The 66,130-nt window shown below is 46.1% G+C and overlaps 5 protein-coding genes across 5 annotated transcripts; 2 read left to right on the top strand and 3 right to left on the bottom strand.

Annotated features, from left to right (window-relative positions):
• Window positions 1–37,957: 37,957 nt before the first annotated feature.
• On the bottom strand, window positions 37,958–39,806 carry LOC120696820 (translation initiation factor IF-2-like). Its single transcript, XM_039979829.1, has 2 exons — window positions 39,725–39,806; window positions 37,958–39,603 (listed from the first exon to the last, which is right to left on the bottom strand). The coding sequence occupies exons 1-2, from the start codon at window positions 39,755–39,757 to the stop codon at window positions 38,242–38,244; spliced, it is 1,395 nt and encodes a 464-aa protein (XP_039835763.1). The 5' UTR covers window positions 39,758–39,806; the 3' UTR covers window positions 37,958–38,241.
• Window positions 39,807–42,003: 2,197 nt separating this feature from the next.
• Window positions 42,004–47,395, bottom strand: LOC120696816 (long chain acyl-CoA synthetase 9, chloroplastic-like). The gene is made up of 12 exons (XM_039979826.1): window positions 47,230–47,395; window positions 45,871–46,390; window positions 45,520–45,600; window positions 45,004–45,276; window positions 44,694–44,825; window positions 44,429–44,602; window positions 44,129–44,358; window positions 43,926–44,043; window positions 43,472–43,603; window positions 43,238–43,372; window positions 42,965–43,171; window positions 42,004–42,438 (listed from the first exon to the last, which is right to left on the bottom strand). The coding sequence occupies exons 2-12, from the start codon at window positions 46,318–46,320 to the stop codon at window positions 42,274–42,276; spliced, it is 2,097 nt and encodes a 698-aa protein (XP_039835760.1). The 5' UTR covers window positions 46,321–46,390; window positions 47,230–47,395; the 3' UTR covers window positions 42,004–42,273.
• Window positions 47,396–47,498: 103 nt separating this feature from the next.
• On the top strand, window positions 47,499–55,365 carry LOC120700355. Its single transcript, XM_039984574.1, has 7 exons — window positions 47,499–47,516; window positions 47,638–47,908; window positions 47,975–48,059; window positions 48,146–48,180; window positions 51,509–51,597; window positions 52,799–52,865; window positions 54,900–55,365. The coding sequence occupies exons 1-7, from the start codon at window positions 47,499–47,501 to the stop codon at window positions 55,007–55,009; spliced, it is 675 nt and encodes a 224-aa protein (XP_039840508.1). The 3' UTR covers window positions 55,010–55,365.
• Window positions 55,366–55,957: 592 nt separating this feature from the next.
• On the bottom strand, window positions 55,958–62,195 carry LOC120696817 (chaperone protein dnaJ GFA2, mitochondrial-like). Its single transcript, XM_039979827.1, has 18 exons — window positions 62,047–62,195; window positions 61,879–61,954; window positions 61,734–61,784; window positions 60,905–60,996; window positions 60,446–60,529; window positions 60,309–60,347; window positions 60,024–60,119; window positions 59,475–59,513; window positions 59,303–59,390; window positions 59,157–59,221; window positions 58,790–58,864; window positions 58,440–58,512; window positions 57,998–58,089; window positions 57,811–57,882; window positions 56,759–56,815; window positions 56,596–56,644; window positions 56,351–56,417; window positions 55,958–56,264 (listed from the first exon to the last, which is right to left on the bottom strand). The coding sequence occupies exons 1-18, from the start codon at window positions 62,098–62,100 to the stop codon at window positions 56,174–56,176; spliced, it is 1,260 nt and encodes a 419-aa protein (XP_039835761.1). The 5' UTR covers window positions 62,101–62,195; the 3' UTR covers window positions 55,958–56,173.
• A 776-nt stretch (window positions 62,196–62,971) lies between these two features.
• Window positions 62,972–65,874, top strand: LOC120696819 (RNA polymerase II subunit A C-terminal domain phosphatase SSU72-like). The gene is made up of 4 exons (XM_039979828.1): window positions 62,972–63,323; window positions 63,731–63,876; window positions 63,995–64,113; window positions 65,342–65,874. The coding sequence occupies exons 1-4, from the start codon at window positions 63,091–63,093 to the stop codon at window positions 65,444–65,446; spliced, it is 603 nt and encodes a 200-aa protein (XP_039835762.1). The 5' UTR covers window positions 62,972–63,090; the 3' UTR covers window positions 65,447–65,874.
• Window positions 65,875–66,130: the final 256 nt, after the last annotated feature.

Genomic DNA, 66,130 nt, shown 5'->3' with positions numbered 1-66,130 from the left:
TCGTGGAGCTTGCCAAGGATTGTGGGAGCCCGGAGAAGAAGTTTGTACGTGGCTTGATCTCCACCACGCCGGGATGGTGAACAGAGACTCTTAGTGAGCGCCCTCGTCTCGGTGACTTGGGAGGTGACAAGACTCTTTGTGAGTATCACAACGTGGATTAGGGGTGTGTGCCAACACATCGATACCACGGGAAAAAATCCGGTTGTCTCTTGTCCACTCTCTTTATTCAAGCATTTTCTTTTATGCAATTTATTCATGTGCTTGACTTAGAGATCATAACTTAGCTCTACCTTGCTAGGCTTTACTTCTCGTTATCTCTCTCTTAGCTTGTGTAGGTAGCTTAGTTATCCGGTTGGTGAATTGGTGCCTTACTAGCATTGCATAGATTAAGGTTGCTTTATTGTGTTTTAGAAATTGAAAAAGGCCCAATTCACCCCCCTCTTGGTCCATCGATCCTTACAATTGGTATCAGAGCCTCGTTGCTCATTTGGATCATTAGGCTTCACCGCCTAGAGCTATGGCCAAGATGGGTGGTTCGCCGCCTCACTTCGAGGGCAAGAACTTTGCCTATTGGAAAGTTCGCATGGCCGCATATCTTGATGTGATTGCCCCCGAAGTGTGGTTGGCAACTAAGACCGGGTTCACCGGAACTCCCACCACGGAACAACTAAAATGGAATGCAAAGGCTAGAAATGCAATTTTCGAAGCCATTAGTGAGGAAGTCTTTGCTAGAGTAAATGGCATGGACTTAGCAAGTGATATATGGACAGAGCTAATTGAAATCCATGAAGGTTCCACAAAAGTCCGCGAACAAAAATATCACTTGTTTAGAGCTAAGTATGATTCCTTTAAAATGCTAGCTCATGAAAATTGCAATGATATGTACTCTCGCTTGAATGTCATTGTCAAGGACATTAATGCACTTGAAATATCCAAAATTGACAGTGCCTCCATCAATCGCAAGATTCTCATGCTCCCCCCGAAGCCCAAGTATAACATCATCAATGCTATGCTTCAAAAGGAGAATCTTGACACAATGGAAGTGGGAGAACTTGTGGGCAAAATTCACGCTCATGAAATGAGTATCCTTGGTATGTTCGAAGAGCCAACTTCAAGCAAATCAATTGCTCTAAAGACCAAGGCAAACAAATCCCGCAAGCTCAAGATGATCAAGCAAGAGTCAAGCTCAAGCAATGAAGAAGATGATCATCATGAAAGCTCATCCGATGTTGAAGATGATGGAGAATTTGCTCTCATGATGAGAAATTTCACACGCTTGAATGACAAGATCAATAAGAAGGGTTTTAACTTTGACTCTAAAAAGGGAATGTTCCGGCCAATGGATGTCAAGAACAAAATTTGCTACAATTGTGGAGAAAAAGGTCACATCCGTCCAAATTGCCCCAAGCCGGACAAAAGAAACAAGGATAACAAGAGCAATCATCGCCATGATTCAAGCGATGATGAAGAAGAAGAAAGGAAGAACAAAAACAAGAGACTTGGGAAGAAAAAGAGCCATGACAAGAAGACCAAGCTCTTCCCAAAGAAAAAGGGCAACACCAAGAGAAGCTTCTTGGTGGAAAAGCAAGAGTGGGTGACCGATGTCTCATCAAGCGAAGATTCAAGTGATGAAGAAGACATAGTCACCATCGCCCTCACAAATGAAGAACCATCGCTACCTCCACCTCCAATGTGCCTCATGGCCAAAGGTAACTCTAAGGTACGTGAGAGTGAAGATGATAGTGATGATGAGCTTGACCCTAATGAGTTTGCTAACCTCATTAATGAGTATACATCCGTCATCAAGAGGGGAAAGGGCAAAGTCAAAGTTCTTGAGAGCACTCGTGCCAAGTTAGAGCTTGCCCACTCCGATTTGCTTGGCAAGTACAATGACTTGCTCAAAAAGCACAATGAGTCACTTGTACTTGCTAAACAAGTTGAAGAGAGCCACAAAAAGCTTAAACAAGAGCATAGGGAGTTGGCTCACAAGTATCAAGAACTTGAATTTGCCTATGAAGCAATTGACCCAAGTCTTGAGAATTTTGCTCATGAAACTATTGAGAAGGTCAATGCTTCTACTTCATGTGATGAACTACTCATTAATGCAAATGCTACTAATGCTTTGCCCGAGCTTGTACCTTCTAGGGAAAAGGAATTGATGGATCAAGTGGCAAGCCTCAAGAGTAGTTTGGAGAAGCTCTCAAGAGGAGAATACATCCAAAAGGAGATTCTCTTCAACAATGCCCGTGACTATGGCAAGAGAGGTCTTGGTTCATTTCCGGAGCCAAACATAGCTACTACTCCTTCTCCGGAGATCAAGATTAGCTTCATCAAGGAAGTTGGTTCATATTGCCAACATTGCCAAGTCACCGGGCACCACACTAGGGAGTGCACTTTACCATCACGTCATCTTCCTAATTTACCCAAGAATTACTCATCAATGTTTCAAAATAACCATTTTCTCTTGAGTAAAGTGAAGGGCAAGGTGAAGGCCAAATTCATTGGCAAACTCATTAAGGAGTCAAAGAAGAAGCTCTCCAAGCAACTTTGGGTCCCAAAAGCTCTTATCACACATGTGCAAGGCCCAAAGCTTGTTTGGGTTCCTAAAACTCAAAAGTGAATTCTCATGTGTGTAGGTGAACTACAAAGCCGGTGGAAAACATTGGGTACTTGATAGCGGTTGCTCTCAACACATAACCGGCAATGATAGCATGTTCACCTCTCTTGAAGACCCCGGAGATCATGAACATGTCACCTATGGTGATAACTCAAGGGGGAAAGTTTTAGGTTTGGGTAGAATAGCAATCTCTAAAGATTTATCTATTTCTAATGTTTTGTTTGTAGAAGCACTTAGTTTTAATCTCATTTCTATTGCTCAATTGTGTGATCTTGGACTAACGTGTACCTTTGACAAGCATGGTGTTGTAGTAACTCTTGAAGAAGACAAGTCATTGGTATTCACGGGGTTTAGGCATGGCAACATCTATTTAGTGGATTTCTCTTCAAAGCAAACAAGCACCATGACATGCCTATTCACCAAGTCGTCTCTTGGGTGGCTTTGGCATAGAAGAATTGCTCATATTGGCATGAGCAACCTCAAGAAAGCCCACAAGAGAGGGATGATCACCGGCTTGAAGGACGTCACTTTTGACAAGAACAAGTTATGCAAAGCATGTCAAGCCGGGAAGCAAGTTGCAACACATCATCCCATCAAGACGATGTTGTCTACCTCCAAGCCGCTCGAGCTACTACACATGGATCTCTTTGGTCCAACTACATACAAAAGCATTGGTGGTAACCTCTATTACCTAGTAATCGTTGATGACTTTTCACGTTACACTTGGGTCATGTTTCTAGGCGATAAGGGTGAAACTCCGGAAATCTTCAAGACATTTGCAAGAAGAGCTCAAAGGGAGTACAACTCCCCAATTGTGAAGATACGGAGTGACAACGGCACCGAGTTCAAGAATATGAAGATTGAAGAATGGTGCGATGAAGAGGGCATCAAGCATGAGTTCTCCGCCACCTACACGCCTCAACAAAATGGAGTGGTGGAAAGAAAGAACAAGACACTCATCACCCTAGCAAGAGCAATGTTGGATGATTATGGCACGTCCGAGAAGGTTTGGGCGGAAGCAATCAACACGGCGTGTCATGCATCCAACCGAGTGTATCCCCACCGACTCCTCAAGAAAACTCCATATGAACTCATCACCGGGAGGAAACCAAATATATCCTACTTTCGAGTTTTTGGTTGCAAATGCTTCATTTACAAGAAGAAAAGGCTTGGTAAGTTTGAGAGTAGATGTGATGAAGGTTTCTTTCTTGGTTATGCATCAAACTCCAAAGCATATAGAGTATTCAATCAAACCTCCGGGTTAGTTGAAGAAACCTGTGATGTGGAGTTTGATGAATCTAATGGCTCACAAGAGGTGGTTGTTGGCTATGACAATGTAGGTGATGGTGAGATTGATGAAGCCTTGAAGAATATGTCCATTGGGGATATCAAGCCGGAAGAGGTGCATGAAGGCAATGATAAAGGGGGAGGACCTTCCTCATCTACACCAAGCACCTCTACGGCGCCCCAAGTGGATGAAGATCAAGAAAAAGATGATCCACTATCTCAAGAAGATGTGCCAACACCAACACCCCAAGTCCAAGAACAAGAAGAGCAAAGTGTTCCACCACAAGCACAAGTCACCCATGATCCACCCCAAAAAGCATCCACTCAAGCACCGCTAGTGAAGCATGGTCGCATCTCCAAGGATCATCCAATTGGTCAAATCATTGGTAGTCCTTCAAAGGGAGTAAGAACTCGCTCTAAGCATGCTTCATTTTGCGAACATCACTCGTTTGTTTCTTGTATTGAACCCACTAGCATAGAGGAAGCGCTTGAGGACTCGGATTGGGTGATGGCCATGCAAGAAGAATTGAACAACTTCACCCGTAATGAAGTTTGGGTCCTCGAAGCTCCTCCGAAAGACAAGAACATCATCGACACAAAGTGGGTCTTTTGAAACAAGCAAGATGAACATGGGGTGGTGATACGCAACAAAGCAAGACTTGTGGCAAAAGGGTTCTCTCAAGTCGAAGGTTTGGATTTTGGTGAAACTTTTGCTCCGGTCGCGAGACTTGAAGCTATCCGTATCCTTCTTGCTTACTCTTCACATCATAATATTAAGTTGTATCAAATGGATGTGAAAAGTGCTTTCTTAAATGGCGTTATTAACGAACTTGTTTATGTTGAGCAACCTCCCGGGTTTGAAGATCCGAGGAACCCTAATCATGTTTATAGGTTGCACAAGGCACTCTATGGGCTCAAATAAGCTCCAAGGGCTTGGTATGAGAGGCTTCGTGACTTCCTAATCATGCAAGACTTCAAGATCGGGAGGGTGGACACCACCTTGTTCATAAAAGACGTCAACGGGGATCTTTTCATTTGTCAAATTTATGTTGACGATATTATCTTTGGCTCAACTAATGATTTACTAAGCCATGAGTTTGCTACCATGATGTCTAGGGAATTTGAGATGTCCATGATTGGCGAATTGACCTTCTTTCTTGGTTTTCAAGTCAAACAAATGAAGGAAGGGACATTCATCCATCAAGAAAAGTATACTAAAGATATCTTGAAGAAGTTCAAGATGGATGAGTGCAAGCCAATCAAGACACCCATGGCAACTAATGGGCATCTCGACTTGGATGTGGACGGTAAACCGATTGATCAATCCCTCTATCGTTCTATGATAGGGTCTTTGCTTTACCTTACCGCATCTAGGCCCGATATAATGTTTAGTGTGTGCTTGTGTGCCCGCTTTCAAGCTAACCCAAAGGAATCACACCTTTCGGCTGTGAATAGGATCCTTCGGTATCTCAAGCACACCCCTAGCATAGGCTTGTGGTACCCCAAAGGCGCTAGCTTAGATCTCTGTAACATCCCGAAAATTACCTAAAATAAATCGTGCGCTAAAACTTTGCTTCGTCGTTGAGCTCGAGATCCCTCCTTGAAACCCTAACCCCAGTTGTCCGGAATCCTCCCTGTTCCGCCGGATCTCCCGATTCCCCAAAGACCCGACACCCGTATCCGACACCATGTTTCCCCTCGACCTGCGCGTCGCGCTCTCGCGCGCCCGGACGCCAAGCGTGGCCGACCGGCTCCGCGATCAGCGCCGTGATCCCGGCGCGGATCCCTCCCTCCCCCTTCTTTTTCCTTCTCTTTTCCCTCCTTTTCTTTTTCTTTTTCTTTTTCCCATTTTCTTTCTCTTTTCTTTTCTTTTCCTCCTTTTCTTTCTTTTCTTCTCTCCTCTCCTTCCTCCCTACTCCTCCCTCCTTCCCGAACGCGGCAGAGCACCGGCCCGGCCCCCCCTCTCTCTGCGCTGGCCGCTCCCGAGCACGCCCCCGCGCGCCACTCGCCGCTCACGCACCAGGCTCGCCCCCGACCGCGCCCGCCGCAACGTGCACCACGGCCTGCCCTGCCCCGCTCCCCCTCGTGCGCGCGCCCACGCTCGGCCCCAGCTCGCTTCGCGCACACGCCACGGTCGTCTGGCCACGCTCGCGCGCACCGGCCACGCCACGCCCTGCCCCCCCCCCGTGCCCCACGCCGCTGCTGCCCGCCGTTGACCCCCGAACAGCGCCGCCTGCGCCGGACGCCGCCTCCTCGACGCGTCACGTCCCGCCTCGCAGCGCACGCCACCGCCCTGTGCGCGCACGGCACCGGCGACCTCTCTACAGCGCCGCCGTTGACGCCGCCGCTGCCCTGCTCCCCGTTCCACCGCCTCACTTGCCCTATAAGGGGACCCTCGCGTCGCCCTCGAGCTTCATATCCCGAGCCACCGCCCGCCACCTCCTTGCCCTCCCCGCGCCGCCGTCTCCACGCCCGCACGCCGCCGCCCCTTCACTGGCCCTAGCCGCGCCACCTCCTCGAGCTGCATCCGCCCAAGGTGAGCCGGGGAAAGGAGCCCTCGCTCCTCCCTCTCCCTCCTCCCCCATAAGCTCTCCCTCCGAGCTGCCCCCACCGGCGTTGCCTGCGGCCGGCGCCTGCCGCCATGGCCATGGCCGCCAGAACCCCCTATGCGGGCCCCCTCCTCCAAAATTAGGGAGGGGAAATCAAACCCCGGTGTCACCCTTCCCCTTTCCCCTCTACTCCGGCCGTTCCCGAGGGCCAGGGCCGCCGGTTGAGCGCCGCCGACGCCCCCTGACCTCCTCCCCTGCTTTCCCGTGGAGGGAGGAGGAAGAAAGGGCGTTTTTGCCCATAACCCCCTCCACTTTCCTTTAATCAGTAAAGAGACCCCGCCCTTTTAAGCCCTTTTTCAATTAAACCCTTACCCTTTGTTATATTTCCAAAACAAACCCCCCCACCTTATAAACTTAATTACAAATAAAACCCTGACCCTTTTTAATTAACCCAAGAAACTTCTAAAATATAAACCAAGCCCCTGCCTACTTAATCTTAATTACAATTAGGTCCCTGGACCCCTGTATAGGGCCTAAACGCTCCCCTGACCTATCATTTTATGTGCATAACGACCCCGGTTTAACCTAAAATTTTACCCCGCCTCTCCTAGCTCAGTTGTGGCCATACCATCCAGGAACCATTCAAAAATAACAATCTATGCTCTATATTTCATGTGTTCCCGTTTCGAGCTCGACGACAAATCTTTATTTTGATTGTGTGCTTGTTTGTGTGCGCTGTAGACCACGGAGTGAACGAAGGAGAACCCGTTGACGAGCAGTGCTGTGAGCAGGTGAACGAGGACCCGTTCCGCGACCCCGAGCCCGAAGGACAGGACTTCCCCGAAGGCTTTGAAGACGGCAAGTTCAATCCCATTCTTTGATGCATGTTTCTGTCCTAGTTTTTATAAACACAACCCAATGGCCTGTTTTATAAAGTCGCATATGTTTTACTTGCATGAAAACACGGTTGGATAGCCACCGCTTGATTTGTGATGACCATTTCTTGACCACCTAGATTAATGTCTGATTTTGCTTGGACGTTAATCGATATTAGAACGCTTAGGACTTTACTCTTAATATGATTTATTTGATAAAGAAAATGTGTGCGTGTGGGAAGGGATAAAATGTGGATTTCGAAAGATGAGTATGGACGAGATGGACGACATTTCTGTGTGATTTGCCAATTGGTGTGCTTGTGCCTGTGTGGCAGAGCAAGGAGGGAGATATCCATCTTGTCGTGTCTAAGGACCGAGTTGGTGTGTCATCTCACCTAACTCCATTATCGTGCAAACCACTCGACTGTTGAATGGGCAACGGCGTAGCATAAATCCCACTAGTTGGTGTGGTAGCCATCAGGAGAGCTGAGAGCAATGGGTAACTAAGGAAAAGGGATAAGCCCCGAGTGACTTATGCCCGGTTATACCTAAGTGAACGGTCAATGACCCCTTGGTGCATCCCGTGATGGCTAGTCAGGCTTAGCTATGGTGGGTAATGGCTATGTTGGGATCTACACCGACACGACGGTGTTCGAGTTGTGGTATCCTACTTGTGGGTAAAGTTGCACACCTCTGCAGAGTTAAGAATCTATTCGAATAGTCCGTGCCCACGGTATTGGGCGAGTTACGGTGTGGTCACATAACTAGTGTTTCATTGGGATGGGTTGGTGTGAGTTGTTTTGGAATTATGTCCGGCAGTGGTGCCGTGTGCTACGACGGACGGGGAGTCCGGTAGCAGTTTTAAATCCTGAACTCTGTGTTAATGCCAAAAACTGATTTCTAAATGGTTTTCTATAAAATAAACCCCTGCATAAAATATCGTTTTTCTGCAAATTAAACCGTAACCTTATCCTTGATTTACCTATGCATATTATTCTATTATAACCCCCTCCGTGGGTGTGGTTGGACTTGCTGAGTACGTTTGTACTCACCCCATTTTCTTTTTACAAAAGAAGATCCAGACTTTGTGCCAGACGACGCCGAGTAGGGTTATCGTCCTGCACCCAGCCTTGCCTGTGGACTTGGGTCACCCGCCGGGGTTTCCGCATGGCGCAAGACCTTGATGATTTTCTCTTTGTTTTTAATATCGTCGCGTGTGTGTGGATTGTAATCCTCGCGATAGTGGCATTCCTCTGCCCACTACCGCGTAGGGTTGTACGGTAATGAACCATCTGATGTAATAAATGCGGCATCAGCCTCCTGGGACTGGTGCGTTGTATCACATTTAAGTCTTCTCTTATGAGGGGACGCTTCAGGTGGTATCAGAGCCGTAGGTTGGCCGTAGGACGTGACCCTAGGAGCGAAACCTGTTTTTAGGACCCTTCACCTTAGGACTCTTCTATCCTTAATCCTTTCCTCACACAAATACTTACCTTTGGTTCTTGCCCTGTTCCAGATGGCTGACAATGGATGGATCGGCGGAATCTGTTTCGCAGAGCCCGGCCTTCCTAAGTTGTTGATACTCAGCCTGGAACGCATTGGAGTTGTGGATCCGCCAGAGTTTCTTTACCGGGAGTACGACTCCAAGGGCACTCTTCGGTGTGACTTGATGATCTTCATAGCAAGGAGCACCCGCTACCCTGATGTGGACCCTTGGTTCATCTCCACCACTGGATTCCGTTTCCCGGATACCTATCGGAAAGCCGCCCGCAAAGCCCTACGACGTCTGCGTGTGATCTACAGGCATCACCTCCAGCGGACTCCTATGGGATTTTTCCCGCCAACTGAAGGAAGAGGACGCACATGGATTGCCAGGATGAGAGGACTTGGAAGAGAAGAAGACCTGGAAGACACGGTCTCTCACCTATCCATCTATCTCACCGGCCTGGATGAGCTATATCGCGAGCAAGCAGCACAACTAAAATAGCAGGTCCACAGAGCAGAAAAAGCAACCCAGGAGATGGAGGAACAACGGTCGAGGACTTTCCATGCCGAGTATTCCCTAGCCGCCCTCCAAGTCCAAATGGATGAAAAAGAGGAAGAACTGGAAGAACAGCGGGCAAGAGCCACACGCGCCGAGGACTCGCTAGCCGCTCTCCAAGCTCGTATGCGGAGGTACGAGGCTCGCTGGGGAATAGGCGGATGGATAGAGGAAGATGAAGAAGAAGAACCCATGGAAACCCATTGGGACGTAGGTACTCAGACAGAGGAAGAAGAGCCCGAGGAAACCCATTGGGATAAGGGTACTCAGACCAATGACACCACGGATCAGTATCTCCCACTGAAGAAGCGCTCTCTTAGGATCGAGGAAGAGTCCCCATGATAGGAGTAGTCTCTAAGCTAGAACCTTTGCTCTAATAATAATCATGTACCCATGAAGTTGTACCCCCATGACGCCATAAATAAAAATCATCTACCCCTTTGTGTACCTCAAATAATTGTGCAAGTTTTTCACCATATCTTTGTTTTCAGATGGCTGAGGAAGGATGGACCCAGGGCGACTGCCAAGCTGCACCTGGCTTCCCCAGCCTCTTGATCAACGCCCTGGAGAGCCTTGGCGTCACGGAACGCCCAAGGTACTACAGCAGAGAGTACGAGCATCATGGCACTCTCCGCTGCAGGGTGATCCTAGTCGTCGCCAGAAGTGACCACTACCCCGACATCCTGTCATGGCGAGTGACTGCTACAGGGTTTAGGCACCAGGACACCTATCCCCTAGCCGTCAGGAAAGCACTTCGTTATCTGTGCCGGATTTTCGAAGGACACCTCACCCCCACACCAATGAGGTTCTTCCCACCAGCCATCAGGACACCAGTTTGGGAAGCTCGAATGAGAAGCCTGGAACGGCGCCGCCATAAAGAAGTCCTCCTGTACCAAGTAGCTATCTACCTAGCCTCCTTGGATCGGCTCTTCGACGAGCAAGCCAACTTGCTGAGGGAACAGACCCATCGAGCCGAGCAAGCAGAGCTCGCACTAAGACTGCAGCAGATCCGAGCAGTCCAAGCCGAGGCCAGAGCCGCAGCAGCAGTCAGCAGTGAAGCAGTTGCTCAGGAGAGCCTCAGGCAAGCCCGAGACCGGCGTATGCAAGAATGGGCTAGTAGTGGAACCTCAGTCCCGGCAATAGGAGAAGACCATGTTCTGCTCGGAACGCCCGTCATAGGATGGGGACCACTCGTTGGAAACCCACTAGCCCCACCCGAGAATCCTGGAAGGTCTACGGCCGCCGCCGCAAGAGAAGCCGCAACGCAACCTCGGGAAAACGGAGGTCTAGAGGACGGAGAGCCAGGACCACTCCTTTCCCCGGAGGACGTGAGTTCCTTTCCGAGGGAGGAACCCACACGAGCCAATGAGTCTGCCTGAAGCGCGAGCAACCGACAAGGAATGAAGCCGTGTGGTCCGAAGAAGTGCTGTACCCCCTTTTTCTTTTAAAGTTGTGTACCCGGACGTGTAGTACGCGTTCTAGTCGTGTTCCCATGTTGTACCCTGCCTTGCTTTAGTGAAGGTTGCTTGTTTGCCTTGTTGTGTGTTTGTTGTGTGTGCCCTTCGGCAGAAGGTTAATTCTGCCTTTTCAAAAATACGAGTTAAACAACTTAAACATCACCTAATTCCAAGCTCACAAAAACCCTACCCAATCTGCAGATGGTTTCCCGGAGCTTCACAAGGGCCTCCCGCGTCAGGGACCCTGCAGCTGCTGATGCAGGAGTACACCCTGACGGGCAAAACCATCCTCAGGAAGAACAAGAAGTGAGTCAGGGCAGAGGAGAAAATCATGGTGCACAGCTACCACCACCACCACCACCACCATTCGTGGACCTGGCACAAGTAGTCCATAACCAGACTCTCATACTGGAGACACTGGCCAATGCTCTAGTGAACAGGCAGCCACGAGAGCAGACCTTTAATGACAAGCTGACAGCTTTTCTGAGGGCCAAGCCACCCACTTTTGCCGGATCCAGCAACCCCTTGGATGTAGATGACTGGCTCCGCGTGATCCAGAGGAAGCTCGAGCCATTTGGGTGCCAGGATCGAGATAAAGTTCTTCTGGCTGCACATCAACTCACCGGGACTGCCTTAGCCTGGTGGGAGAATTACTGCGCTGCTGCCAGAGATGCCTCCACCATCACCTGGAATGAATTCGTGAGGGAGTTCCGCCGTTATCACATCCCCTCGGCCACCATGAAGCGCAAGGCAGATGAGTTCCGCGCACTTCAGCAGGGGAGTATGTCGGTGGAAGAATATACTCACCAGTTTATGGAGCTGTCTCGATATGCACCAGATGAAGTGAACGACGACGAGAAGAAGCAGGACATGTTCAAGAAGGGACTAAACCCAGAACTCAGGACCCTGCTCACCCCTCAGATCTATCCTGATTTCAACACCTTGATGAACAAGGCAATCCTCACCGAGAAGGCTAAGATTGATGAAAGGAAAGAGAACAAACGCAAGTTTCTGGAGAGTAAGTCTCGCCAGCAGGATCGTTTTCAGAAGGCCAGAAGTCTCAGCTACAACGCACCAAGGTCCCAAGCCCCAATGCAGTACAAAACTCAGTCTCAAGTGACAAGACCACGGGCCCCTAACACACAGCCCAGAAGCCAGAACACCATGAGGGCCTCACAGAATAATGCGAGCCAGGTCACCAACAACAACAGCAACGTGAGAGCCTGCTTCAACTGCCGTGAGACGGGTCACTTCATCGCCGACTGCCCCTATGCCAAGAACAAGCCTACTACTTCGGCTTTCTCCAACACAGTGAACGGACCCAAGCCAGTTCTGACCGGTGCCAACCGAGTGCCCCTCCGTGGCAACAGCAACAACAATAACAACCAGCAGAGGCAACCTCAGCAGTCTTTTGGACGAGCCCGTGTCAACCACATCGACGCACAGGAAGCTCAAGGAGCCCAGGGCGTAGTACTCGGTGAGTACCTAGTCAGCTCAACTCTTGCAACAGTACTGTTTGATTCTGGAGCATCACACTCATTCATATCCTCGAGTTTTGTGGAGAAACATAAAATACCTACAGTACTACTAAAAACACCCCTAATAACCCGGACGCCCGGAGGAGACATTAGGTGTCAACTGGGTTGTCTACGGGTAAGGATCAATTTAAGTGGGGTAGAGTTTTTAGTAGACCTAGTAGTACTTAAGTCAGAAGGGATAGATGTGATCCTCGGAATGGACTGGCTAAGCAAACACAATGGCCTCATAGGTTGTACGGACAAGGTAGTACATCTGACAAACCCAGAGGGAGTCCGAGTGACCTGTCACACCCGGGAAAGCGGAGCAAACCCGATGATATTCAGTATGGAAGCCAAGAACTTGGATGAAGTCCCTGTAGTGAATGAGTACCCCGATGTCTTTCCCGAAGAACTTCCCGGTATCCACCAGATAGGGACGTAGAATTTGTCATTGATCTTGTTCCTGGAACCACCCCCATAGCCAAGAGACCGTATAGGATGGCAGCCTCCGAGTTGGCAGAATTAAAGAAACAACTAGAGGAACTACAACGGATTGGCTTTATCAGGCCAAGTTCGTCACCTTGGGGAGCCCCGGTTCTATTTGTCAAGAAGAAGGACGGAAGTATGAGGTTGTGTGTAGACTACCGGGCACTAAACGAAGTCACTATCAAAAATAAATACCCCCTTCCCAGGATCGATGATCTCTTTGATCAGTTAAAAGGAGCCAAGTACTTTTCCAAGATTGACCTAAGGTCCGGATATTTTCAGCTCAAGATTAGGGAAAGCGACATCCCGAAGACAGTCTTTGTCACCCGATACGGACAGTTTGAATTCACAGTGATGTCTTTCGGACTGACAAATGCACCGGCCTATTTCATGAACCTCATGAATAAAGTTTTTATGGACGAGCTAGATAAGTTTGTCGTAGTCTTCATTGACGACATACTTATTTACTCGAAGAGCATTCAGGAGCACGAGCAGCACCTGAGGGTAGTTTTGGAAAAACTGAGAGTGCATAGGCTATACGCCAAATTCAGCAAGTGTGAATTTTGGCTGGAGAAAGTAGCCTTCCTTGGTCATATTTTGACCGTAGAAGGAGTGGCAGTAGACCCCGAGAAGGTCGAAGCAGTATCCAACTGGCAGCCGCCGACCAATGTGAGTGAGATCAGGAGTTTTCTTGGATTAGCTGGGTATTATCGGAGATTCATTGAAGGGTTTTCTAAAATAGCCCGGCCCATGACAGAGCTGCTCAAGAAAGAAAAGAAGTTCACCTGGACGGAGTCGTGCGAAAGGAGCTTCCAGGAGTTGAAGCGAAGATTGACGACAGCCCCAGTGCTAACCCTGCCGGATATTCATCGGGATTTCGTCATCTATTGTGATGCATCCCGACAAGGATTGGGTTGTGTACTGATGCAAGATGGGAAAGTCATTGCATATGCTTCCCGTCAGCTCAGGACTCATGAGCAAAATTACCCGACCCATGACCTAGAACTTGCAGCCGTAGTGCACGCACTTAAGATCTGGAGGCATTATTTGATTGGAAATAAGTGTGAAATCTTCACCGACCATAAAAGTCTGAAGTATATCTTCACCCAGCCGGACTTGAACTTGAGGCAAAGAAGATGGCTAGAATTAGTCAAAGATTATAATTTGGAAATTCATTATCACCCAGGGAAAGCAAATGTAGTAGCTGATGCTCTAAGTCGGAAGTCTTACGGGCCTAAGAATGACCATTTACAAGAAGAAATGGCACGATTAAATGTGCACATTGTCCCTCGAGGCTCCAGCCAAGTGCTGAACGTTCAATCCACTCTGGAGGAAAGAATCAGGAAAGCCCAAAGATCGGACAAAGGACTGATGGAAATCCGGAGGCAAACCGGAGAAAATAAGGCCCCAGACTTTCGAGTTGATAATAAGGGAACGTTGTGGTATAAAGACAGAATTTGTGTGCCCCAGAAAGGAGATTTCAGGCAGATGATCATGGATGAAGCCCATAACTCGGCCTACTCAATTCACCCAGGATCCACCAAAATGTACATGGACATAAAACAGAAGTATTGGTGGAATGGGATGAAGGCAGATATTGCACGATTTGTCGCCCGTTGTGATACTTGCCAGAGAATCAAAGCTGAACACCAGAAGCCGGCAGGATTACTGCAACCCCTAACCATCCCGGTGTGGAAATGGGATGAAGTAGGAATGGACTTTGTGGTGGGCTTGCCCAGAACCCAGAAAGGACATGACTCCATATGGGTAATAGTGGATCGCCTTACTAAATCAGCTCACTTCATACCCGTACGGACCAACTATGACGGGGAGAAGCTAGCTAAGCTCTATATAGAGAACATAGTGAAATTGCATGGTGTGCCCAGCCGAATCGTCTCAGATAGAGGAACCCAGTTCACCTCTAGATTTTGGAAAAGTTTGCATAAAGCTATGGGCACCAAGCTAGACTTTAGCTCCGCTTATCACCCACAGACAGATGGTCAGACAGAAAGGGTGAATCAGATCATGGAGGATATGCTGAGAGCATGTGTCCTCACTTATGGCAAGGATTGGGAGCAGAGTCTACCCTACGCCGAGTTCTCATACAACAACGGGTACCAAGCAAGCTTGGGCATGTCACCGTTTGAAGCTCTCTATGGAAGAAAATGCAGAACCCCTCTGATGTGGTCAGAAGTTGGAGAACGTGCCCTAGTCGGCCCCGCACTCATAAAGGAAGCAGAGGAAAGAGTCGCCGAGATTCGAGAAAAGCTAAAAGCAGCCCAGTCCCGACAAAAGAGCTATGCGGACAAGAAAAGACGGGAAATAAGTTTCAACCCAGGAGATTTCGTGTATCTCAAGGTATCGCCTATTCGAGGAACCCGAAGATTTCAGGTACAAGGAAAATTGGCCCCTCGGTATATTGGACCATACCGAGTTCTGAAGAAAATTGGAGCAGTAGCATACCGTTTGGAACTACCAGAAGAAATGTCCGATATACACCCAGTATTCCATGTCTCGCAGTTGAGAAGGTGTTTGAGGGTACCCGAGGCAGAGCACGTGCCAGTAGAAACAATAGATTTACAGCCAGACCTGCGGTACCAGGAAATACCGGTCAAGATTCTAGACACCGTCGCCAGGAGAACCAGAAACTCTGAAGTACGAATTTGCAGAGTTCAGTGGAGCAGACACGGAGTAAAAGAAGCTACATGGGAGCGCGAAGATGCTCTGAAGAAGGAATTTCCCCACCTGTTTAGGAATCAGTCGAATCTCGAGGACGAGATTCATTTTAAGTGGGGTAGGTTTGTAACATCCCGAAAATTACCTAAAATAAATCGTGCGCTAAAACTTTGCTTCGTCGTTGAGCTCGAGATCCCTCCTTGAAACCCTAACCCCAGTTGTCCGGAATCCTCCCTGTTCCGCCGGATCTCCCGATTCCCCAAAGACCCGACACCCGTATCCGACACCATGTTTCCCCTCGACCTGCGCGTCGCGCTCTTGCGCGCCCGGACGCCAAGCGTGGCCGACCGGCTCCGCGATCAGCGCCGTGATCCCGGCGCGGATCCCTCCCTCCCCCTTCTTTTTCCTTCTCTTTTCCCTCCTTTTCTTTTTCTTTTTCTTTTTCCCATTTTCTTTCTCTTTTCTTTTCTTTTCCTCCTTTTCTTTCTTTTCTTCTCTCCTCTCCTTCCTCCCTTCTCCTCCCTCCTTCCCGAACGCGGCAGAGCACCGGCCCGGCCCCCCCTCTCTCTGCGCTGGCCGCTCCCGAGCACGCCCCCGCGCGCCGCTCGCCGCTCACGCACCAGGCTCGCCCCCGACCGCGCCCGCCGCAACGCGCACCACGGCCTGCCCTGCCCCGCTCCCCCTCGTGCGCGCGCCCACGCTCGGCCCCAGCTCGCTTCGCGCACACGTCACGGCCGTCTGGCCACGCTCGCGCGCACCGGCCACGCCACGCCCTGCCCCCCCCCGTGCCCCACGCCGCTGCTGCCCGCCGTTGACCCCCGAACAGCGCCGCCTGCGCCAGACGCCGCCTCCTCGACTCGTCACGTCCCGCCTCGCAGCGCACGCCGCCGTCCTGTGCGCGCACGGCGCCGGCGACCCCTCTACAGCGCCGCCGTTGACGCCGCCGCTGCCCTGCTCCCCGTTCCACCGCCTCACTTGCCCTATAAGGGGACCCTCGCGTCGCCCTCGAGCTTCATATCCCGAGCCACCGCCCGCCGCCTCCTTGCCCTCCCCGCGCCGCCGTCTCCACGCCCGCACGCCGCCGCCCCTTCACTGGCCCTAGCCGCGCCACCTCCTCGAGCCGCATCCGCCCAAGGTGAGCCGGGGAAAGGAGCCCTCGCTCCTCCCTCTCCCTCCTCCCCCATAAGCTCTCCCTCCGAGCTGCCCCCGCCGGCGTTGCCTGCGGCCGCCGCCTGCCGCCATGGCCATGGCCGCCAGAACCCCCTATGCGGGCCCCCTCCTCCGAAATTAGGGAGGGGAAATCAAACCCCGGTGTCACCCTTCCCCTTTCCCCTCTACTCCGGCCGTTCCCGAGGGCCAGGGCCGCCGGTTGAGCGCCGCCGACGCCCCCTGACCTCCTCCCCTGCTTTCCCGTGGAGGGAGGAGGAAGAAAGGGCGTTTTTGCCCATAACCCCCTCCACTTTCCTTTAATCAGTAAAGAGACCCCGCCCTTTTAAGCCCTTTTTCAATTAAACCCTTACCCTTTGTTATATTTCCAAAACAAACCCCCCACCTTATAAACTTAATTACAAATAAAACCCTGACCCTTTTTAATTAACCCAAGAAACTTCTAAAATATAAACCAAGCCCCTGCCTACTTAATCTTAATTACAATTAGGTCCCTAGACCCCTGTATAGGGCCTAAACGCTCCCCTGACCTATCATTTTATGTGCCTAACGACCCCGGTTTAACCTAAAATTTTACCCCGCCTCTCCTAGCTCAGTTGTGGCCATACCATCCAGGAACCATTCAAAAATAACAATCTATGCTCTATATTTCATGTGTTCCCTTTTCGAGCTCGACGACAAATCTTTATTTTGATTGTGTGCTTGTTTGTGTGCGCTGTAGACCACGGAGTGAACGAAGGAGAACCCGTTGACGAGCAGTGCTGTGAGCAGGTGAACGAGGACCCGTTCCGCGACCCCGAGCCCGAAGGACAGGACTTCCCCGAAGGCTTTGAAGACGGCAAGTTCAATCCCATTCTTTGATGCATGTTTCTGTCCTAGTTTTTATAAACACAACCCAATGGCCTGTTTTATAAAGTCGCATATGTTTTACTTGCATGAAAACATGGTTGGATAGCCACCCCTTGATTTGTGATGACCATTTCTTGACCACCTAGATTAATGTCTGATTTTGCTTGGACGTTAATCGATATTAGAACGCTTAGGACTTTACTCTTAATATGATTTATTTGGTAAAGAAAATGTGTGCGTGTGGGAAGGGATAAAATGTGGATTTCGAAAGATGAGTATGGACGAGATGGACGGCATTTCTGTGTGATTTGCCGATTGGTGTGCTTGTGCCTGTGTGGCAGAGCAAGGAGGGAGATATCCATCTTGTCGTGTCTAAGGACCGAGTTGGTGTGTCATCTCACCTAACTCCATTATCGTGCAAACCACTCGACCGTTGAATGGGCAACGGCGTAGCATAAATCCCACTAGTTGGTGTGGTAGCCATCAGGAGAGCTGAGAGCAACGGGTAACTAAGGAAAAGGGATAAGCCCCGAGTGACTTATGCCCGGTTATACCTAAGTGAACGGTCAATGACCCCTTGGTGCATCCCGTGATGGCTAGTCAGGCTTAGCTATGGTGGGTAATGGCTATGTTGGGATCTACACCGACACGACGGTGTTCGAGTTGTGGTATCCTACTTGTGGGTAAAGTTGCACACCTCTGCAGAGTTAAGAATCTATTCGAATAGTCCGTGCCCACGGTATTGGGCGAGTTACGGTGTGGTCACATAACTAGTGTTTCATTGGGATGGGTTGGTGTGAGTTGTTTTGGAATTATGTCCGGCAGTGGTGCCGTGTGCTACGACGGACGGGGAGTCCGGTAGCAGTTTTAAATCCTGAACTCTGTGTTAATGCCAAAAACTGATTTCTAAATGGTTTTCTATAAAATAAACCCCTGCATAAAATATCGTTTTTCTGCAAATTAAACCGTAACCTTATCCTTGATTTACCTATGCATATTATTCTGTTATAACCCCCTCCGTGGGTGTGGTTGGACTTGTTGAGTACATTTGTACTCACCCCATTTTCTTTTTACAGAAGAAGATCCAGACTTTGTGCCAGACGACGCCGAGTAGGGTTATCGTCCTGCACCCAGCCTTGCCTGTGGACTTGGGTCACCCGCCGGGGTTTCCGCATGGCGCAAGACCTTGATGATTTTCTCTTTGTTTTTAATATCGTCGCGTGTGTGTGGATTGTAATCCTCGCGATAGTGGCATTCCTCTGCTCACTACTGCGTAGGGTTGTACGGTAATGAACCATCTGATGTAATAAATACGGCATCAGCCTCCTGGGACTGGTGCGTTGTATCACATTTAAGTCTTCTCTTATGAGGGGACGCTTCAATCTCTTGGGATACTCGGATTCGGATTTTGCCGGAAGCCGTGTGGATCGCAAGAGTACCTCCGGGGGTTGCCACTTGCTTGGGCGTTCTCTAGTTTCTTGTTCAAGTAAGAAGCAAAATTTCGTGGCTTTGTCCACCAAGGAAGCGGAATATATAGCGGCCGGTGCATGTTGTGCCCAAATCCTATATATGAAGCAAACCCTTTTGGACTTTGGTGTGAAACTAGATAGGATACCACTCCTTTGTGACAATGAAAGTGCCGTAAAAATTGCCAAGAATCCGGTTCAACACTCTCGCACAAAGCACATTGATATTCGTCATCACTTCTTGCGTGATCACGAAGCCAAAGGAGACATATCTCTTCAAGGTGTGAGATCCGAGGAGCAATTGGCGGATATCTTCACAAAACCATTAGACGAGAGTACCTTTGTTAGGCTAAGGAATGAGCTTAATGTGTTAGATGCGGCAAACATCATGTAAGTTGCCTTGTCATATAGAAAAATGCATACATATAGGACACTTGTCTAACCATGGTAAGATAGTGATGAGCAAGGGTTTAGCTAGAGGTGGTGGTCCACTTGTTTTCCTCTAGGCTTGTAGAAAGGCTCATCATGAAGAAGCTTCCCGTGGGTTCAAACTTGACAAGTAGATCTTAATTTCTTGTTATGCATTTCTTGTCATGTAGATGTGCACTTCATGTTTACCTTACTTTCGCATGTGGTTGTAGCTTGCATTATCATTGCATGCGTAAGGGTCGCAAAGATCACTTGATGAAAATGAGACTTGTTTCATTTACAAGATCTTAATTCATGAAAAGTGAAAAGAGCAAAGTGTTAGGTGCGTTATTGCCTAGTGAGCAATGTCATGATGAGTTTGAAGCTTTCCATCTTCAATATTCCTATGACATGGCTCATACATTTTATTTGGTGCTTTGTCTCTCTTGCGGCTTTTCCTTGTGTTTGAAAAGAAAATTATTTAAGCTAGTGTGCTATCCTATTTGTTTTGAGGGGTAAAGTCGCCTATGCAAGTCCATTAACTTGAGTTTAATTGAATTTTAGAAGTTTATTGGACTTAGCATAGAAGAGTGAGCTGAGAGAGGGGTTTTTGGCTGCACCGGTTAAACCGACGCTCAACGGATCAATACCCATCGGTTTAACCGGCGTTACTAAGTTTCAGCCTCAGCTCAGTCAATACAGGCGTTCAATCGGCGTATACAAAAGTGACAGCATCGGATCAACCGGTGAACATAACACAGTTTTGACCTGTCAATCAACAGGTGTTAGCAGCAATCAACCGGCGAGTTCAAAATACTTATCGTCGGTTCAACCGGCGTTCTGATGGATTTCTGCAGGAGTCTCAGGTAAACTAAACCGACGCAATCTACCGGCGTTCAAACCCTATGCATCGGATCGACCGGCGTTAAGGATTATCGCGGGCCCACCTGTCATATATGTGTCTTGCCCGCGGACGCTAACCTCTTCCTCTCTGTTTCGCCCGCGTCTCTTCCATCTCGAGCCGCCGCCGCCGTTTCACGCCGCCGCCGCTACACCTCGCCGCCGCCCGTTCCACGCCACCGCGCCCTCGCTCACCCACGCTCACACCGCCGCTCGTTTGCACGCCGCTAGCCCGAGCTGCCACCACCGCGCATCCACCGCAGCGCAACCTGCGCCGACCGCGCGCGCGTCTCCATACTCTAGCGCCGCTCGCTCCTCCACGTCACGCGCCGCCTCCACGCGCTCAGAGCCACTGCTCCTGCACCACGTGCCGTCCACGCAGCAGCACCCCCACGCCGCAGCCGCAGCCACAGCGCCTTCTCGCCAAGCGCTCACCAGGTGTTCGAGTTTTTGCCTGATAGAGATGGGTCGCGAGAAGAGGAAGGGGAAGGAGGTCGTTGTCGAGAAGCCCGCTCGCAAGCGGACTCGTGCAGAGAGAGGCCGAGAGGGCCGAGATGGTGGCCAAGGCCGCCGAGGAGCAGGCGTCAGGCCGTGCTCGCCCGTTCGCGATCAGGGATCCGCCAGCCAGGGGCAGGGCCAGAGGCCGAGGTATGGGCCGAGTCAGAGGTGCCAGGGCCACCAGAGCCACGACAGAGGCAGCAGCACCAAAGTCAGATCAGTCAGATACAGCTGCAAATTCAGATTCTGAGGCAGAGCAGTCTGAGCAGTCTCAGGGGCAGAGCACACACGAGTCACCGACTCTACGTCAGTCAGGCCGCACTCGGTAGACGTCCCCAGCAGCAGAGACTTCGCCAGCGACCGAGCGTCGCACTGGACCGAGGACGCGAGGAGGTCACCAGTGAAAGCCCTTGTTTGGTTTTGGTAATTGAGTGACAACTTAGGTGGACTAATAAGTGTTTATGTTGAGATACACAGGAGATTAGTCCACACAAAGACACTAGTATGAGCAACATGTGCCATGGAGGAGAAATGGCTAAGGGTTGAAGCTATGCTCATATAGTGTGATCGAGGAGCTCATTGCATATGAGACATGACATGGAGTTATGTGACCAAAGTGGAGAAGATCAAGACAAGGCTTGGCTTGATGGACCAGTTGCAATGGAGAAGGGCAAGTCAAGGCTTTGAAGCGAGGGACCGCGAGGCGGTGAAGCTTGTGCAAGATTTGGCGCCGATGGACCAAGGCAACGGTGAAGAGCGAGCAAGGTTAAGATCGATGGACCAAAGTGGTCATGTAATGATATGGAGTGGATCATATCATTCAAGGAAGATCAAGCCAAGTGTTGACTCATGAAGATGATCAAAAGGCTTGATGGAGTTTGGTGCTTGTGTGGCATCAATATTTGGGAAGATGAAATGGAATGCGCAAGGCAAAGGTATGACTTGTAGGGCATTTCATTTCACCGGTCAAAGGTTGTGTAGAGAAGTGCATGACCGGATTTAGGATAGATGGCCGTACTATCAAGAGGGGCAAACTTGTTTGCATATCGGTCATCTAGTGCCACTTGAGCGATCTAACATTGCGATGTTGCTAGGATCGAGTGGCATGGTGAGATCAAGTGAAAATCCTTTGAAAATGATTGTGAAATACTAACACACATGCACATGGTGTTGTTCACATGGTGGTGTTGGCACATTTGCAAAGGAGAAAGAGTTGGAGTTGATGTTGATCAACTTTGGGAAGCAAGAAAGGTTTTTTGGTTTTCTCCGGAAATTAGGTTGTCCCTTGGAGTGGAATACTGCTTTTGATCCATTGTGTTTTGGATAAAGTATTTAGTTGGGTTGTGTATCCCTCTGAATTAGCTTTCCATAGAGTCCAAGATCACCTAATTTGGACATCGGAGCTAAGAGTTATGGCCGTTTTACCGAGGTACATTTCTGCTGGAAATATACCTGCAGACGGTCCGCCCATGAGGGGCGGACGGTCCGCTGTTATCTCGGATGAGCCCTAACAGAGCCGTTTTTGGCTTTGTTGGTGGTCCAAAATGAACTGTGGACCGTCCGGTCCATGGGGGCGGACAGTCCGCCTTTAAAAGCTGAAACGGGCGCAGAAACTTGGTAGTTCTGTCTTGGGTGTCCAAAATGAACAGCGGACTGTCCGGTCCTTGGGGGCGGACGGTCCGCCTCCTACTGAAAATTCTAGGACAGAAACACTGCGGTTTCTGTGTGTGCTCACTTTTTGAACTGTGGACAGTCCGCCCCTAGGGAGCGGACAGTCCGCAGGTCACTTCCAGATTTAGTCAGAGACGTTTGCAAATCGGTAGGTTTGAAGTTTTGAACCGCGGACAGTCCGCCCCAGGGGCGCGGACAGTCCGCACGGGGCTCTAACGGTCGACTATGACACATAATCATTGCAGTTCTAGCCATTGGGTTTAAATGGCGGACAGTCCGGTTTTTGTGAGGCGGACAGTCTGCGAAAACTCTGTTTTCACGGGATTTGAGTGTAACGGCTAGTTTGGGGCCTCCCTCTATAAATAGAGAATGTGGCCGGCCATTTGAGAGTGCTGAGCACCTTGGGGACTTGGTGTCCATGTGTGAGAGTGCTTGAGAGCCCTCTACTCACTCTAACTTGAGAGTAATCATCCGATCGAGTGAGAGAGCGATTCTAGTGTGATTGCTTTGAGAGATTGCATCGAGTGGCACTAGGTGATCGTGTTGCAAGCCGGTGTGCTTGTTACTCTTGGAGGTTGCCACCTCCTAGACGGCTTGGTGGCAAGAGGCTCCGTTGAAGCCCGCAAGAAGATTGTGCGGTGCTCCAGAGAAGAGATTGTGATGGGTATTGTGCTCACCCCGCGGGAGCCGCGAAGAGCAACTCTAGTTGAGTGAGACGTGAAGAGCAACAAGTGGTTCGGTCGGATCATGTGCTAGAGCTCGGTGTGAGCACTCCATGTGGGAGAGTGTGACTTGAGAGTCACCACTAGCAAGAGGATCGGCGGCAACCTTGGAGCTTGTCTCAACGGGGATTAGCTTGGTGGCAACCAAGTGAACCTCGGGATAAAAATCACCGTGTCAATCTTGTCTACTCTTCTCGGTGGTTTGCATTCTCCAAATCACAAGCGTTGTATTTACTTTCATATATATCTTGTGCTTGTGTAGTTGCTCTCTAGTAATTAGTTAGCTTGTGTAGCTTGCTAATCATCTTCTTGCTTGTGTAGCTAGAAGTAGAGATCCTAGTGTAACTAGTTAGCTTGTGTAGCTTAATTAGTTGCTCTTGCTTAGATTGTGTAGCTAAAGCAAGTTGAGCTCTTGGATTTGGATTGTGTATCCTTGTCCTTGAGCATCTAGTGAGCTTAGGTTTGGCTTTGTGCTTTTGCTCATTAGAATTGTGTAGGAGCTCCCCCGGTTTGTGAAGTACTAGTGCTTAGGCTTGTATGACTTGGCATTAGAATTGTTAGGAGATCTCTTACTAGCTTGGCACTCCATTTGCTTTGTGTAGGATCTTTTTGGAGGTGCCTTAGAGTCATAGTTAGAGGGGTGAAGTCTTGGCTAAGCGAATAGTTTCAATTCCGCATAAGTTTCGGTTAGCCGGCGCAATTAGTTTTATAAAGGACTATTCACCCCCCCTCTAGTCCGCCATCTCGACCCTACAACCAGCCACAGGAGCCTCACAGGTCCGCAGCAGCAGCAGCAGCAGCTCGTAGAGCTGAGGCCCTAGAGGCCGAGCGCGCAGTGTTCCGTATGGACACTGTTGTGCGTCTGGAGCCAGGTGTGCTGCTCCAGAACTTGACCAAGGCCAATGCGGCGAAGGTCAAGAGGCTCAGGTGGAGTGTTCAGGAGGAGGACTGGTTCCCCGTGACCCATGACAGCAGGGTCGACCGTAGGTTCTGGACGCTTCTTCAGGCCAGTTTCTACGAGACCTACCAGAGGCGGGGCCACAGGATCTTCCCGCACAGAGTGCTTGACTGGGTGTCTCTGAGGACAGCCGCAGGGGGAGCAGACGTCAGAGAGCACTTCGCTCACTTCAGGGGCCTGCCCAGGTTACTCCAGATAGAGCAGAACAGATACATTGAGGACTGGGTCAGAGTGTTCTATGCCACAGCAAGATAGCTCCCGAGCGTCGAGCAGTACACTTGGTTTTTGGAGGCCAGGTCTTTGGTCTGTCGAGAGCGACGATAGCAGGGATACTTGGAGTTGACTTGGTTGACGTCTCCCTGCACGAGATGGTATACGGAGACGCAGATCCACCGCGCAGAGTTATGATTGGCGGGATTGCACCTTTTCACGAGGCGATCTCTCAGTGCTTCCGCCAGCCGTTTCCAGCGTCATACGCCAGAGTGCCCAGCTTGCTGACCCCGGAGGCGTACGCAGTTCACATGGCCCTCCGGAGGACGTTGTTGCCGAGGAGTGGCTACCCAGAGGGGTTTACAGGCTTGCAGCAGCTGTTACTTCTTCACATCCTCACTCACGAGCCGTTCGATATTGTTGACTTTATTCTGGCTGAGATCGAGGATGTTATCACTGACGGGATGGGTGTTGTGCGTCAGTTTCCGTATGCTCACTGGATCAGTTATATCTGTTCTATGATCGTGCCAGCTGAGTCACCCGTCAGTGCAGTCTATCGTCAGGACGAGGCTCCCCGGTTCTCAGTTTACCGTCCGACAGCACCACAGGACCGGAGGAGAGGCAGACAGGCCGATAGAGCTGCCATGGCACAGTTGTCACCAGAGGCATAGGCCCGTGTGGCACAGGAGGATGAGGCACTGCTAGCCGCCGAGGCACAGCTTCCCGGAGGAGAGGATGAGATACACTGGTCTGAGCTTGAGTCAGACTCCTCCGAGGATGTCGAGTACTTCCCTGCAGCAGCCCCAGCTAGTCACGACCACGAGGCAGGGGGGTCCAGAGAGCCAGCCCCAGAGTCACCAGTGTAACACCCAGGGTGTTTGCACAGTAATTAAATAGGTGTCTGCACAGTAATTGTGTATGTTTGCTATGCATCATGTGCTTGAAATGCTTAAAAAGGATCTTTTTGTAATTATCAAAGGCTATATGTGTAATTATGATTTTATGCAAGCTCCTTTCTTTAGTTATTTCTGTTTATAGCTTTTATGGAGGGTGTTTGTGCAAAATTTCAGTGCATTTATTGCATGGCATCCAATTTTGCTTGAAGGTCTACATTTGAAGTGAAATTGCTTCGAAAAAGACAAATTTCCTGGAATTCAAAATCCCTTCAATGATTTTAATTTTAGCTCTTGAATCTTTGGTCAAATAAATTTTTGCACAACATCAAAGTTGTAGATCTTGAAAAGTTGAACAACTTTCATGTTGGGCACTTTTCCATTTGAGCTTTGGTTTAAAAGTTATTGCTGGTTTACAGTTTAGTCCCTGGAACTTTTGGTAATTGCAAAACGACCCTTTTCTTCCACCTCCACCCCCCCTGCTCTGTTTTCTCTCTCGCCGCCGACAGCGCCGCCCGCCGCCGCCGTGGAGCGCCTTCCCGGCCATTAATTCGCCGTGCGCTGTCACCCACGCGTCGCCCCGGAGCTTCTCCCCCTCCTGTTGCCTCGCGCTGGAGCTCTCCGGCCATGCCACGCGCGCCGCCGAGTCCAGAAGCACCCGCGCCGCCGCCACCTCGCCATCGCGGTGGAGAGCCCGCTGCAGTGGCCGCCGTCCTCATCTAGCGAGCGCCCGGGCCCTACAAATACCCCAGAAACCAATTCCTACCGCCCTTTTTCTTTCTCCTCGCTCCCACACCGCAGAACACAGCCGCCACCCCGCTTGAACGCCGGCGAGCTCACCCCGCCGCGGAGCCGCCACCCCAGACCCGCTCCACCCCAATAGCCCCCACCATTAGCTGCGCCTCGTCCTCGCGCAACTCCCAGGCCGCTTCCCCTCGCCCAATCCTCGCCGGAGCTACCTCGCCGTCGCTTGCCTCCGCCGCCAAGCCGCCCTGCTCCGCCGAGCCGCCGCCTCCGAGCCTCTCCCCGCAACCCTAGACCACCTAGAGGTGCGCCGTGGACCCGTGAAGCTCACGCATCCCTCCACCCTCGCCGCCGGTGAGCCCCTCGCCGGGAAACCGCCGGTCAAACCCGCGCTCCCCCTCTGACCTGACCCGAGGACCTCGGGTTTGAAATTCCAGAGAACCCGGGGGGTTATTTGAGTAGGCCTAGACTCAGATGAATAGTGCCTTAGGGACTTCTTTGTGATGGTTTTCAGTGATCTTTGAAATTCAATATCAATTCGTAGAAAATTCGTAAAATAGCAAATCTTGATGTTTTGGAATCCTCTTGAAGAGCTCTATGCAGTAGAACCATAATATGTTAAGCTTTAGTTGCAAGTTTTTGCTGTAGAAATTGATTTGTGTTTCTAGTGCATAAATATTAGTTGTTTTCATCTTTTTCTTAACTACTGTATAAAGCCATGACTTGTAGTGAAACTTTAATGGTAGTTTACTTATGTAACACTAGCTTTGCTGTAAAAATTTAATGATTAGTTCTCTTGTGTAGCTTTTTATTTGATTTAATCCTTGTTTAATAGACTTTATTTATGATAAATAGTTTCTGTTCTTGATAAATCCTGATTTTATTCCTGAGTGTTCATCTGGAATATCTTAGCTTGTCTAGGAAGTTTGAGCTTCAGTTCATGGCTATATCAGGGGCTAAAAATAAATCTTGCTAATCTGTTGTCTGTTTTGTTTTTTTTCTCAGAATTATTTCTGTGTAGATAAAATCATGAAAAATTCACTGTAGTTAGTTAATTTCTGTATCAACCTCTTGTTAAATTTTGATGTTCTTATTTATTCTAATTTGACCTGTATAATTCAAGTTTGTTCTATGTGCTGCCTGCATGAATGATTTGTTGTGATTAAATGGCTACATGTCTTGGCATGATTTTTACAGGGTAGATTGCTTTGTTCATGTTCTGTTTAGTGTAATTTTGGCAGATTTTATTACTGTTTTTACTATGAGTAGTTGATTGGTTAGCAAACTATGTTTTGTTTGTTATAAGAAAACCACCCCCACTTGTTTATGAAGTTAGTCAACTTCTTTTGTGCTGTTGATCATGATGCCTTGTGTAGTTAGTTTTGTTATTTAACTACTCTATAAACGATTGCCCATGTGTGCTTATAATGTTGTTCTTGCATTACATATAGACACGACTGCCTTATCGGACGGGACGTACGAGCTGATCCCGGAGTCTGACGGAGGTGATCTCGAAGCTCAAGTAAACACTGTTGAACTAACTGAAGCCCCGGACCAAAGTTCGGAAGAGCCTATGGCTGAAATAGTTAGCAACTATCGAGAAGGCAAGCCCCAGACATAACCTATATTTCAAATTATTATCATTTACTGTTGTTACCTACTTGTGCATTTACAGTTCTTAGGATTTGAATTGAAACCCTAGATGCATGATCCTAGGAACCCATGTACTGAATACTAGATTTGAGTTCGACTACTTACTAAGCTTATAGGACCAGTAAAAGTCGAGTGATTGCCTGTCACTCGCGAGCTTTATAGGAATTGCCTGTTTACTTTCTGTTAACAATATAAGGACGACGGACGGGGTTGTGATCGATATCATAGCTTCATGAGAGACCCCGTCTGTGTTAATGAACTTGCTAAGGTCGCGGTGTGTGGTAGCGTTGGTTAAGTCTTTGAAAGTACTAGCCACATGCCGTCAATATGGTACGCGGCAAGCCTAGTAGCTGATTGGACCGGGGAGTGGATATACCTTTCACTCTCTCAGTAGGGATAGGTTTTATTTTTTTTATGTTGCGCAACACTACGACTTCTAGGGACAAGGTTCGGCCTTGGAGCCCTGTAGTCGGGGAGAGTGACCCTATCCACAAGCCGGAAAGAAAGGTCAACGGTTGTTTGGAAATGACCCGACGGTGTTCCAGACGTGTGTGTTAGGTTTATCCTTGCAAGGTTGAATTTCGATTCAGAATCGTCCGCCTCTCACGATGAAATGAGACTGCTTGATCTCTTTGCCACACAGAGTAAGAAGAGCAACAATACTTTAATCAATCTTGATGTTTGCTTAATTTTCTACCATGATTGGATAGTAGTTGCTTACATAGAATGGTTAATCAACTAGAATCTTGAAAGCTAAAACTTGAAAGTAAGGATCTACTCTTTATTGCTTTTCAGCAAGAGAAAACCAGAGCCTCACAAAGCCTTGCATAGTCTAGCTAAGGTGGGCTACTTATACCCGTTGACGGTTAAGTCTTGCTGAGTATTAGAATACTCAGCCTTGCTATTGAACTCTTTTTCAGGTTTGAGTTTTGAGGATCAGATCGCTAGCTTGACCTACCCTTGCTCGTTGCCTCCTGGCTGGTCCGTAGAGTGGGATACGTCTGCGACCGGCAATGACTATGACGAGTGATACCCGGCTTGGGCTAGCCTGGTATCCTTTTGCGATGTGTTGTAGCTGTCGTGTTTTATCTTCCGCTGTTTTAAACTCTGAACTTATAGTTATGGCTTGTATAACGGCTTTACTACATTTGGTCTTGTAATAATGTTTTTAGAACCCGTTTGTAATAACTATTATGCCTGTGATGTAAAAATTGTGGTTGTAATATCTCTGGACTCGCCTTCGTGCGGGGTATGCTTGTTCGATCCGAGAACCGGTGGTTGTATCGGGACGTTACCCGACAGACCAAGAATTGTTCCGTTTGAAGTGTGTTTGTGCTGGTGTTGCCTTTATGGTGATGGCCTGCGCACTTGAGCCGGGGATAATTTAGGCGGTTCTGCCACAACCAGCAGCAGCTACAGTTACAGAGTCTCAGGTGACTCAGCCGTCCGAGTTCACCTCCCTTCTTCAGCAGCTTGTTACTCAGCAGAGAGAGGATCGGATCGCTCAGGAGGAGGCTAGGAGAGCCCATGAGGCTCAGCTTGCAGCGATACAGAGAGAGGCCGCCCGAGAGCGTGCTGCAGTGGAGGAGCGGTTTGTCGGACTTATCGACAGAGTCTCTCAGAGGACAGACGCTTAGTTCCAGCAGATGCAGCAGGGGATGATGGCGATGTTCGGGATGATTACACAACTCTACACTCACACCGGACTCGCCCCGCAGCAGCCAGGACAGCCAGGCCTTCAGGGCGTTGGAGCACCGCAGCTTGCAGCTACTCCAGTTCCAGCTCCTACTGCAGCTCCAGCTACTACAGCGATACCGGAGACCACGTTCTCGATGTCAGCACTTCTTGGGTCTGCCGGTCGTCCACTGTTCTCGCCACTGCCAGCGACTACACTCTTCCAGGACTCACCGTCGACAGTCGCTCTCCCCGTCGTTCCACAGACACTACTTTCAGGGGGAGGTGGAGAGGGGTCCTTACTTCAGCAGTCGACACAGCCGGCAGCTTCAGCACTCACTACGTCAGATGTTGACACTTCTTCTGCTGAGCCGGTTACCACATCTACGGATCCTCTCCCAGGCAGTGCTAGCACGAGAGCCTCTACCACAGTTACACCCCCAGTCACTTCAGATCCAGCAGGCAGTTCTGACCAGCAGCTCCCGTTTGTCACCGAGGGTACACCGTCCGACGACGACGACGACGACCCGGACCGCTTCCTCGCCGTGCCGCGACAGCCGGATCAGTAGCTCGCCTTTTTGGTGCTTCGTTGCCAAAGGGGGAGAGAGTCAGGGGGTGTTGGAGTCAGGGGGAGGGTAGAGTTAGAGAGAGCTCGTAGTTATCAGGACCTTTGATTCTTTGTATCACATTTGGTGTTAATTCATGGATATGTACATTTGTCGCTTGAGTATGCCGTGCTTTGAGACATATCTATGGATTTCGTTTGAGTCGTTGAGCTCTTTGGTCCTTTTTCGAGTTTGCTTGTGTTTATCTTGTTTTATCTTTCTCGCTTTCTCGTTTAATTATGTTTGTGTTGTCATCAATCACCAAAAAGGGGGAGATTGTAAGCATCTAGGCCCTCAAGGTATGTTTCGGTGATTAATGACAACCATTATTGTGACTAATGAGTTTGTGCAGCTTAACAGATCATTATCGCTCATTTGGTCATATGTCAAAAGAGGCCCCTCAATTTCGGTTATTCAAAAAGGCGATCTTAGTATTCAACTCAAGATTATGTCAAGACTAAGGATCTTTCTAGTCCTAAGTGTCATAAGGCTGAGAAGGACACTTAGGTTAGTATAGGTTTTATAGTTTTGTAGAGGTCGCACTATTAAGAGGGGTTAAGGTCAAGTAACTTGAGCATGGACATGATCAATCAAAAATGGATGCACACTATGGTCACTCAGGTTTCTAGAAGTTCAAATAAGTGGTTCTCAACTTATATCTCAAGAATATTTGGATTTCATTCAAGACTCAAATCAGAAAAGGCAAAATCAGAAAAAGTCTTTAACACCGGTTTAACCGACGCTCTCATTTTTCTATACGTCGGTTAAACGAAGTCAGCAGAGTCTGGACAAGTCAATACACCGGTTAAACCGACGTGTTTGAATTTAACGTCGGTGCATTAGTCCAGAGTTGGTTTTTCTAGGGTAATTCAAGTTCTATACACCGGTTAAACCGACACTGTTTGAAATGGGACGTCGGTGCAATTGACCAGTGAGATGGTATTTCCAAGGATTTCAGAAGTTGTACTCACCGGTTAAACCGACGATAGGTTTGAGTTAACGTCGGTGCAGTTATCCAGAGACTTTGTTTTTCAGTTGATCAGTGGACAACTACACTCACCGGTTAAACCGATGATACGTCGGTTAATCTGCCCAAGTTGTAACGGCTAGTTTTCAGAAGGGACAGTTTACATTCATCGGTTAAACCGACGCTGGCTATTGGAGGGACGTCGGATTAACCGGCACTACGCAGTTTTCTGGCAGCTTTTCTCCAACGGCTCTATTCGTGTGAGCTGCCTATATATACTCCTCCAATGGGTCATTTTGCTACTCTTGACACCAGGCAACATCCATACACTCATACTATAGTCAAGAGCCACCTTGAGGTTCATCTTTCACATACTTGTTCATTCAATCAATCAAGAAGCAAGATTAAGGACTTGAGTAGAGAGAAGCTTGTGTGCATCCGTTCTTGGTGATCGGTTCTTGCTTAAGTGAAGGCCTTAGCTTGTTACTCTTGGTGATTGGCATCACCTAGGCGATCTTGGTGATCGAGGTGTTTCTCGCGGAGCTTGCCAAGGATTGTGGGAGCCCGGAGAAGAAGTTTGTACGTGGCTTGATCTCCACCACGCCGGGATGGTGAACGGAGACTCTTAGTGAGCGCCCTCGTCTCGGTGACTTGGGAGGTGACAAGACTCTTTGTGAGTGTCACAACGTGGATTAGGGGTGTGTGCCAACACATCGATACCACGGGAAAAAATCCGGTCGTCTCTTGTCCACTCTCTTTATTCAAGCATTTTCTTTCATGCAATTTATTCATGTGCTTAACTTAGAGATCATAACTTAGCTCTACCTTGCTAGGCTTTACTTCTCGTTATCTCTCTCTTAGCTTGTGTAGGTAGCTTAGTTATCCGGTTGGTGAATTGGTGACTTACTAGCATTGCATAGGTTAAGGTTGCTTTATTGTGTTTTAGAAATTGAAAAAGGCCCAATTCACCCCCCCCTCTTGGTCCATCGATCCTTACAACCGCCGCCGAAGCCGCTTCCAAATCGTCGTCGGGCACCAGAGCCAATCTCCACAAGGTGGAGGCCGCAGAGGAGGGCTTACTTCTAGGCGAATTAGCCGAGTACACTGTCTCCCAGGCGCATCGGCCAACTCCCGTACCCACGACGCATCCTTCGATTCCACCACCAGCAACCCGAGCAAAGCTCAGATTTTCACCAAAGATCATCTTCCTCAAGATTAACAGGGTCAACAACATCATCACCTGAAGAAGACGACGATGCGCTGGCCCTCGACTCCTGGACAGGTCTCCCCAACCTCTCCGTTGACGTCAGAGTAGATCGCCATCGGAGAACAGAAGAGGCTGGAAGAAATTATTCCGCTGCGCCGCCGTCGCTTCCGCATCGCCGGCGTCGCCAGGAAAATCAAGCCACAGAGGAGCCACACTCCTCCGGCAAAATCTAACTCCACCGCCGAACATCGACGATGAGCAAACCCTAGACGTATGTGGACTCGACTAAAACCCTACGAAGACAGGCGATCTGTTGAAGAGACGGACCCCCGCTCCTCGTCACCACCGGCAGCGAGGCTGGAGGCGAGGGAACGGGGGCCGCAAACGGTGGCGGCGGCGGCGTCGCCCCTCGGCCTTTCTTTCGCGAGAGGAAAAAGTAGTTTAGCATGGGCCATAGGGGAGGGTGGTGGTGACATTTCCAGCAGCATGAACTGCAAAAGACACATGAGGTCAGAATTAAAATGTGATGGAGGAACAAGACATATATCAGAAGGGCTTGCTGGATTAGATGGCCCAGTTGTTTTGGGCCTTCAAAAAGCCCAGAGGGTGGGCTAGACAGGCCGGAAAACAACACTACAAAGTCAAGCGTCTTTTTTATTTTTATATTTTTCAAAAATATTTTTTATAGAAATATATTTTCAATTTCACAATTTACAGTTTTATACCCCTACCGCCCGGCAGGGGGCGGCAGGGGGCCTGCCGCCCAGCAGGAGGGCGGTAGGAACTTATATGTAAATAAAAAAAAATTATTTGCGCGGAGGCCCTTGGCGGGAGCCTGCCGCCCCCCTGCCGGGCGGCAGGCCCCCTGCCGCCACTCCACTGGGCGGCGGCGGGCCTGCCGCCCGGCAGGGGGGCGGCAGGCTCCCCCTCCCCGCAAAATTGCAGCAGTGGGCCATTAGATGTGGTTTTAGATATTTTGGATACAAATAAAAACCATCAGTAAAGTACATGAATATGAAAAGTATAAGTTAGCAATTCATACACATGCGCAAATGAGAACGAAATAGGTGATGCATGAGAACGAAATAAGTATAACATGACGACATGTCCATAACAAAAATATAGAAACAGCTAGAAGCACCTCCTAACCACCCCGGCCACCTCGGCCATGTCGACCTCTTTTACGCTGAGCGTGGACGTGGTCTGTAGAGTATGTGTGTCGCTCTGGAGGCCCTACGTCTCTACCTGGACGTCCTATGGCCACAGGTGTCTGGAAGGTAGGAACGGCCTGCTGGTTAGGTGTAGAAAATAACCGACTCTAATCTTCGAAGTTCGCCTTAAAGGTATCCTGTGTGGGCCCTATACAGTAGCAATTAAGATATCTTAATCATCGTCTTATAAGTCATATATTTGGGTGCATATTCATCATACGTACATGTTGGTGGTGGATACGAAGAAGGACCCATATCATGAAGCTGGTGGTGCGTTCCTGTTAAAGTTGAGAAATTATTTAAAATATTCATAGAAATAAGAAGAACATGACAAATTTGGGCTACGGATTAGGTATTTACCTTGCGTTCCTTCTGCTGTCGCCGTAGGGTAATACGAAGAAGGTCCCGCATCATATAACTGTTGTGATCCTATATATAAATACAAAAGGAATTAGACTTCATACCACAATTAATTGAAATTAAGATATGAATTATATGTTTACCGAAAGGTCGTGGTGGTGCCTGTGTTTGTTGAAATGACATCCCTGCAGATGGTGCCATGGTACTAAACTGAGTCCCTCCGTGAGGTTGATAAGGTGGGTGTGCATCACCTGTATGGACTGAGAATTAATTATTGGCTTCAAAGTAGGAAGTTAGTAAGTATCCTCACGTACCTGGATAATGCTGCTGAGACCAATAAGGTGCTTGAGAAGACTGCTGCTGTGTGGGACCACAAGGAAACGAGGTCGAGGCTTGAGACGAACCGTACGAGTCATCGTACGATGTCCGGCTACCAAAAGCTTCAAGCATGGAATGGGCTCTTTGTGAAACTCGGGTCTAGGCCGACTCTTGCTCATTCCTATCCATCATAGATCCCGCTCGAATCCTCATCAAATTCGCCCTGGCATCTACGACCATCAACCTGCACATTTCAAACTGCAAGTAAGAAAAAGAAAGACATTAACACTTTAATCCAAAATATTTGAAAAGCGATGATAACTTTGACTCACCGCCCCATCTAATGCCTCATCCCTATGTCGTGCGTAGCCATCCGTGTGTGCAGGGGTCGCAAGCGCCACGTTCTCCTCTGCCTGGTCCCAGCCATCGACCCAAGGCTGCAACCTTGTCACCCACATGTTGGAGAAGGGTTGCCCAGTCCTCGACAAACTAAATATTGAAAACAATTTAGTCAAATATGATTAGTTAACTATACAATGCATAGTCAATGAAGTAGTATATGAATTGTTACCTGTGGTCATGGCGTTCGACCCGATCCAATGCTGACGGCACAGCATACAACTGCCTTTGACCGAACTGTCTCCTGACTCTGTCCGGGCAGTGAGCCTCAATGTAAACGTGGCTGCAAGTACCGCTGAACCCCAACTGTATTGAGTCATTTCCTCCACATCTGCCTCTGCGATCTCCTGCGCGTAAGGCACAAGCACCCTATCCACATAAGCCCCGTGTGAGTTGTTGAACATTATGTATCCAAACAACCACAATAGGTATGCCTCAAGGGATCGAGTGACGCTATCCTCATCAGCATCATGTGCCAAATTATCGGGCTGCATAGAAAAGATGAACATTTATGAGTACGAGATCAATTATAAAATAAAACCATAACTGTACTAGTCAAAAGCATAACTCTAACATTAATCGTAACAAAACAAGGTATGTACCTGGAACTGCAGGATCCATGCCTTGGCAGGCCCTGTTGCTTTTGGGTGCTCTTCTACATCAATCGCGATGTCAATATTTGCAAAACGCTCTTCTAGATCGTCCAACCACGTAGGCGGGACGACGCGAGGCCCTACGGCATCCCCACTGATAGGAAGACCCAGCAGCATCGCAACGTCCTGTAGGGTCGGTGTCATCTCCCCACAAGGGAGGTGGAAGGTGTTTGTATCAGGCCTCCATCTATCAACCAGAGCCGTCAGTAGGGACCTGTCCAGCTTTACTGAACCACTCTCAGCAAGACGACCTATAGTAAGAAGACCAGCCTCACTCAACCTGAAAAATAGAACGATCAAAGGTAAGTACATTATGTACGAAACGTATACGAAACAAACGTATTCTTAGAAACATAATCCGACGACATATCACCTGGGCACCCATCGTGGGTCAACAGGAATAAACTCCGCTGGTGGACGTGGACGCAGCACGTTAAGTTTCACGCGCTGAACCACTGCAAGGAAGGACCGGTGCGATGAGTCTATGACTCCGTCAAGTAGAGCTGGCGTATCTTCGGCCATACCTAACACACAAAAATATAAGTTTTCTGCATTTTTTACAATTTTTCTGCATTTTTCTACAATTTATCTTAAATTTCCATAAACTTTTCTAACATTTTCTTGCATTTCCTACAATTTTGTACAATATATTTTAATAAATATATTTTTCTAACATTTTCTAAATTTTTCTGCATTTTCTACAATTTATCTGAATGTTTCATATACTTTTCTAGCATTTTCTACAATTTCTGACTATTTCTCGAAATTGGTTGGTAAACCTAATTGGTTTTTTCTAAAAACTAATATTAATTCTACCTAAATTATATTAAAAACATTACCTAAATCGCTAAAATATCATTACTGCTGCATACACTAATTATAAAATTAAACATACAAAAAATTTAGATCAAGAAAGCTGAGAAATATTTATTACCTGCGGTTAGGATCCAAAATCCGGCAGGGCTTCGCCGTTACAACTTCCTCCCTCACCCCTCCTCTCTCCCTCCCGCTCTCTGGATGTCGTGGGAAGCAAATGAGGGGGGAGGGGGGGAGAGAAGCCTTTATACAGTGTGGGGGAGCCTGCCGCCCCCCTGCCGGGCGGCAGGGGGCCTGCCGCCCGGCAGGAGGGCGGCAGGCTCCCGCCAAGGGCCTCCGCGCAAATAAATTTTTTTATTTACATATAAGTCCCTGCCGCCCTCCTGCTGGGCGGCAGGCCCTGCCTGCCCCCTGCCGGGCGGTAGGGGTATAAAACTGTAAATTGTGAAATTGAAAATATATTTCTGTAAAAAATATTTTTGAAAAATATAAAAATAAAAAAGACGCAAAAGTCAAGGTCTCAATGTTGTTGTTGTGTATGAGGCAGAGCCCGGGCTGGCTATTGAGGGCGCAAGAAAAGACGGAAAATACCAGAAATAATCCTGGTCACGCACGCGATCTGGAGTTGAAGAAGACCAAATATTTGTTATTATATTAAAATAGTTGTTCCAACTTCACACTAAAATTGTTCCGCTTTTTTTAAAAAAAATTGTTCCACAAAAAATCATCCAAACATATTCAAATGTGATCTTCTTCTGTAGACCTCGTCGTAAAAAATACAATGGTGCAGTTAGATCTTGATTTGGGTATACGGATTGGAAAATATGATTTTTTTTATATTATGGTTTCTTCTTGGCCCACGTGCCCTGCCCATCCTTTTCTTCTGTGATAAATTAAGTGCTGGTAAGTGCAATGTGGCCGGGCGAACCAAACTGGGACACCGTTTCCTCTCAGTTTAATGAAACATAAAAAGGAATGGTAAGGTGATGTCTGATGAAAGCACGGTTGCAGGCAAGCATGCCTCTGCTGCATATACTTCCTCCGTCCCAAAAAAAAATATAAATATCTGCTTTAAAAAAAAGAATGTAAATATCGCTTCTCGAGAAGTCAAACACTTTTAATTTTGACTAAATTTATACAAAAAAATACAAACATTTGTGTCTCGAATTGATGTAGTATAGAAATATATTGTATGATTAATCTAAATATATTTATGTTATAATATATATATAAGTACTATTTTGTATAAATTCGGTCAAAGTTAGAATTATTTGACTCCTCGAAAAACGAGATTTACATTTTTTTTTAGGACGGAGAGAGTACCATCCTTGCTATGCATCATCACCTCTGTTGCAGCTAACCTAAATGACTCGAGAGCATAGCTACAAATACTGTGCCGCGACAAATGTGTTTAGTTCTTTTGGTGTAAAATTTTGAAGTATACAGACACATATTTGAAGTATTAAATATAGACTAACAACAAAATAAATTACAGATTCCGTCTGTAAACTGCGAGACTTTATTAAGCCTAATTAATCCATTATTAGCAAATGTTTACTATAGCACCACATTGTCAAATCATGGCGTAATTAGGCTCAAAAAATTCGTCTCACAATTTACACATGAATTGTGTAATTATTTTTTTTCTTTTGTTCATATTTAATACTCCATGTGTCCAAACATTCGACTTTCTTTTGTTCATATTTAATATTCTATGTATGTGTCCAAACATTCGACGTAATATTTTTGGCCAAAAGTTTTTAGAATCAACCAAGCTCCACACTAAAACTTTCCAAGACATCAGAGACAACACATCAGCAGTTTGCTCCTAATTCAGTGAAACATCAGCAGTTTCCTCCCAATTCAGTGAAACATGACAAAGATTGGTGAGGTCATTGTAGGCAGGTCAGGTGGCAAGCTTTTCTGTTCTCTCTTGCTTTTGGGTGCAGAGCAAAAGAGAGAAGCAGCATCACCGTACCCAACCTGCAACGGCAACCCTAGAAATAGGTAGGTTTAGTAGGCCTCTGAGTCGGAGTCGGAGGAATTCACCTGCACATCGTCTTGCCCAATTCGGCTCTCACTTCACATCGACAAGACTGGGAGTACCATTTGTGTTGGGAGTCATGGAAAGGCTTTCGATGATAAGGCACAGTTGCAGGCAAGCATTCTCCCACTGCACGTAATATATCATCATCATGCCAATGTCACCTCTCAGAATTGGCTGGAGCGTTGCTGCAAATCCTGCCATGATCAAATCCTACACGAAAATTCTCCGAGACAAACTGATACACTCAACCAAATCGATAAAAGTTACGGGGAAAAAAGGTCGAAGAAGATTACTATTCTCATCTCAGCTGATTTTCTCTAGTAGTAGTTGGATAGGCTAGCTAGTCGATCAAGGGCTCGTCTCCGTCGACGATCAGCGGCGCCGACGGCCCTTCGAGCAGCATCGAGTCCAGGGAGCTCGGCGCGTCGTTTGGGTCATTGCTGCTGCCGCCGCCACGTCCTTGGGCCGAGTCGTCCATGTCCCCAACGTGCTGGTCGCCGGCGAGGCTGTCGGCCGGCTGCAGCTGAGGCTGGTGCAGCGGTGTTGGCGGGTACTCGTTCTTGTTGTGCCATCGCCGGGGCAGGAGCACGTTCATCGGGTCATCGCCGCAGCCGCACGCCGGCGCGGCGGTCGGGTCGTCCCCGGGTCGCGGCTCCTCCGCTGGCAGGGGTTGCTGGCTCTTCTGGCCCTTCCGCTGCCGGTGAAGCTGGAGCACTTGGCTGTGCCTGTTGGCGTGCTCCGACGGCTCGAAGGTGGGGCTCGCCAGCGGCCGGTACTCCGGCAGCAGCCGCCCCTGCCTGTACCGCACGCCGCACGCGTTGCACAGCGTGCTGCGGCCCATCGGACCCTCCCGCCACTGCGGCGTCGACGACGACCCGCAGTGCAGGCACCGCTTCGCCGACTTCCGAGGCCGCCATGGCTTCTTCCTCGGCGTCTTCGGCGCCTTCTTCTTCGTCTTCTTGTTCTTGACCAGGAACACCGCCGGCGCCGACGGCGACGCGGCCTCCGACCTACCCTGCTTCGGCGGCTTCTTCCTCAGCAGGTACACGTCGGGAACTGACCCGGGCTCCCAGATCGGGCCGTCCGGCGACGAGTCTGACACCGGGCTCTCCGGCGGCGGCTCGGCGACCGTCCTCGCGGTCGCCGGCGGAGGGCGGTGGACCTGCTCCCGCAGCGCCCCGGCCGCCTTGAGCCGGACCCCGCAGGCGTTGCAGAGCGTGCCCGACCGCATCGGCCCCGACCTCCACTGCGGCGTCTCGACCGCTCCGCACTGCAGGCACCTCCTCGCCCTCTTCGCCGGCCTCTCCATGGCTGGCGCGGGGGTACGGGGGTCGTCGGGGGGTGGGGCCTGGCACACGCGCGGCCGCGGCCGCGGGGGACGGGGAGGCCTCGCCACCTCCGTCGGATTCGTGGCCGCCGACGCTGTGGGGGGTGGGTCCTTCGCCTCCTCCGGCGCGGGGACGGGGAGCTCGAAGGTCCACCAGGAGCACGGCTGGGCGCGGAGGCGGGGGCGGCTGCGCGCCTTGCGCGGGACGGTGGCGTCAAGGCAGGAGACGGCGACGGGCAGAGGCAGCGCCGCCGCCGGCAGCGAGAGGACGTATCCGAGGGCCCCCTCCAGCTCCCCCTCCCTGCCACCGCCGGTAAAGTCGCCGGTCGCCATGGTCGCCGCAGATCGCCGGGCTATTGGGCCTAATCCAGGCGGCTGCGCAGCTAGACAAAAATGCTATCTTTAGCAGGGTCCCGAGCTGAAAGATTAGGGGAGATGCGAGGGCGAACCCATCACCCCCAACCACCGAAAGTAAAGAGAGATTAATGAATCGCACCTCTATCTTGTGCCCTTCTTCCACCGTCGCCATGGCCGGCGGCGGCGGCGGGTGAGGGAGCGAGCAAGCGGCGACCTCGGGGGGGGGGGGGGGGGGGGGGGGGGCGTCAGCAGCAGGGGAGGAAAGAGAGTGCGGACGGATGACGAGTCATGCCTCTTTTTGCCGTACGTATTTTCTTGGGTTGCCTCGAGGGTCACGAAAACCGCAAAATCTTTTCACGAATTCCGGCAAACTTTGTCGGAGCTGAGAACGCGATCTTTGCGTTGCGTGTGCCCCTGCCTTGTATTTCCTTCCGTAAATACGAAATCACATGGTAATAATGGCGCAAAGATGCGCTGAATATGGATTAAATACGAACCAGGTTGCTGGTATGAAAATGAAACAAGTCAATTTCGTGACAGGAGCGTATATACAACCATCAGGGAACTTTTGGCAGGATTTAGTACAGCTTTTAATAATTTGATTATAGATAGCCTCAAACATATTTTATCTGCAAACATAAAAAGTAATTAAGAATAATTTTACGACATATTTTGGGGGCGCGACGACTTATTTGTCTTACAATATAAGCAACGAGATTTGTGCGAATTTCCTCAGCCTCCGTCTTAAGCTTCACAAATTCAGCAAGATTTAAAGTTAGAGTTAAGAAAGTGAATGTTTTTTTTCTAACAACTGAAGTACCACAAGATCCTCATCTTCTCAAATCTCAACCAACCGTCGACCTTCACTGTAGCATCCACGGCTGCTAGTCCAAAGAGGCCGGCATTGCAGCCATCGTCACGTATAACCTTTGGGTGGGAGGAGCATCCTTTGCAGTGGTTGGCAAGGGAGGAGTGGCAGATAGCTACTGTAGTGGGTTTTTTTATGGCAGATAGACTACAAGATTGTAGGTAACTTCCAGATTAAAAATACAGCTCTTTAAAATGTTGAATATAGCCCGACAAGCATGGTTCAAAATTTTTACATTTTTTTTGAAAAGTAAGATTTTTACATTTTGTTTTTTTTTTGAAAAACAGGCAAGAGCACTGCCAAATCATATAAGAAGGAGAAGTAGATGTTCAAACAAAGCTAGTTAACTATTACATAAATCTGAAAAACTCAAGCTCACTGAAACTAAAACTGAAAAAAGAAAACTAATCATAGAGATTACGGTACACTCGGTACCCCCTAGCAGATTGCCGCAAGCCGATTTCCTCCTTGATGAGAGCCACAACTCGAGTTGCAAGCAGTGAAGCTCCCTCGAAAATCCTTCGATTTCTCTCCTTCCAAATATTCTAAACTGTATACATTAGTAGAGCAGCTGCCACCCTGCGTTCCTTCTTTGGCAAATGCATTAGCAAATTCCTCCACCAATCTTCAATCTGCAGCCCTTGCTCAGGCACTCGCACAAGCCCTCCTGACCAGTCCTCCATGAGTGTCCAAACCTCTCTCGCATAAACACATCCTAGACAAAGATGAATCGCCGTCTCCTGTTCCTGATCGCATAATTTGCACACCGGGTCACAAGGCCAATTCCTTTTGATCAATTTGTCAGCCGTGAGAATCTTGGTTTGTAATAAAAGCCAAGAAAAAAACTTGTGTTTCCCTTCAGCTTGTGCCTTCCATAAGTCATTCCCATTATAAGTACTATAGGAACCATTGAATTGAGGCAGGTATGCCGATTTGGAAGTGTAAATCCCATCTGCAGTCCAACGCTATCGAATTTCATCAGTTCCGTCAGTCAGCTGCACTTGCTGAACCAAGTCCCAAAGTATCACAAACTCTGCCATTTCTTGCACCGTGGTCATACGCCATAGCCCTCTTGTCCACTTCTGATCTTGTAGTTCTTCTTTTACCTTTCTATGCTTTCTCCATGCTAGTTTATACAGCCCAGGAGCTATGTCAATTGGTGCTCGTCCATCTAGCCAAGAGGAGTGCCAGAAAGATGCTTTGCACCCGTCTCCGATGATGACAACAGTGCTAATTCTGAATAACTGTCGGTCCATTTTTACATTTTGTTGTTGATGTGTTGCAAACTACAATACACGGCCACCAGCTAGCTAAGAATAATATTACAGTAGTATAGAATAGCAGCCATACATTAAACCGATGTGATAGTCTTTTGCAGGGTTAAATTTACAATCACGTCCCACTGCAATACGAACGAATTCAGCGAGGATTTCGACAGTATTTCCATGAGATCCGATTGACCATATTGTTTAAAACCTCGGCAAACTCAAGAACAGAGGCACCGCACCATTCTAGATAAAAACCAGCAGCCAACAGTTATCTCAGGATAATAGAACAAAAGCAACAAGAATCCGATGCATTTTATTTAAACATTTGCACGAAGCATCATATGAGGCTACATCGAAGCGCTGTTGAAACGGCGGGATAGCTTCTCAGCATCAAGAGAAGCCACAACTTTAAATTCAAGGGTACCCTACTCCATCGGAACAAATAAACAAAATTATCATGATCAACTACGAGAATGGTCCCCTTTAACATCGACAAATTGGCCCTCTATATCATCTCCACAGCTGAACATGTCAAAAAGAGTGGCAGAACTGTCAGGCATACAACTGAGCCAGATCATTATCGTACATCTTCCTGATCACCTCCCTCTTGAGCTTAAGGGCAGCAGTGACGAGGCCTGACTCGGGGGTCCATGGCTCTGGTATCAACTTGATTTTGGCTGGGATCTCAAACTTCTCAAGTCGAGCTTGCTTTCCAGCCTGAGTGGCAAGTGCATCAGTGCTCAAACTACATATGATTTGTATTGCCTAACATGCTTGTAACTTTAAGCATACATGAGTACGTGGATATGATCGTTGGCCTCAGATATAAAGAAGTGTTGCCAATGATGTTAACATATATGAAACTACAGTCATGGCTTGGTTTGAATCAAAAGTGGGAACAAATATTCCTTCACTACTTTTTGCTTAAAAGAGATAAATATCATGCTGCTTCGGAAACACACTAAGATAACATGTATGGCATTATTGAGAAATTATAACTGAGCACAATATGAATGAATGCCATGTATGCATACTTGTAGAGATGAGCTTATAAATAAGTTCTTACATCTATATGGAAGAAGAAAAAAAATGAATGTGTGTACCACACCGTGGTCCATGGATGTCTAATCCATGCATTCCATATAAATGCATATGCAAAAGCATTGAGCCAAGAATGAAACATCTGTAGTGATCCAACCACAGTATTAGCAACCATATGTTAACAGGGATAGAGAACACAAACCTTTGCTAAAGATCCAAGTACTTCTTTAACAGCCTCTTCCTTCTGGCATAAATCTGAGAAATCGCTATATTTAATTCCTTGCTGCGAAGCCCAGCTCTCCAGCTCATTGTGTGCAGCTACCACAAGTGCAACGCAGAAGTTGTGGAAAGGATCAGCGTGAACCATGATGTTCTCCACATATGGGCTCACAATCAAAGCAGCCTCCACCTGTAATCGTTCAATCAGTTAAGCAGTGCAATCAGCCAGTCTGACCAGAACTTCAATATTCCTTACCTTCCCCAGAGATACATATTCACCATGCTGAAGCTTCACAATATCTTTCTTACGGTCAATGATTTCAAGGCAGCCATCTGGATGGAAACGTCCAATGTCACCAGAATAGAACCACCGCATACCTTTTTCATCATCCTTCACAAGATATATGAGATTTTAGCTTACATGAATTGTGAAAGAAAAACTTATTGGTGCATTTCATGAAATATCCTGTGGAAATATTGGCAAGCATACCTTGTAGACTTCATTTGTTTTGGCTTCATTCTTGAAATAGCCTTTGGTTACATTAGGACCCCCTATGACTATTTCTCCCCGAGGCATTGGTGAATCAGTTGTTAAGTATCCACCTTCAGGCCAGTCAATCAACTGAAAATACAATGGCCAATATGTCAGGAATTGCATGAGGTTAACAGTTAACAATGACTATACTATCATGAGAGAACTAATCTCCACTAAGAAATAGGATCAACAAGCCAGAAAATTCAAAGCCCAAGCATGGACCTTATCTTGAAAACAAGAACAAGCAACTTATTCCCCAATTAAGGAATATCTTCAATATAAAAACCTTCTTAGGTGTTAAAAAGATCATAAATATATCCACACAGATCACACAATGGGACAAAAGCAGCTTTGATCTTAAAAATCAATCCACCTCAAATTGATATATGGGTAACAAACCAAAGCTGACCTTAACATACGAACAAGGTAGTGGAGCACCAACACGGCCAACAGATGTATCATCATACTCAGAAAATGTACCTCCAGCACAAGTTTCAGTCAGACCATACCCTTGCCCTATTGGAGCCCTGAAATTGCACGAGACTGTCAACTGACTAAGACAACCAAGACAATTGCCATCAGAGAACAAAATGAGGATTTAAATAATCTTACCCAAGGCATATATTGATAAATCTCTGAGTATCCCCAGATAGAGGTGCTCCACCAGAGAGAACAAACCGAATCTTTCCTCCCAAAATTGCACGAACCTTTCCGAAAACAAGCGTATCCCACAAGAGTTTCTCTAATCCCCAGGCACCAAGCCAGCTTCCATTGATTGCTGCAAGCCGGCGGTTATAGCCAATGTCAAACAATTTCTTTGCTACACCACCTGTAGCATCCACCTGAAGCACAAATCATAGCAGTCAATAACCAATAAAGAACACTGGACCAGAACAGTGTAAAGGGCATTACCTTTTTCCTCACACCATCACGAACACGGTCAAGTATAGCAGGTACAGCAGTCATCAATGTTGGCTTCAGTGCAGAAGCATCACCTAGAGTTCCCTTTTTTATTTTGTTCGACGTATCAGTCAGGGTCAAAGGTGATCCGTATCCGATGGAGGCCCCGACAGCAGCCATTAGTGTCTAAAAAGCACAGTTTTGCATGTAGTGAATGAAGATTAATAAACAATAATGTGACCAGATTTGGCCCATTCAGATGCCAATTGAAAGCTACCTCAGCTGCCAACTCAAGAATGTGTGCAAGTGGGAGGTACGCCAAGTATATATCTTTACTACCAAGTGCAGGCACTATGGTCATAACTGCTGAAAGTGTAGCCAGGACATTGCGATGGGTCATCATAACTCCCTACAAAAAATTGAGATACACGTCAGTTCAGCAGAAGAGATATAATTACAGAAACTGCACTTCTTTGTTTATTTAAGTGTGTCATGAATCAACTCCCCTCATAAATTCTAGTACGCAAGAAAAAGAATGGTATGGAAAGAACAACAAGATGGAAAGAACCATGATGCATAAAGCAAACCTTGGGTAATCCTGTGCTACCACTTGTGTACATTATCACTGCAACATCAGATGGGAGAGGCATGTTTGCTTCAACAGGTGCTTCAGTTCCTAACCTAACCACTTCATCAAATGACTCAATTATCCAGCTAGTGCTGTTTCGAGCTAAAGAAACTTCATCCGGGATGCCTTTCTCATTGATATATACAATACGTGTGACAGTGTCAAGCTGCCCACTTATATCAATCAACTTTTTTAGTTCTCGCTGATCACAAATTACAGTAGTGACCTCAGCCTGTAGAGCAAAATGGACAAATTAGTTAAACATAGAAGCGCATCAAATAGCAGGCAGGTGTTAATTACGTAACAGCGGCATTAGGAATGGCACATACATGCAACTGGCACAGATTATTTTCTGATGTCTATTAGAAAAAATGCCAATAATAGTACAAACTGATTTGTCTTGATCAACCAAGAGAATCAGATCACATCAAAACTTAGCAATTAGAGACAACATGAGACAAGTGACAGTACTGACCTCATTTAGTGAGTGGCACAATGCTTCCGCTCCCAATGAGGCATAGATGGTGACAACTGTAATATTTTGTCTGAAGCATGCCTGCAAATGAAAAAGAATGTGAACTCAGAATTTCAGGATGCAAGAGTTTTATAACACAACATTAAGATGAGAAATAAAGCAAAACAAAAAAGGGGAACTTCGCACTGATATGACTCAGCCATCAACCATGTCCTTCTGTATTTGATGCGTTATAGATATGAAGTGGCCAGTGACCTTGGTTTATTTCAGTATTGCAAATTACTAGTGAAGAGAACAAAAATGCATTCACTAGTCTATCTTTATCTTGGGAGAGAAGACAGAAGAGGCTACCTGCAAAGCAACCTGCCATTCAGCTTTTGTCTCGGCAAAAATGGCAGCACGCTCATTCTTCTGGTGGCCTAATCGAATTAGGCCAGATGAAAAGTTACAAACGCTCTTGAAGGCCTCAGCGTAACACTTCCATTCATACTCGCCCAGATGAAGCTTCTCAAATGATCTTCCACCAGGTGCTGATTCGATTTCCCTCGAAATGAGCTTCCTGGTGCCAAGGAGGGGCATGTAGACATACTCCTTGCAAGATTGCTCGAAAAGCTCAGCAAGGGTGGACACCCCTTCCCAGTGTGTCTCAACAGGCTGCTCAAATCGATAGTTACGGACTGCATATCCAGGTTCTCCACCAACCTCGACTTGCACTCCCCTCTTCATTTCAGCCTTTCTCCTCTTGCGGAGGAGCAGGGAGACCGCAACGGGGAAAAGGAAGCCAACAAAATAAGGATTCATACTTCTGCAAGGGTGGTCCTTGTAGCTAAAGTAGGTGAACTAACAGAGCCACATGCCCTGAGGCGAAAACCTGCAGAGAAGTACTAACTATCAGGTAAAAAATTTCAATGTTTCAGGTCCAGATTGTGATATCTAAGGAATTTTATGAACATGAGAAGAGACTAACTGCATGATTACTCCTTTTATCTGACCTAGTCCATGGAGCAGCACCACCACCACACTTATCGACAGAAAAGGGACCAGTTAATTATACACCATCCTGACCTATAAGGTGAAGTAGCCCAGTGGGTATAGCTAATCTTTGACCTTATAATACAACGACAGCCATCTCCTAATGACGCACTTGAATGTGTACGTAGACCGCACATTATGTATTCAATACCCCCCCCCCCCCCCCTCCTTTTATCTGACCTAGTCCATGGAGCAGCACAACCACCCCACTTATGGACAGAAAAGGGACCGGTTAATTATACACCATTCTGACCTATAAGGTGAAGTAGCCCAGTGTGTATAGCTAATCATTGACCTTATAATACAACAACAGCCATCTCCTAAAGACGCACTTGAATGTGTGTAGACCGCACATTATGTATTCAATATCCCCCTTGTGATTATAGAATTGAATACAAGCGTCCATCCTGCTTGGTCCCCAGAAATTTGTGGGCAGTAATAAAGGCTACTGGACATCCTTTTCCTCGAAAGAGAATTGCATAGCCCACAACCACAGCGTAGTAAACAAGAGACAGTCGCACAAAGCATTCCTGAATCCTGAGGCCCTAGGAGTCTCCCGAAGGTGAATCAGATCGCCCCAGCGTACTATCAGTACCCCAATCCACGTAGACATCGTCAACAGAACTCAAACTGCGGCTACAGCAATGACAGAAGGAGAATGAGTAGGTAGTCGCGTACCTTCCGGACGGCAGCGCAAAAGGGGCGCCTAGGTAGGTGCTTCGCGAGGGCGGCGGGCGCGGGGGGCGGCGGCGGCGGAGCGAGTCAACGAGGAGGAGAGGGGGTCCGCCTCGTACTACGTCTGGTTTGGCTCTCGCCACTTGTGTCTCTCTCCGCTCCGTCAAGCGGGCCCTACCGAATCCAATCGCTTCCTTATAGCCGCCGGTGAAGCCTGCTGGGGCCGGGCCCAGCTCCCGTTCACAAAGTTGGGCCGAAATTACGGGCTGCATATGCAATCCTGCTCGCATGTACATGCCTACTCTCTTTCTCCTACTTTCCTTTTTTTTTTCTAGACCGATGGCATGTACTTGTACCGAGCATTTTTTTTAGGTAATGACTTTATAACAGCAGGCCGTATTTTTTGTCTAGTTGAACGGCCAGTTCCATCTACTGCCTTGCGGATCCAACGAGCCAGCGCTCGCCGACCACGTGCACCCGACAGGCCGGTCCCACGTTCTAGAAAGTGAAGGGTCTCGTCTCGCGTGCCAGTTCATTTCATCTGCTCATCTTCTCTCTAGAGTTTCTCTCTCTCCAGTCTCCTCCATCCGCTCCCGCATCCACCAGCAAATTTGCTCGCATCACCCACCGTCGACGCGCACATCTGGATTCCCCTTGGGATTGAAGCAGAGATCAGACCCTGGCGAGTATTTCCCCAGCGCTCTCACATCATTTCTATCTACGGCATTTTGATTTTGGATTTTTCCAGCGTTTGTTTTTGGTGGAGGTCATCGACGCGAGCAACTGGAATTGATCCAGAAGGGGAGGGAGTGCTGGAAGCGCAGATCACATAGGTGAGCTCACACTCCACGCATCTGAATCTATGCACAACTTGTTTCTAATTTGGGCGCTTTTTTTTTGCGCGGACTACAGCATCTAGTGTGGCTTTGATTGCGGTGGCATATTTAGAATCAGGTGAGCGACCTCCCCAACCTCTCCCTTCCGCGGGGTGACCGTGTGACATCCAGAGTTTTAAAATGCTAAGTAAGAAATATTAAATATGATATCATGCATAATCAACCAAGAAAATGGAATCGAATACATTTATGTGTGCATGCATGTGTATGTGTATAGATGTATAGGTCAGAAACCGTAAATAATTTTGTAAACCAATGCGAGTATACATATGAAATCGAATAGGCATCTCTCTAAAATCATGTTAAATCAAAGTTTTGTTGAAGTCAAAGAGAGAAAATAAAAGTTTGAACATACAATGACAGGTCCTTTGAACCGTATTATTCAAAGATTTAAACTATCTGTCAAATTTCAAACTAATCTGCTTTGAAAATAATTTCTAAAATATAGCTCAAATGATTTTTTGTCCAAAACCAAAGCTGTAGGTTTTCAAAAGATGAACAACTTTTGTGTTCAAAGTTTTTCGAGTTGCCACACAAAAATGGGAGAAAAATTTGAATTTCGAAACGTATAGTAACTTTTCTAACGTACACAAGTTTTAAATTTTACCTTTCAAACGAAGCCTCAAATGAATTTTTGCCTAAAATGAAAGTTGTAGATCTCGAGATTTTGAACAACTTTGGTATTCAAAAGTTTTCCGTTTGAGGCCATGAAGAAGGAGAAAAGCTGAGTTTACAAACTGGACTTTGGAACTTCGAGTTATTTACAGCTTTGACATCACCACCATCTCTCCTCCCTCCTCTGTTTCTCGCCGTGACGACGCCGTTCGTCGACGGCGAATGTCGGGGACGGCATCCCGTCCACTGGTCGGCCACGCGCCGTGCCCCCAGTTCCTCCCCGACGCTTCTCGACCTCTCCACGAGGCGCCATCTCCCTGCGCGCACGCCGAGGACGGTCGATGCGGTCGACGCGCCGAGGACGGTCGACGCGGTCGACGCGCCGAGTCGTGCCGTGCGCCACTTCTCCATCTCCCCTGCTCCCTTGGCCCTCTCCTCTCCCTTGAGCTCGTGCAGCATGCGTTCCCACCCTCCCTCTCCCCCTTCCCTCTCTGGCCCAAGCAAACCGAGCCGAGCTCGCCCAGAACCACGGCCATGGCCGCCGCCATTGTTGCCGCGGAGCACGGGCTCACTGAGGAGACCCCACCTCCGGCACCTTTCCGCCCGAGTAGACCCCGCAGCGAGCTTCCTCTCGCCATGGCGCAGCTCCTCGACCCGCTCGCCTCCGCCCAGGGCCGCCGGAGCGGCGCCGCCGCGGTTCAGACCGCCGCCGGTCGCCCGCTCCACGTCGAGCTCCCACCTCCGCCCTCCCACAGCTCCAATCAACCCCGGGAACGGCTTCACCTCGCCCCAACGGAGCTCCCAAGCCCAGCCAAGCCGCCTCCCCCTCGCCGGAGTGCCGTAGCCGCGGCACAGGGCCGCCGCCGGTCGCCGGCGCCCGCGGACAGCCCGCTTCGGGCCACCCCAACCCCCATCGAGACCATCTGCAGGTGCGGCTCGAACTCCTCTTCATTTCCCCCAACCTAGCCCCCACCTCCGGTGCCTCCCCTCGCCGGAAAACGCCGCGCAAACTCTCCTCTGTTCTGTCCTGTCCGCCAGGGACCTTCCCTGAGAAGAAACAAACTTCCAGGGGCCTAGATGCAAAAGTTCGCTTCCTTTTTCTTTTGTTTTCAAAAATAGAAAACTTGTAAATTCCATATAAAATCTTAGAAAAATCAGAAAAATACAAACTAAAATGTTTTCGAATCCTTAGATCAAAACCTACAACTTTTGTTACAGTCATATGTTCATATTATGCTTCTAATTTAATCTAGGATAAAGATTAGATTAAATAGCACACAAATGTATCTCCTGTTGTAGTCATGAACTAAGGCTAGTTTTTGGAAACTGTGCTACACCCTAGATGAATAGCTTGCTGTAAAAATTTGAGGACATTTTGACTACTCTAGATATAGGTTTCATTAGATCTTGGTTTATGCCTTTGTTAAATAGAATTAAATACACAGGGTTCTATTTTAGTTTTACTGAGCTTAAATTTTTACATAAGCATTACTGTAGTTTCTAGATGCTATAGAAAAATTTTGGGAATTTTTAGTAAAGTATAACTAGTCCTTTTGATTTATTCATGAATAAAATTTGTAAATCAAAAACCCTAGTTTATTTCATTAGAAAAATCTCATATTTTTACTAGAGCTTGGTTCTCAGAACATGATCATGCCTGTAAAATTTTAGCCACTGAAACTAAGTAGTTTACTCTGTAGATTTGTAGTTAGATAAATGCCTAGGAAAGGAATCTAAATTCCTATGCTTGCTATATAGCTCAATAAATTATGAAAACTTTACCACAAGCTCATCTTAAGGAATCTAACCTACTGGTCAAATTTCATTACCAGAACTTGCAGTATTTACCCTAGAGTTTTGTTTTTTTACACTAGTAGTAATAGATTCATGAGTTTTTTATGATTTATTTGTTACATCAAATGACCTGAAAATGTTACTGCGCACTAGTGAACCAGTAAAGTATCTCTTATAACAATATCAGCACTATTCTATGCTTTTGCCACATAGAGTAAGAAGTGAAAGATGATGATGATGAATATGGTTGGTTGGATGATGAAAGATAATTATTTCCACCATGTATGCTATTGGATAGATGCTCACCTAGAATGGTTAATTGAACTAGAACCTGAATGCTAAAATATGAAATTAAGGATCTACTCTCTATTGCTTTTCGGCAAACAAACCCTCAAGCCAAAAGCATTGCATGTCTAGATAAAGGGCTAAGTATACCCTTAGTCGGGTAAGCCTTGCTGAGTATTAGTATACTCAGCCTTGCTTGTGGCTTTGTTTTTCAGGTGGTGCATCGGAGGTTACGATTGACGTCATGTACGGGCTTCATCATGACGTCTGGTTTCGACGCTAGACTATCGTTCGTTTTTCGTCAAATTTGAACTCTGTTGTACTTTTATAAATTCAAACTTGGTTTGTAATAATAATTCAGTTTCATAATCTGTATTGTAAAATTTGTGGAATGTTGTACTCTCTGAACTGCTTTGTCGATCCTGTTTCAAGTGGTTTAATCGGGATTTTACCCGACAGCACTGCCAGATTACTCCGTTTTAAGTGCGTGTTAACCCTTATTATCGTTTGATGATGGTTAGCGTACTTAAGCCGGATTAATTTAGGCGGGGCTGAAACCTCTCTCTCTCACTCTCTCTGATTTGGGGTGCCTTTTACTTTCAGCTTTGTTTCCATCGCCCAGTGAAAGGATGGGGTTGGGGGCGCAGGCGGCGAAGAGTGATTCCAGCGATTTTTGTTCCTCTCATCACCAGATCAAGGGGACTGTGAGGTGCTGGGACATCGAATCGGTGCCCGGCCTGTGCTCCTCGCCGGCGGTCGCAACACCGGGCGTTTTTCAGAGGTAAACCCCATGCCCATCGAATCAACTAGATGCATGCGATTCCCCCCGGGTATTCTCCTGTGTGGGTGTTGTCTGGTCCTCCATGCGATTCAACCCGGTTCGGCTTTTGTCTTGGTGTTTTTTCATTTTTAGGATTTCATTTCTATATTGCTGCATGTATTTTTAGCCCCCACCCACTGGCTGCAGTAGCATTTTGGTAGAGATTTGTTGCAGGAAAATTTTATCTATAGGGGAGTGATTGGCGGCAGCAAAATTTTGGTGGGAGTGTCTGCAGCGCTGGTAGAGATAGGTACTTATCTTGTGGTTCAGCAGGGAGTCCAATCGATGCAAGCCAATGTTGATTTCTGGCCTTCTACAACAGCTGCTCCAGATTGATACAAATTTTACTGCACTTAGCTCATGTAATTTTACCTCTATATGTGTCAGTTTTTAATCAGTTTTGATAAAAAAAACCCGGTGGTTCTATAACTTTTTCCTCCATCTGACAACAAATGCTTATTTTACTTTTACTTAATGACTCAAAGTTGTAGCACGTCTCCTAGCTTTTGCATTGTTTCTCATGTAGGAAAATTAATTTGGGATTGCTGATTGTTTTCCTTAATCATTACCTTGGTCTTTTTTATGCTTTTTGTGTGGTGAGCAGCGGCACTTTGTGTTTTGTCCTTTTTTCAGTGCCCTCTTTTTGTTTGGGACGCTGTAAATATGGATTGGTCTGAAGATGCAGCAATAGCACAGTCACCATTAGAGATGGGCTCAAGTTGTACATGTTTATAAATTATAGATTGCGTTGATGTTGTTTTTGCTGTCTAAATATAGTTTGTTGATTTATCGCGACTCACACTGTACATTTTTTAGTTGATCTGACTAACAAATCATATGTAGTAAACTACACATATGCTTTAAGTTGCTCCTGAGATCATTATAATATATCTACAACTCCTAGAAAGAATGTTTATTGTTGTACGAGTAAAGTATCATCAAACCATATAGTTTGAGCAAAATGGTATGTTCATTCATCATGGGAGTTATCTATGCTAATACACCACTTAAAGCAGGCAATCTTTTATCGACCATTTCATAATTCTTCTTTTATTGTTTGCCATAAATAGTATGTCACATACAACTACTAGCACTTGTGCAATCACCATTCAGCAACCTGCAATGCAACAAGATCTTTTATTGGTTTGATTATTTTGGCCAGCGCGACGGCGTGGACCCGCACGGCCCGAGCGGACCAAGAGAGCATGCGACGACTTCCATAGCCAGCGGTTTGTCCCTAGGAGGCCTCAGCTCGACTAATGGTTTTTAGGCCTTCTCCTCCAAAATATTTTTTGATTCATATCATTCCTTGCTTTTATCGCTAGTTTTCAATCCTTTTCAGTAATTTTATAGCATAACCATGATATCTTTCTTTTGGCTCTCACCAATACATAGTAGATAAATATCATAGTTGTAAATTAGGCAAAATGATGTAATTCATTAGGCTATAATATGCTATTAAATTAGGCAAACCAATATACTTTAGTAGGCAATAATAGGATTCCCGAAATATCAATAATACAGGTGTGTTCTACATCCATTCTAGATTAGCATTTTTGTACTTTTCATCAGGCAAAACAATGCGATCAACAATCATATTTTTACTTTACTATCAGTAAAAAGTATGGTTAGAAAAATGCAATTTAGTAGGCATTTTTTCAGTCTTTACTGTTGCGAATTCAAAGCCCCTAATGTTAAATTTTTGCTGCTAGTGGGAAGGGCTGCCTCCTTCTGGTGAGAAATTGTAGAAAGGTATGTCAAGCAGACCCATTTCCTTTTTTAATTCAATATAAGAAACAATATAGAATATACCTAGTTGCTAGATTTTTGTTTTTAGCTTAACTAGGCATCCATATAATTGTGTTTTAATCTTGCATAGGTGTAGTTGATATAGTTGAGCAGTGTAGTCTACATCATATCGTTGAGACCTTAAATGTAAATATAGTAGAGAATAAATAACTAAGATCAGGACCTGGGCTTGATGGTTGCATCATTTTTACCATTTCTATCCCAGCCACCTGATAGTAGAGGACAATAAGTGTTTTTTTGGCTGGCTGGGGCATTTGACTTGCCACTGGATATTGGACTGAAGCTAGTATGCTTTTTTAGACATGCCATTTATTCATCAGAAGAACGATAGCTTAACTGAATGATAGCTATGAGGAGACAATTTGGAGACGATAGCTTGATATTGGTTTTTGTTGGGCGGGGGGCTGTAGCAGAGATACGGTAGCTTGGATAATTTACATATGCAGAAACCAAATAGTTGCTTTTTTAATTGTGTATACCTTCAGGGTATAGACAACACTTTTTAGTATATTTTTGCGATTCACCTGATAACCTGGTTAATGCGATTCAAATAACCACACCTAGCATTTGTCATGTAGGCAACTACATCATTTATTGGATTTCATGTAGGCAACTTACGCTAAATGAACATGCAAATTATTAATTTTAGTTTAGCATTTTTTTGTTCTAATTTAGTATTTTTCATGTGTATATTTCCACAAGTAAAATGAACATCTCACCTTGGTACTTGAATTGTCATTTTGCTTATTTGATATCATTAAATTGTTTTATCCTTGTCCATTGTGTATTAGTATCAATATGTATTGATGGAAAAGGTTCCGGTTAATGTGATTGTATGAGATTATTTTAGTTTTCATCCCAAATAGATGCATGCCATGTGATGTTCGGTTCTTATGAATTGTGGTTGTTGACTGTGCTGTCACCATTTCAATAACCAACATAGCTTTTTTCTTACCTATTGTGTTCCAGATTAAAATAAAATTGTATGCATTTAAATACTATCCAACTAGCATTTAAAATGTTCACATGAAGCAATTTAGAAAAGTTTCTACTTTCTGTTAATTAGTACATAAGCGTTGCATGCAACTTTTTCCTCGGTAGGCAAAAATGTAATTCCAGATTAAGAAATATAATATATTTCAGTAGGCAACAACATGTTTCTGTATTATGGAATAATATGGTTCTTCATAGGCAACAATATAATATATTTCAGTAGTTGCCTTAAGTAGTATATTCACATACATCTACTAGCACTTATACTAGATATTATTCCTCTACCACTATGTGCAATCAGCATCCAGCAACCTGCAATGCCATAAGATCTGCCATGCAATGGATAGTGATTACTAGTTTGGTTTGAATTCTTTGATCCTACTCGCATTGCCATTAGCATGAGTTCTAGTGTTCTTGACAATTTTCTAATTTCTTTCTAGCTTTGCTACTCTTCTTTTCAGTTGCTCATCGCTCTTATCTGGAGTGGAGCAAGAAAGAATCATCAGATTTCTCAATCTCTACAGCTGAAGAAGTGTGGAGAGGATGCAACTTCACGGGTGAACGACAATAAGAAGTATTTTTCTCAAATAGTAGAAGCATTTTCAGCACTTTCCAATATCAATTACTAGAAGCATTTCATTACTTTCTAGTAGGCAAATACATCAATTACGAGACGCATTTCAGTACTTTCCAATAGACAAATACATCAAATACTAGAAGCATTTTCAAAACTAGGCAATAATATTGGCAACATCCTGCCAAGTCTTCAACCTCTAGTGCTTTCCTCTAATTATGTTATTTTCTTAAAAGCATTGTAAGTCATGGTGTGGTCAGGAAAGGAAGCAAATAGGTATTTGTTGTAATGTTATTTGTTTGTATATATTTACTCTAATTTTGCTTCAAATCGATCTGTTTTATTTGCTTGTATATTTATTCAAAATTGTTTTAGAGTTTATTATGATATGCTTTCAACTTTCAACAAAAGTGCTTTTGGAACTTTATGAGAAAAATATCATTGAAACATATTGAAGTGAGATCTTGTTTTGATGATTTTATTAAGGGCAACTCAGTGATGCAATTAGATTTTAGTTCCGATGCTTGGTTGAAAAATTATAGCATTTTTAAACCTCAAATTAATTTGCATGCGCTGACATCATTATTTTTGTTCTTATTCTGCGAAACGCAGGTAGGTGGCAGTTATTTTGCCAAAAAGGGATAAACCTGATACCGGGTTGCTATAAAAGGAAAAGCCGTACCGCCGGCCTAATTTACGACCAGCCGTACATTAGCCGGATCCTTTTTTTTAATAACAGCATATAAAGCAAAATGATTAGTGTCTCACAAAATTGCATATACAATTATACAAACCTTGTCGTGCCAAAACCCAAAGGCTCACTCAGTCACTCTTCAGACACGGCACACATCAAAAGATTATTACTGTAGGCCATCATTCCATGGTGTCACAAAAGGCTGGAAAACTGTCCCGCTATCTTTGATCTGTCCCTAGTTCAGTAGTTCATCATATAAGCATAGCTGCACCATAAAGAATTGAAATTGTTGCAATAATTTAGCGTAGCAACAGCGCGTAATGTATATACATTATACATCAGATAGCTGCTATATAAGGGTCAAAATGTTACAAGAAGTTTTGGTGCCTACAGCACCTTATAGAGGGGGCTGGGGCCATCAACTAATGGTGGCTCTATAGACCAATGAATGCCAGGGGCCGAAAATTTCAACCGGTGGCAGCCGCAACCCTTTCCCGATCTGTGCACTCCTCTTTATCGAACTCCTCTATCAACTCCCGTTGCCGTTTTGTGACCTCCCTGAAAACAGGAATGTTTTTGTGATTACCCTACTGATTTGTTGAATAAAATTGAAATGACAATTTGCTGGAGGCGGCAAGCCGTACGTTGGAATCCTGATATTGAAGTGAACATACTGATTCCCAAACATCGATGAGTTTCTTGCTTTTATTCCTGAAAATAAAAGTATATATGTTAATTACATTACTATCATCTGACAAAAGAACAGAAAAAAAAACTAATATCTATCATCCAGCATGCTTTCCCTTCCACCAGTTATCAAGGAGCAAAAGGCCAGAGTGCAATCCAAAAATCCATTAAAAAGGGACATATGGTAACTCCAGTAACAAACCTTTGCCCCGAAGGACGACCTTCTCTCCCGGTTGGGTACCTTGACGAACCTAGACAAATAATATCACGAGCATGGCAAGAGTTAGGGCATCAAGTAGAGGTATGCTGCAGTGATTGGCAGTCATGCAGGAAGAATGTGAAACGTCATAAGAATGAACACATACCTTGACGGTAACATTTCCAGTGAGGGTTGGTACCAAGACGGTTCCACCTAAGACAGCCTGTAATGAGCAGTTTACTGTTTTAGAATTTAGAGCTCTTCGAGGGAGGGAGGGAAACTATTTAGACAGCATTCCTATGAGAGTACCAAACTCTGGACTGGTGACCTTGATCAAGCATGCCTGTGTATGCAGAATCAAGGACTCAGGGTGCTTGCGGCCATGGAACTTTGGGCCCACATTAACATGCCATGCCTCTGAATGGATATCCACCTCCACTCAACAGACCTACGCGCTCGTCCCTTACACCATTGTGCTCTGGGCTAGTGCAGTGTGCACCCACCAATTCCATTGACTGGTATTTGTCAGTGTGCATGATAGCTGCTCTGGCATGCCTGGCCGTGTGAGGGACCGTGATAGCTGCTCTGGCATGCCTGGACGTGCCTACTTGCCCTTGCCACCAAATCGTCCTAGTCCAGCCATGCACATTTACTGGCTAGATCTACGGCAAGTGGCGACTAATAAAGATCAAGAGATGGTATGGTATAGTGTTTGGAAGAGTCAATGGAGGCTTGAGTGGTGGAAACGCCAGTGTTGATAGAGGCTAATGGTCAGATGGCGTATCTGCCCAGTTGCCACCAGACAAGCCTCAGAATGAGAATTCAGATTGAGGGGAAGGATGGATAAAGAGGTAACCGAAAAGATGTGTAAAAATAAACCTCTTGCATGTGGGAGGCAGTTTGTTGAATTCTATGGCTGGGTTCAAGTGGAAAAAAGGTATCCAAGCACTTTGTTAGTTCTCATGGTATACCTTTTGTCATTTTTCTCTCCAGAAAAGAAAAAAATAACATATCTAATGTTAACTAAATCCTAGCTCAAGTCGGATGCATCCATCGTACACCATGTGATGGTACAAAAGAAAGCAGGATTGCTTACTGTGTGCTTGCTAGTAAGATGTAAATTGATTTATTTGAAACAAAGATGGAACTTGCATAGCATGGACATGTACCTCGATCAGAGTGCAAACCAAAAAAAAAAGTTAGAAGAACGAGATTGACCTGGGAAATGCTTAAAACAGAATCAACATGCACATGGTTGCCTTCTCGTCGAAAGATAGGGTCCTCTCTGACCTGTAATAGGAAAATGAAAATTAATTTCATCTTTTACTTTCTTGAGATCTTGCATAGTACTGACTAAAGTCAGGGCAAGAATTGGCATATACAGAGAAAAAAATTGAAATGGAACCTTGATAGTAACATAAAGATCACCAGGCTTATTGCGCTCGACATCTGCACCGCCCTTACCAAAAACCTTCATGGTGTCATTATCATCAATTCCTGAAAAGGGATTCCAGTTATAATATACCCAAAACACAAGTATGGTAATACCAAGTACCATAATTATTTTATAACAGAGCAGCTCAATGATTTATTTGCCTTGTATATTTAACTTAGTAGTGCTAGTGCATAAAAGACGTTATATGTATAATACCAAGTACTCCAGTTGGAATCTCTTTTAATTCCACATAGGCTAGTAGTAGTCTTAATTATACCACTAGTTTACACTTTACAGCATACAAACCACCAAGAAAAAAGAAATATATGTAGTTAACATTTTGTATAATGAACACAAAATCCAGATAGCATGTCAAGCATATACATATATCAGTAAGAAACTTCCACCTTACCTGCCATTATGTCTAGCTTGACTGACATTTTCCCCTTAACTACCTGGTGTCCTTTGCATGTCTTGCAAAAATTCTACAAATCATTTTTCAAGTTAGCCATGAAGAAAAAAACATCATCACAAGTGATAAACCACATATATAGGTATGCAGTAAAATGTTTGTCAGAAAAAGTTTGCCCCTAAAGAACTAAGTACACTCAAAGCGACACGAACACGAATGTTGCTTAACATTTCAAGGAATGACCATGGCCCATAACAAATGAGATTTTATAATGTGCAACTTACTGCAGAAATTAACATCGGATAACCAAATTTACATGAATATACTAGTGAAAAAGGATAAAAATTCACCTTCACAATTTTTCCGCTTCCACTGCATATCGAACACGTACATTCAACAGTAAATATACCCTTCTGCATGAATATCTGCATTCATGGCAACATGTTGATGGTCAGAGCACTCCTAGCTAATATACTGTTTTTTTGTGGTAATCCAATCTAATATACTGTTATTGGAGCTCCAAGCACACAAGACAGAACAAGGAAACAGTTAACACTTTCAGTTCCAGGGATGGTGGGAAAAAAATTGCTTTGAATAACAGAAACAGAAGGAATTTGTGAACGGAATCAACTTGCTAATATACCATCTATTATTAACTGGAGGTGCTGATCTGTAAGAAACATGCCATGGCAAAATGTGTTGACAAAGGATACTTACCACACCGGAACCTTTACATGTTTTACATGTTTTAGGCACAGTTCCAGGGGGGACGCCACTTCCATCTGCAAAAACAAAATAGATGTTCGGATTAAAAACAAGAACAAAAGGGGAGGATCATCAATGAAATGAACAGAAGCACATACTGCAAGTTCCACAGAAAGTATCAGCTTCATATGTAATGGTTTTTCTGCATCCTTGGACAGCTTCCATGAATGATAGTTCAACAGAAACCTACAGTTCGTGGGATGAAGAAAACAACCATTGCATCAATATGTTTGATTGAAAGCAAACAAATACACCAAAAACTAATTGAACCTTGACATCTTGGCCTCCTCTGTATGCATTATCAAAGATCTGTCGGACAACAAAATTAAAATATATGAGGTGCGTATAACAGTTCAAATGCAGATAAACAAGGAGTGAATTATATGCATAAGAGAGTTGAAAAATGAGAAGAGGAATTTGCTAAATATTGAGAAGGTACTGTTCAAATCATGTTTAGTCTGCCGCATGACAAATGCTAATATGTTGTTTATATTAAAATCAAAAGCTGTGTTCATTTCATGTTACAATATAGACAAAGGCCTAGGCAGAAGAAAGAAAATAATAGAACTGCATATAAAAAAATTAGAATCTTGTAACATGATTTTTCATGGCCACCTGCATACAATTTCTTTTCCATTCATGTTTTTCACAGTTGCAGCTGGCAAAACAATCGAACAGAAATATCGCATATTTAAGTTGTGAATCATAGGTCTCATGCATAACTTCACCAAATGACAGGTGTAATACAATGAGAGTACAGATCAATCTAGGGCAAATTAATGATACATAAAATAAAATCCCGAGGACAATTGCTCTTACGTCAGTGAAGATGTCACCAAATGGGTTACCCTGAGGAAAACCCTGCCCTGCAGGGTCACTGCCTGATGCATGACGCTTATATCCTTCTGGTCCAAGCTGCCAATTACAAAAGTTATACTAAGCACAAAATAACTTACTGTTATGGCAAAAGAAGGTTTCATGGGTGATGGAAGTTAATGCTGCTACCGACTATGCAAGCAAAGATAAACACATAAGGTACAAGCTTATCATAGTTTTATATTATCACAATTTTTGTTTCATTAAAAAAAGAGACATGCCAGTAACCTGATCATATATTTCACGCTTATCATCATCCTTCAAGACCTGAAAAATGCACAGATAATATCAGCATTTACAATGATCATGTACTACAAATTTATGTTTCATAAAAGGTAACTAAATTATCTGCAAGAACCTCATACCTCATAGGCACGGTTAACTTCCTGAAACTTTTTTTCTGCATCAGCATCAACTTTATTGGTATCAGGATGGAACTTCTTTGCGAGCTGGAGAAGAATGATAAGATCAGTAAAAACAAAAGTTTCTCAGATTACACAAAGGAGAAGAAACCAAATCAATGGGAGCAAAAATGGAAGAAATAAAATTATTGAGAGGATGATACAGTCAGCATGCAACAAATAAATGGCCAAACAAGTTTGTACTGTAGCATTTGCATTGGTGGAACAAACAAAAGCATATAAGCCAAACAACACACCAAAATTCATTTGGGCCATTCCTGTTCAGCACTCAAGTACAGTAACATTGGGGAATTAAGGAATATGAAACCCCAGAAGTTTAATGATGTCCAATCAATAGACAATACCCTAGCTTTGTTTCCAAAGGAGGTGTACATCCACACTAAGACAAATAAAGATGCATACCGCATAATATGCCTTCTTTATATCTGGTGCAGAAGCATCCTTGCTCACTCCAAGCACATCATAATAATCCCTTGCATTCATCCTCCATGTGGCTGACATCATGGAAATGCAGATGTTTTATCATAGGCGACTAGTGCATCAAAAATAATAGCAACCATGTTTAAGAAATAAAATTTACAATTTACTTAAGAAGCAACCCTAAGCACCAAAGTTGCTTAAGAAGCAACCCTAAGCACCAAAGAAAACTTAGTATCAGCAACCGCAAAGACAATCCAGTTGTTTATTTTCGTGCCCCAGTATATTTTTTTTTAATATGGGGTGCCAAGTGTTGGGTTTTATGATCTCTAGTCTACCACAACTTGATTGGAAATAAAAGGTTTGTTGTTGTTGTTTTTTATGTGTATGGATCATCATTTAAATTTTTGTTTTTTGGACAATCTTAAATTTTGTGTAACCACCTCATTTAAGTCACATGCAAATAATTGTTCTCCTTTTTCAGAGAGAGGGGGTGGGAAGATGATCTGTTTGTAGTGTAAAAACAGAAGAAGAAAAAACATAGCACTGGAGATCACTTGGGGTGGTGGCTCTTAAATGAATCAGATGATTTAATTACACGAATCTAACAAAGTTGTATGCAAATGGTAAAAATGCTGGCTCCCCGGGTAGAAAGCAGAAAGATGGGCTAACCTTAACCAGAACATGTGGTTTGTTTTAATTGTCATTTCGGGACCAGCTGTAGCATATACATCAAGCCACAACTACTTTCACAAAATGAACTACTGCGTATGAAAAAATGGAAACGTAAGCCATCATATCGGCCGATACTCACCATGGAAAGACCTGCTCGGGCACCACCAGCTCGTGCTCCGCCGCTCCCTCCCTGCCCAATTCACCGGATTAGCAACACACGTGCACAAGCCTGTCTCGAGCAATCCATTCGGAAGGCATCAAACCTTCCACGCAAAGTGGCTCACCTGGTTCGAACAGCCGCGACGGGCCGGTCCACGCCGTGGCCGCGGCGGCGGCGAGGTGGCGGGAGAACAGCTGGCGCTGGCACGGAGGCAAAGCGGTTAGCCGCAGGGACTCTGGGTTGGATGGAGGAGAAAGTGAAAGGGGATGAGAGACTGGGGTAGGGGGCTCACCGTAGGGGAAGACATCGCCGCGGCGGCGAGCCTTGAGGCGGCGGCGCGCGCCATGGCGGCGGAGGTGGGCGGTGGAACCCTACTTTGCAGCAGGCACGAAGGCGAGTGGGGCCTTGTGGCTTAAGGCACAGCAAAATGTTTTAGAGTCCGATTTTCGAAAATCGAAAGAAAGTCCATTTCGATACCGAGCCGGCGAGCCCTCCAAATTTAAGTTCAGCTGGAACCCAAACAATCTGCTTCATAAATGAGATTTATCTTTCTTTTATCCATGCATCAGCTAATTTTTGTATGTTTCAAAAAATATTTGAAAGGTGACATAGACAATCATAATTTTATTCGAAATATAAAACAAGAAATTCTTATGAATGCTTTGTATGTTAGAGCATTTAACACTAAAACAAATAATATAATAAGTACTCCCTTATAGTATACCTATACCTTCACTAATCGGGTACCCGCGCTACCCGCATCTCGGGTAAAATTACCATCCTAGAGCCTACTGAAAATAACGGTAGAAACAACTTTAAAAAGTACAGGTAGAAACAGGTCGCATCATGTAACTTTCTTGAATCAGCTTAGGAGCGAGCCATGAAAAAGGCTCTCTACTCTCTACTCAGTTAGAAGTCACACGTATAACTGATAGTTAAATTATTACACAAGCGGAACAATTTATTTTGTTACAGAACAATAGAATTTTTTTTGCAACAAAAAAAATATTCCAGCAACAAAACAAGAATAGACTGATTCGCAAAATATGAAATTATTATGAAGGATTGGCTGCTGTAACACTGCTTGCACATCACGTACCCTTAGCGCGAACAAGGCCCTTTAAAACAAGGCCTAATGGGCCGAATTGGGAAGCACCGGTCCAAGACAACCGCACCCCGCCCGCATCGGTCCGGTCCAGGTCCAGGACCGCCCACCCGAATCTCAAAGCGCATCGTCCCGAACCAGCCTCAGGTCAGAGCGCGGTCGAGAGAGAGCGGCCATCGGCGAGCCTGACCTGACGGGAGGGTCCCCTACCTCGCCGGCGGCGGAGCCGAGATGGTGGCTGCGGAGGGCAAGAGGTGGCGGTTCGCCATGGTGTGCTCGTCCAACATGAACCGGAGCATGGAGGCGCACTCGCAGCTGGGGCGCGCGGGGCTCGACGTCGAGTCCTACGGCACCGGCACCCACGTCAAGCTCCCCGGGCCCTCCCTCCACGAGCCCAACGTCTACGACTTCGGCACCCCCTACGGCGCCATCTACGACGATCTCCGCCGCAAGGACCCCGACCTGTCAGTACAAACACTCTATTGTCATCTTCCCTCTCCTGAGCCCGGGGAGCCCATGAAGCTTACCACATCCTTGTTGTCCCCTTGATGCTCCTTTTATTTTTTCTTGATTGATTAGATAAAATACCGTTGATTTTTATGGTTTTGGATGGGGTTCGTACGAGATTTAGCGTGCATTTGATGGAGACAGATAGCAACCATACTAATCTTATGCAAATTTGGGGGAGCTTTGTTTGCAATGTATCTATCTACTAAGTAAACCCTTGTGAAAAATTGTTTGAACAAGACAGGTACTTGCTGATTGGGCCGTCAGGAATGTTTCTCCTTGCTTGTTTGTGTGTTCCTCTTGCATTCTCGGTCATCCTTCATGGTAACTCGAAACTGTGGATTTTCTGTGGTGAACCATCCAGGTACAAGAGGAACGGGCTGCTGCCAATGCTGAAGAGGAACACCTCGGTGAAGCTGGCACCTCAGCGGTGGCAGGACAATGCTGGCGATGGAGTGTTTGATATGATAATGACCTTTGAGGAGAGGGTCTTTGACTTGGTCGTTGAAGGTAAATTCATTCACCTCTCAACAGGAGCTTGGTTTTGGTCTAGGAGAATAGATTCATCGATCAGGCGGTTAAAAGTGGGCATGCACTAATGGAAGCAAAATATGTTGTTTATGTCCAGATATGAATAACCGCGAGCCAAAGCTGATGAAGAGCGTGCTGATAATCAATATGGATGTCAAAGATAACCACGAAGAAGCTGGTGTTGGGGCAAAGCTTGCTGTAGAGTTGTGCCAGAAGGTATCAAAGTAACATAACATTTTGTAGTGCATAAGCTGTTCCCACTGTTGACTGGCTGAGCAATCAGTAACTTGCCAAAATACTGGGGATCTAATAATGCCACATAGACGTGGGACCTATAAGTGTGCTTAATTTGACAGTAGAATTAAAATTAAGTCTTAAGTTCATGACTTCAAGTAAATAAAAACTGAATGATAAAAATCAAAATAGATGCCACCGACCTGAATGAGTCAAATGCCCAAAGAGAATCAACCATTACACTCCTAATCTAGTTCGAGAGTCGCAGTTGCCATTCAATGATCTCATTGCATGCTTAGGGAGGGAGGGAGTTTTGCTAGTGCTGGTGGGAGGCAATTGATGGGAGCAAGGAGAAAGGGAATGTAGAGATAGGACAGGCTGCCAAGTGGCTAGGGTTTGTCAATTGAGTGGGGATCCTGCAGGCCAAGGGGTGCTCCTGCATTTCCTAGCATGATTGTATACTGCAGTAGTAATAAAAGTGACTTTGCTAACCAACGCTTGCATTCATTTCTTTCTCTGTCACTATTATGGTTATAGCAAACTATTTACAACCAGTGGATTCTCACGTAATTTGATTGCCCTGATTGGTGCATATAGTTGTATTTCATGGGTGTTCTGTTTGGTATCTATGGTTAATAAGCTCAAATTCGTGACATTCCCATCATCCCATGTTTTGATTTTCTACTTGAATGTTGATATTATTGCTAACATTCATATATCTGTAGAACCCCCATTATCAGTGATTTGGAAATAAAGGCACACATCACTGTTTCCTCTTGAATTTTGATCAACTATGTAGTTCATATCTTGAGACCTCTTGTCCCTTGAAAAATAGTGTAGGAGAAACATTTCAGTAGACACCTTTTATGCAGTGAGAACCAGTTTATGAAATGACAAATGAGCATCCTCAGTGTAAAGAACTTTCCATCTTATTTGATAAAATGATGTCTATTTGAGGTATTTCTTTTATTTCCTCATGTAATGCCCCTAACCAGTTATCATTGCAGAATGCCCTTTTGTTCTTGTCATTTTTTTTTTGCCAAAATGTTCTGCACGACTGCACCCCATGTCCCCATGGCAGATACTCAGTTTTGCAAAGTTACTGCATACATTTTGCAAAATTACTGCGTACAAATTTGAATGTACCAAGGCAGCCGTGCTTGTTTTTGGTGAGCAAATTTAATTTATTTATTTTGTTTTTCCATTCTAGCTTGAAGCAATTGATGGTGACTGGGAGGAAATTATCGATGACCTGATTACTGGATTCGAGAAGCAGCACAAGCGGAGGCTTGCATACAGCATTGCATTCTACTAACTTGTATAGCTCCTGTGTGGGACACCGAAGCAGCAGTGGACGGTGGATAACTCTGGCATTCTAGTAAAATCTGCACTGCAATGAAGCATCAATGTTGTGGCAGTGTCGCTCAGGTTCTTCCACGCTGAAGAATTAACCTAAGAAGAAATATCTGGTAGCTATTTTTCGTTGTGTTATCAGTGTTGGATGGTACAGATGATGCTGATGTTGCATTGAAGCCATCATCTTGATTCTTGAACTTCTCATCCAATTTGTAATGTTGTTTAGATTTGAGTCATGAGTTTGGGTTCTGTTTGGAGTTTTTAGTAGGTAGTAGTAGTAAAATTCAGAAAGCAAAGCCATACAAACAGGACATGCATTTCTCGCTGCCTGAGTGCCTGACTGACTAAAAATCACTTGGAATGCATTCATGTATTTTTCTGGTCACACGCTGCAGCATCTTTCTATGATATCAACATTGATGTCGACAGCTTTTCATGTCATTTTGCTCGCTTGCTGGTTTCTATCACGCCCAGACTTGTGTCATCTGCAAGGCGATGATGGATCGTCTGCTGGTGCCAGCATCCGGGATATAGACACCTTCCATTCTTCCAAGCTGCCTCTCTGTTTCTGTTCAGACTACCATCTTAGCTGTATGTGACATGTATTCGCTAACCACATTTGCTTCAAATTATTGGCCCCTAA

The sequence above is a fragment of the Panicum virgatum genome, chromosome 3K (assembly GCF_016808335.1).
Source record: "Panicum virgatum strain AP13 chromosome 3K, P.virgatum_v5, whole genome shotgun sequence".
NCBI lineage: Eukaryota > Viridiplantae > Streptophyta > Magnoliopsida > Poales > Poaceae > Panicum > Panicum virgatum.
Note: the sequence above shows the minus strand (reverse complement) of the source record. Positions and strands in the feature narration are given on the sequence as shown.

Coding starts and splice junctions, on each gene's coding strand:
- LOC120696820 (XM_039979829.1), bottom strand. CDS start 39,757: ATGGCGACGGTGGAAGAAGGGCACAAGATAGAG. Junction 39,604..39,724: donor AAGAAGGGCACAAGATAGAG/GTGCGATTCATT, acceptor CTAGCTGCGCAG/CCGCCTGGATTAGGCCCAAT.
- LOC120696816 (XM_039979826.1), bottom strand. CDS start 46,320: ATGAATCCTTATTTTGTTGGCTTCCTTTTCCCCGTTGCGGTCTCCCTG. Junction 44,826..45,003: donor GTAGCACAGGATTACCCAAG/GTTTGCTTTATG, acceptor AATTTTTTGTAG/GGAGTTATGATGACCCATCG. Junction 43,604..43,925: donor TACCTTGTTCGTATGTTAAG/GTCAGCTTTGGT, acceptor TTGTATTTTCAG/TTGATTGACTGGCCTGAAGG.
- LOC120700355 (XM_039984574.1), top strand. Junction 48,060..48,145: donor TGGAAGCGCAGATCACATAG/GTGAGCTCACAC, acceptor TACAGCATCTAG/TGTGGCTTTGATTGCGGTGG. Junction 51,598..52,798: donor ACACCGGGCGTTTTTCAGAG/GTAAACCCCATG, acceptor TATTTTGGCCAG/CGCGACGGCGTGGACCCGCA.
- LOC120696817 (XM_039979827.1), bottom strand. CDS start 62,100: ATGGCGCGCGCCGCCGCCTCAAGGCTCGCCGCCGCGGCGATGTCTTCC. Junction 58,865..59,156: donor CATGTAAAGGTTCCGGTGTG/GTAAGTATCCTT, acceptor CCATGAATGCAG/ATATTCATGCAGAAGGGTAT. Junction 56,645..56,758: donor CTGGAAATGTTACCGTCAAG/GTATGTGTTCAT, acceptor TTATTTGTCTAG/GTTCGTCAAGGTACCCAACC.
- LOC120696819 (XM_039979828.1), top strand. CDS start 63,091: ATGGTGGCTGCGGAGGGCAAGAGGTGGCGGTTCGCCATGGTGTGCTCG. Junction 63,877..63,994: donor CTTTGACTTGGTCGTTGAAG/GTAAATTCATTC, acceptor GTTTATGTCCAG/ATATGAATAACCGCGAGCCA. Junction 64,114..65,341: donor CTGTAGAGTTGTGCCAGAAG/GTATCAAAGTAA, acceptor TTTCCATTCTAG/CTTGAAGCAATTGATGGTGA.